The 72,089-nt window shown below is 34.2% G+C and overlaps 1 protein-coding gene across 1 annotated transcript; it reads right to left on the bottom strand.

The window, feature by feature from the left end:
- Window positions 1–491: 491 nt before the first annotated feature.
- Window positions 492–44,547, bottom strand: LOC109068180 (voltage-dependent T-type calcium channel subunit alpha-1H-like). The gene is made up of 33 exons (XM_042766334.1): window positions 44,401–44,547; window positions 41,103–41,236; window positions 37,680–37,777; window positions 36,731–36,890; window positions 30,590–30,902; window positions 29,851–29,943; window positions 28,319–28,976; window positions 26,111–26,460; window positions 24,598–24,749; window positions 24,331–24,516; window positions 22,909–23,026; window positions 20,771–20,926; window positions 17,999–18,080; window positions 17,671–17,858; window positions 16,526–16,864; window positions 16,173–16,296; window positions 15,961–16,124; window positions 15,163–15,231; window positions 14,832–15,016; window positions 13,466–13,592; window positions 13,188–13,313; window positions 11,987–12,076; window positions 10,390–10,582; window positions 8,171–8,322; window positions 7,224–7,333; window positions 5,787–5,920; window positions 5,111–5,181; window positions 4,898–4,976; window positions 4,496–4,617; window positions 3,978–4,271; window positions 3,021–3,177; window positions 2,780–2,937; window positions 492–1,885 (listed from the first exon to the last, which is right to left on the bottom strand). Exons 1-33 carry the CDS (start codon window positions 44,491–44,493, stop codon window positions 866–868), a joined length of 6,495 nt encoding a protein of 2,164 aa, XP_042622268.1. The 5' UTR covers window positions 44,494–44,547; the 3' UTR covers window positions 492–865.
- Between the last annotated feature and the right edge of the window lie 27,542 nt (window positions 44,548–72,089).

The raw sequence follows: 72,089 nt of genomic DNA on the forward strand, positions 1-72,089 counted from the left end.
AAAAAAAGATGCCAATAGTCTTTATGTTGTTTCTACATTATTTTGAAGATTGAAGGTGAAATTATTGCAATATAAAAATAAAATTAAAAACTTTAATGTTAGGTGGGATTAATCATGATTAAGTTCAGAAAAAATGTGATTAATTCGTTTTTTTTTAATCGATTGACAAAACTAATTTAGATATCATCCTAATAAGACATATTTTAAGGAGATACAGTGTAAAGTGACAACTGATAATTATATACATTTTATGTAAGTAGTCTGTATAAAGATCTAATCGACTTATATTACAAGCTATCAGACTTTCATCTTACATTCTGGCCATAAAAATCATGTGTGAGCTTCATATTTTCCTATATTATACTGTGTTATGTTTGTTTTTATTATTTTATTTGAGGTGTGTTTTCTCCACATTATATATGTATTATTATTTTTTGATTTTTTTTTTTTTTTTTTTTTCTCTAAAGGTTCAATAAACTGCACCCCCCCCCCCCCAAAAAAAACTTTTTTTTTCTTTTTCTAAATATTATTCTTTTTACCAGGCTTTACAGAATAAGTTTAAATTAAACTTTTTTTGGGCTATTAAATTATCAACATTTCAGACCCCAAACAAAATATGAGGGTTAAATTTGCACCATCATGTACAGTAATCATATGCCACAATGCAACATGTTTCTGTGATAAAACGTCACAATATCAACCTGTGTGATGAACACTAATAAAAGTTCCCTAATCAATATGATCAGGCAAAAAAGATCAGTTCCATCGGAAACACATTTGCATACTTTTGCCGACACCACCTCTTCCTGTTATTAAAATGCTTCGCAAAGAGGCAGAATGCATAAGTGGCTTCCTGCACAGTTGCCTAGGCAACCGAATCCTCATTTGCTGGATCCCTAGTGCTGGCCATTCTGACCAATACCTTCTTCCTGAGTGGACTCTGAGCTGTATTTCCCATGACCCCCGAACAGGCCTCAGGAGGAAAGGAGTGCGTCGACTGGTCACTATGCGAAAGCAGTTCTGACAGGCTGCTCAGCGAACTTACGTCCGATTGGTCAAAAGAGAATTGTGGGAGGGGCAAATGACTTGGCAAAAGAGGTTCATCCTGCATAACAGGTAGTTCTATGGACTCTCGTGGTAGTGCAGAATCGAAGGACGGTGTCCGCCGTCTTAGGACTGTGCTGCACTCCTGACTGACCGCTGGAGACAGAAGCTCCGCGTCAGTTGGAGGGTCGATGGAGATGCACGGCGGGCTCATTTTCTCCTTCTTGGGCATTGGAGAAGGTCCAGGTGATGGTAAAATTGGCTGCTGCTGAAGCAGTAACTCTTCTCCGTGCGTCGAGTGACGCCGAGAGACGTGGAGTTGAGATAGGAAGCCATTATTTTCCATACTGTTGTACTTCCGTAGACTTTGAGTGCTGGTACCCGGTTGGCGGGCCGCCCCACCGTGCAATGAGTCCTGAGACTGGGCTTCAGAACAGAAGGGAAGTTCATTAGGGGACAAATTTTGGCTGCGTGCCACACGCTGAGAGGCTCTTCTTTGGGTAATGTTCATGTTGAGTCGGACCACCACATCCGAATCCTGTAGTTTGGTTTGTGCGTGTGTTATTTCAAGAGGTTTTATAGATTGCGTCTTGTACGTGGCCTGACGACAGGGGATGCTGCGCTGGCTGTACACATGTCTGTTTGTTTGTACGCTCGCTGTCCGGTTGCGGAGGGGAGGAGGGGGAGAGGCCTGGGGCGAACAGGGGGCAGATCCACCGGTGAGGGGAGCACTAGGTACTTTGAGATGAAGATTATCAATGGAGCAGGGCTTGCTTGGGATGTGTAAGGTGTCTCTGGAGTCAGCGTTTGTGGAATCAATTGAGTCACTCTTTATTGCTTGCTGCAGGTAAAAACAGATGCAAGTACACACATTTAAAAATGATTCATTACATGACAGTTTTGAATGCTATTTTTAATATAATGCAAAACAGATGTAATCTATTTATTTAAAACATATTTCACTTAATACCTAATTTAATGCAAAATATTAAATATATTTTAATTGAATATAGATTAAATTATGTATTCTTTAATTGCATATATTTATGTTATTTATTTTATTTTTTATATGATTAATTCTATCTTATTTTAGATTATAGGTTATTATATTTGAAATACAGATATTTATATACATTTTTTTACAAAATAACTTTTTTTATCTATATATAAACATTTGATATAATTTTATATTAATTTAGATGATAGATTAAACTAATTAATGCTAGATTAAACACTAATTAACAAAATTCTATATTTGTGTGTAATATTTGATGTAATTATATATATATATATATATATATATATATATATATATATATATAGTTACAATTACATAAGAATTATATCAATATATTAAATTAAATAAATACATAATCAATAGTGTATATAGTTACAATTAAATATGAATTATATAATTAGCATAACAATTAACATGATTTTCAGAATGTTTTAGTATTTGGTTTGTCTCTCTTTTGCTTTGATGACAGCAGCATAAACCTTTGCGTAAAGTTTGTGTAAAATCTGATGATAATGTTCTCAACCTGATTTGAGATTTGATCCAATGTAAATAAGAACATCTGTCCTTTTGTATAAATGTTCACTTGATCAATGTAATTTATGATCAATTGTCATTTATTAGTGAAAAAACATTTAACTGTAATTGTCGAATAGATGCAATCTATTGTCATCCCTAGTATAAACAAAGAGTCATAAGGAATGAGAGTTGCTGCAGTACCTGTCTCCGCAGGGCTCTGAAGGCATTGCTAGATCTTGCTCTTTGATTTAGAGGGTGGGGAGCAGGAATGGAAGCCAGGTATGTCTGAGATGCAGTTCCTGGAACCTGCATTACGGCACTATCTTCAAAGGGCTGGGTGCCGAGTGAGAGAGAGGAGCCTAAAGAACACACAGACAGCTTTAGTCATATTCTCTCTCTGCACGTGTGCCATGACCAGTAAGAACTGGCTTCGTTTTGTCACCTGGTAGTGTAGAGTCCTGTTTTGAGAATCTCTCCTGAATGGACCCATATACAGGTTTAACAGGATAGAGCATGTAACTGTCATTAGGTAAGGACAGCATCCGTGATATAGACGGCCTGCTAACTGTCAGGAAGTTGCCATAATTGGGGTCTTGGCCCTGTAAACACAACAAATGTGTGTAACAAACAGTAACGGTTTTCCATTACTTAAAAGCAGGCTTGAAGACACTACATATTCTTAAAAAACCTGCAATATTTATATAATAATAATAATGATAATGATAATGATTATTATATTAAAAATTCTGTATTACAATATTTATTTAATATAATATATAATCTGTTTTATACTCAAATTAAACATTAAATGAAAAAGATTGGTGCACTTTAAAACTTTACATGTTGACTTTAAAATTTTACTACAGATTTATTTTTAACCCTATGGTATTCCTCAGTAGTGGCAACACTTGTGATCCTTGGCAGTGAAAATAGACTGAAGACAATAAGATTAAGAGCATTTTTTAAATAAATAAATATTGTTTTTTTTTCAATGATTTTTATTCTTTAACATTTTGTATTTTGAAGGGACATCTAAATTTTGCACTATTTCTAGATAAAATAATATAAACATAGAAAAAAAAGTTTCTCACATAACTACTTAGTTTTATTAGGTTTTCCATTTAGATATATATTTAGACATTAACAAAGACTACTTTTTACTGCTTAAAAAAAAAACAAAAAAATTATATAATTTTTTTCTTTTATAATTCAACCAAGATTCAAGTAAAGTAAAACTAAACTTTCAGATTTTATTTTCTCATCCTAAGCATATCTAAAGCATTACTCTAATAATATCTATTAATTATATTTGGGGGGTTACATGGTATAATATTTTCAAGAGAACTTTCAACACATGGCCTTATATAGAAATATTTTTTTAAAAATGTACAGAACTCACCTGTTCATGTGAGAAAGTCTCCATTTTAACAGCTGAAACCTCAAGCCCAGTGGCTCCACCCACAGAGGCGGTGCTTTGTCTACGACTGCCATGAAGCTCTTTCTTCAACTCCGCCTCCATCTCAGCCTCCTCACGGGCATCTTTGTTACTGTCCTCTAAATGTTTCATGAGCACAGCGACCACAACATTTACCAGCACAAACTGTGCTATCAGCACGAATGTCACAAAGTACAGAGGCGACAAAAGTGGCAGGTAACTCAGGCATCTGTCATTTTTACATTCCCGCAGGGTATCCTAGACACACACAGAGAAACACAGAAATTGTGAGTTCTGTTCAACTCAAAAAGTGACAAGTCCTGATAATATACTGTATGTGGGCGACAGCTGATCAAATAAACATAAACAGCCTCAATAAACATTTGAATTTTGGGCTTGGAATGACATGAGGGTGAGTTTAAGTCTAATTAAGAGCTAACATTAAACATCCACATTCCATAACATTCAATTTCGCAAAATACCTTCATTATTCCATTCCAGTTATCTCCAGTGGAAATTCGGAACAGAGTGAGGAATGCCATGCCGAAATTCTGAAATGTTGCATGTCTGCTCAATCCCTCACATGGATTCTCCTCAGCGCATTCTGATTTAAAAATAAAGTATTTTAATAGTTCATCTCCAAAATTCATTTATTTAATACACTGTGCAAGTCAGTAAGATTCTGAAGTTATTACTTTTCAACATGGATGCATTGTACTGTATTGATCAAACATGACAGTAAAGACATTCACTGTAGAGCTTTGATTAAATAAATGCAGCCTTGGTGAGCATAAAAGACTTCCTTAAAAAACTTTAAAAAGTTTTACCAACCCCAAACTTTTGAATAGTAGTGCAAGATAATGGAAAATAAAAGGTATACTGACCAAGTTTGCCAAAAAGTTCAACTCCCAGCGCCGCATAGATGAAGAACAGCAGCATAAATAGCAGACCCAGATTACCAACCTAGAAAGCCAGAACATCACCAGAATAAAACCACATACACCATCATCTCGGGCCATATAAGGTCTCTGTGAAGTAGTTTCATAATACAAATAGCATATACTGTAGCACAAGACATACTGTATAAACTTACTGACCTGCGGTAAAGCTTGAACTACTGTATCCAGAAGAGATCTCATTCCTGTGGCCATCTTCAACAGCTTCAACACTGAAAGGGAATTTTATCTCACATATCATTCCTCTTTAGTCCCTGAAATCTCCTTTTGACATTACTGTCAAAACCCAAACTGTAATAAATATATGTTTAGCACTATATAAAAAGAAACAACTGCCATTCTCTACTGTATTCTTTTTGAATAGATTTAAAAATGTAATTTATTCCTGTGATGCAAAGCTGAATTTTCAGCAGCCTTCACTCCAGTTTTCAGTGATCCTGCAGTAATCATTCTAATATACTGATTTGCTGCTCAAGAAACTTTCTTATTATTTTGAATGTTGAAAACAGTTGTGCTACTTAATATTTTTGTGATTTTCTTTCCAAGATTCTTTAATGATTCAAAAGAACAGCATTTATTTGAAATATAAATTTGCCTTTACTTTCATCTTCACTAAAATGTTTAATTTCTTTCTAAAAAAAAGGAAAGAAAATCTTACTGACCCCAAACTTTTGAGCGATAGAGTAAATAAAACTTTTTAAATTTCCCATTTTTATTAGAGGTGCTAGAAAAGCTGGAAACTTCTCTATTGTACCCTGTTTTATTTTGTCATTTGTCACAGCTGCTGTGTGTGTTTTTGTCTTCATGTATTTGGTACCTCTGGCGATGCGCAGCACCCTCATTATGCGAATGATGGTTGGGTTAATGGGAAGTGAGGCATTCAGGTCAATTTCCTCAAGTGTGATGCCCATAATGGAGAGAAGAACAATTGCCAAGTCTAACTGATTCCACCTGACAGAAAAAAGACAGAAACACCGAATGAGATACAGACAAGGTCCTATGAAACCATTTAATATTCTTAAAAAGAGCTAAACTTAACCATTTGAGACTGTTAAAGCATATGTCTTGCTTTAACACTTTCTTTCTTTCTTAACTTTATTTCAAGCTTAAAGAGCAATGGAACACGAAGGAAAGACAATGGAAGACAATGTTAGCATTCGGTATTTATAATTTATAGAGGAAAGTTATTAATTTAAAGACATTTGGGGCTATTTTTCTCTGTCTCAATGTCACAGGATGTGTCACAAAGGTGTCTCATAATTATTAATGAGGCTGCATGACCTTATTTTAAGAGAAGGCCTTGTCACATTATTATTCATGACATCATGTGACCTTTCTCTATGGCTTCAAACAGTGAGTTGATACCATATTAGACCATGGGTTGCAAGTTTTCATGTTTGCATGATATGCGATGCTGACAGAGCAACAGGATTTCAATCAATGACTGACAGGTCTGAAATTTTTTTGTAACAATCATGTTATATAGGAGGGTTGGAAAAGATGCCGTTTGACACTGATAGTTTTGGCATCACAGACACCATTCATCCTCAATTTGAGATTAGACCAAATATAACTTATTCAGGTGTTCTTGTATTATTTTTCTATTACATCAAAGAATCCTGAACAAACAAAAAAGTGGTTTTAAATAAAATTTTTTAAAATAAATTATTAGCACAAGCAGCTTAAATTTTTCAACATTGATAATAATACAAAATAAATGTTTCTTGAGCAGCAAATCTTATGAAACATATTTTAAATAATTTCTGAAGGATCAAAAATGTGACACAGAAGAATGGGGTAATGATTTGAAAATTCAGCTTGAGCAGCAAATCAGCATATTCACATTCTGAAATATGTGAATAAAATTTAAATTATAGCTTTTTAAAAACATGTGACACATAAGAATGGGGTAATGATGCTGTTTATTAATATTTCCGTTTTTGTTGTATTTATGTTGTATTTATTATTTTTGTAAATATGTTGTGTAATATTAAATGTTTTTATATATTTTTTGATTAAATATATTCATAATTTTTTGAACAGTAGTTTATAATTGATGCATTTTAGTTGAACTGCAACATGCCATTAAAGCGAAACTAAACTTATTCCAAGTGTTTTCTCATTGCTTCTTGAAATCCATGACTACTGCGATGAGAACAGATCAATGTCAGTTTCAGAAAAGTACCAACTAGTGAACTTACTGTCTAGAAAACATACTGTATTTCTGCATTGTGTCCACATGATGGAGCCTTACCTCTCTTTGAAAAATCTCCTAAAGCCAAACGCAACCAATTTCAGCACAGCCTCGATCACAAAGACCAGTGTGAAGAAATAATTACAGTACTTCAGACCTTCATCCAGATACTGAGAAACACAGACACAAATAAAGCCTGAAATATTAAACTCTGAACTCAACAGAAATTTAAAATTGACCATTTCTTTATACAGACCTGGTCTTATTATGAATAATGCATCAGTGCAGGTTATTCATACAGTAAAATAATATGTTTTTGTCAAAATCTTTTATTAAAATTTAATAAATTGCTCTGCCTCTAAAACAACTTTTCTTTTCGATTGACATCACCAAGACCTCTTATTTTTCAACACCTCCCAATCTAATACAGTATGTCTATATATTATGCAGTTCCAATTTTTCATGATCCAAATAATTTCTGATGCATAAAATCAATTATAACTCTGTATTTGTTTATATTACATACTGTTTCGCTCTGAATAACATCTGATTATGGAAGTATGGGAGTGAACCAGTGCAATCTTTAACTAAAAATAAAAATACTAAAAAAAAAAAGAATTAATTGTATATAATTAAACTTTCACAGAAATAAAATAGAATATAAAAAATCAAGTTATTTTTTTTCAGTTAGTTGTGAAAGTAAAATTTCTCATTTTCATTTAGTTTAAAGTGAGTAACTAAAATTACTAAAACTAAAATAAAAATTAAAGATATAATAAAACTAATAAAAATGACTAGAACACAACAAAACTTTAAAATTACACTAAAATGAAAAATATAAAAATTTATATTATTAATAAATGCTAAGATCCTGAAATAACAATTGCTATACTAAATACATTTAGCATTTTTGCAAACAGGTTTGTGTTAAACTATTGATAGTGTCATTGCTCTGCAGAAGTGACGTCTCTGTGTGTGTGTGTGAGTGTGTGTGTAATACACCAAACCTTGGGTTGTCTGTAGTGCTCCATTGACATTGTGAGCACATTAATGGCGATGATGATGGTGATGAAGAGGTCCAGATAATGGCTAGTGCAGACTGTGTGAATATAGAGGCGTGTTGGAGAGTAGTCTGCATAGTATGGTCTCTGCAGAGCCTCTAAAAGAAAAAAAAAACAAACAAAAAACAACACAGAGAACAATAGAACACCTTCATTAGGGTGTATTCAGGTCATTCAGGTACTTACACACACACTCATCTTGCATCGATGCTGTGAACATCCTCAGTCAAGATTTTAGTTTTAAAAATGTCTCTTTTGTAATACAGATTTGAACTGAATATATGTTAATATTCACAAGATTTGCAAGGTTTCACTGAAAATAACTCAAGGGCAAGCTGTGTGTTGTTAGTGCACTGTATAGGCTACTTTGTTGTCCCTGTCAAACACAAGCACACTGACCCAGTTTTTGTCTGGCCAGTAAATTGCTAACGTAGCAGTGTGTGTGTGTGTGTGTGTGTGTGTGTGGTGTGTGTGTGTGTAGTCACAGTTAGCAAACAGTCGAGTCATCTGAGGGATGTTATAAATGTCCAGCCAAGCGTCCCCCCACATCCATCATGGCTCAAGACTGCTCAAGGTGTCTTTGAGACAAGCTTTGTGAGCATTTGAGGGAGGGAGAGAGCAAGTGATGTCCTGAGACAGCTAACTAATTCAGTTTCCAGTTCAGGCACCCTTACAAACAGTACTGTGGCAGTAACATGGTGCACAAATGGTATTTAATACCATGGTACTGTGAATATTACTTGTGTAAAACTCACATCCTTGATGCCAGGGAGATGTGGATGGTTGCCAGGCTGTTGCTATGTAGTTGCTCAAGTGTGCTAAATGGCTTTTATCATGTTGCTATATGGGTGCTATGGGTTTTTTGAGTAGATTTTACAGTGTTGACATATGGTTTTATGGTGCTAGCAGTGTTGGGTAGTAATTTATTACATGTAATCTGGATTATGTAATCAGATTCCAAAATTCATTACTTGTATTTAGAGTATATTACATTTCATAATACTCATAATCAGATTACTTTTTATGGATTTACATTTACATTTCACCTGGACTATATTCACAAATGTGAAGTAAATAAATCTGCAAACCATGCTTTTGATTTGAAAAATATGTTGTTGTTTTTTAGTGTTTAAATTATCTTTATTTTACATATTTATGATTTAATTAATTAATTTTTTATCAACCCACAAACACACTGCAGTTCTTACATTAAGTCCAGTTTGGGAAACCCTGGTGTAATGTAATGTTTAATGCATTTTATGATGTTGATATAAAAAATGGAAATATATATTTTCTTCCTCTTTGCTTTTTTTATATCAATATGGTACGTTTAATGGTAAAGTTTAAAACAAGTTTGATAAAAAAGTAATCTAAATGTGATCTAAAAAGTAAATTAACTAAAATGAGTAACCTAGATTACGTTGCTAACTACAGTTTTCATTATGTATTCTGTAATCAGTAACACTACAATTTGTGAGTAATCTACCCAGCACTGGTTGCTAGGGTGTTCAGATATGCTATGCAGTTGCCAAAGTGTAAGCTGCGTAAGACAATTGCTTACTGTCCCTTAAAGAGCCCATTCTGACACCTAAACATGGCTTAGGTCCCTAAATTTGTAAAATATAAGAAATATATCTAGCAATTGTTTAAAATTCTGACTAAAGTTTTTATATTTGTGTTACCTGACACTAGAAGTTCTAAAGTAAGGTTATTGTTAATCATAATCAAAACACATAATTAAAGTGGGATTTGATGCAAGAGTAAATATTTAGAGTAAACTTATAATTATGTGTCTCCTGTCTAATTAAATTCTGGTTATGTGGATTTGAATTCAAACAAAGTCAAAGGGCTCTTGAAGAGCGCAGCGGTGGAAATCACTACTAATTCTCCATTTCTTAAGCTAAATACACACAACAGCAATTAAACTCTACTAACATTTGTGATACAATAAAGTTACAAGGAATAAAACCAATGTGTTGCATGCTAGTTTTATTCTAACCAGCAGTGACAAGCCACAAAATATTTTGTTGCTCTCTGCTCCTCTAAATATTAAAGTGGTGAAAAATCCATTTTTTTCTTTAGTTCGCTTTCAGTGACAGCAGAAAAATGACTGAAACATTTTATTATGACACAGTCTGACTCAAACATATACAACAAACACTCACTCCTGCGTCTTTTTTCCATGCGCTTCTGTCTCTTCTCCTCTCTCTGTCTGGCCTCCTCTTCCTCCTGGTCTTGTCTACACTTGTGGAAATTCTCGACCACCACACCAACAAACATGTTCAGCACGAAGAAGCTGACGATCAGCAGGAAGGAGATGAAGTACAGAAGCATCCAGGGATTATGATTCCTTATGGGTTCAAAAGAAAAACAGAGAAATCATTTAGATAGAAATTGTGGTGACATTGGACAACTAAAGAAGTAATTTTCATAAAGAAATATTACTGTGTACATGTAATCAGCATACTGTAGTAAGAGTATATTAAGCATATGCATTTTATGAGCTTGCAAATACTTTTCCTACCATTATTTTTTGGAAATGGTAGATGCTCGCTCTTGGCATTTACTTCGCTGCATCTAGAGTAATTCTGCACATTAATTTAATCTCATAAAACTCACTAATTTAGGACTGTGACAACAACTTGAAATGAATTTAAAAATGCAGGTCACAAGGCTTAATGTTTTCACTCATCTGAACATTAATTTATTTATTTTGATGCTGCTTTCATCTCCAAAAGCATGTTTCTTCAAAACAACTCATAGCATTCATAATTAGTTTGGTCATGTCATGTGCCAAAATTAATAATATTCAGAATACTATTCCAGCTGTCTTAGTTAAACACTAATTAAGTTTATTTTTAAGAATAAAACTACCTAAAAATGAACCTTCAAAATTCAATATACTGTACACTACCATTTACATATTTGGGAACATTTTTCAAAATAAGTCTCGTATGCTCACAAAGACTGCAATTATTTGATCAAAATACAGTGAAAAGTTTTTTTTTGTTTTTTTTTTTAATTTTGAAATTTTTTATACTTTATTTTTTTTTTTGTTTTTTGTAATTTATTCCTCTGATGGCAAAGCAACATTTTCAGCATCAAACTACTGGAATACTGGTTTTAACACAGCACGTAGCATTAACATGAAGCATACATAATCAGAATATGCACACGTAAAAGTCATTGCAAGTTTCCAGGATGAAAAGAAGGCAGAGAGAAAGGAGCCCATCAGTAAGAAAGCAAAGACAGGAAATGTGACAGGAAAAAAGTGCAGAATGGAATGGAAACTCTGTACTTGTCTTATTGTATAGGCAACACAATTGGTATTTGTCACCACACAAAAGATGGGCCGCTATAAAGGCCACTATGTAAAACTGTGTTGAGTCTGTTACTGTCCATGGACTCAATGTTCAGTGTATGTGTGTGTGAGAGAGAGTGTGTATAAGACCTCTCAGTGGAATTAAATGATGAATGTTCTGTCTCTCCTCCTCAACCTGCTCATTTTGGTGTCCTCCACTGTATTTTTATCTCTCTCTCCCTTATTCTTCAATTCAGGGCTGAATTAATCAAACACTCGCTTTACCTAACAGCCCGCTGCTGCCTTTTGTGAATGTGTCACTTGAGCTTCAGGCAAGAAAAAAGCAGTAAACACTCCTGGTGCCTGTGTTTTCTTTTGTTATAATGGACAGATTCAGAGTAAGGTGTAAATGTTTCCACACTAGAGTTATCTAAAGAATGCACACACACACACACACACACCTGTTGGTCCACAGCCACTGCATCTAAGCCATCGTACATGATGTTGACCCAGCCGTCTTTAGATGACAGGACGAATAATGACATCAGTGCCTGCAAAACATAGATAAAATGGATTAATGTGAATAAGAGAATATTTTACAGAATTACTGTATCACTGTCAACAACATAAATATATGTAAAATGTTTAGGGGAAGGTGAGATGCCACTGCACAGAAAAAAAAGAAAAGAAAAAAGTTTTGTTTTGTTTTTGAGAAAAAAATATCCAAACAAACTAAATTTCCTTGGGAAGAAAAAACAACTTTTTTAAAGAATATGTCTTGAATTAAATTTTTCTCCATTAAGTTTCCATTGTTTGTGGTCAATTTGATTGTTTTATGGTATTGAAAGAAGTCTCTTATGCTTAGTTATCTGGTCAAAAATACAATAAAAACAGTAATATTGTGAAATACTCTTTTCTATTTGAATATATTTTAAAATGTAATTTATTCCTGTTATGCCAGCCATAATTCTAGTCTTCCAAGTCACAAGATCCTTCAGAAATCATTCTAATATTCTAATCAAGTAACATTTCATATTATTATCATACTATCAATGTTGAAAAGAGTTGTGCTGCATAATATTTTTGTGGAAAACGTGATACGTTTGTGATAAATGTTTAGGAATTTTTTTATGAATAGAAAGTTCAAAAGAACAATATTTATTTAAACATTTTTGTAACAATGTATAAGTCCTTAATGTCGCTTTTGATCCATCTAATGTATTTATGCTGAATAAAAAGTATTAATTTCTTTCAAATAATAATCTTATTGACCCCAAAACTTTGAAAGGTAGTGTGAATTTTTGATTGTTTGAACTGTCAGCACTTGACATTCAAATCAAGCACATGTTGGATGTGAAACATAATTTTAATTAATAACATGATGGTATTAAAGTTGCAGGTCTAAACTAAGAATAGCACATATTTCACATATGAAACAACAGAAGAGAAAAACTGTCCACCAGTACCCTTTCATTTTTGATGAAATGTGCTTGTGTGACCTGAATCTAAAATATAATGGGTTGCTTCATGGTTTAGAAAAAGGCCAAATGGAAAGGTTGATTATGTTAATAAAAGAAGCCACCAGTGGACATAATTCATTCTTCATGAATTCCCCCTTAATTTCTATGTGTGCATAAGTGAGAGTGAGTGTGAGTGTCCTACCTGACCCAGGTTATCGAAGTTGTACTTCCTACGGACCCATCTGTATTTAGCCCGCAGGCATTCAGATTTATTGGTGATATTTCTAGTATCAAAGCCTTCACAATGATAAAACTTCCCCTTAAAGAGCTGAGCAAAAGAAAAACACCTTACATTTAGACAGCATTATTACAAATAAACTGCTCATTACAAAGCAAACAATTGCTCTAAGTTAATAAAAATGAAATGAATTCCGATTTTGTCTTCTTTTAAAAATTTAGACACTACCAATGTGTGTGTACCTGAACTCCCAGAATGCCAAAAACAATGAAGAAAGCACAACAGATCAACACAATATTTCCAATAGGTCTGAGAGACGTGATCAAGGTTTCAACAACCAGCTTCAGTCCGGGAGCCCTGCTTATGACCCTGATAACACAAACAGACACAAAGAAATGCATATTTAGTGTGCCAACAATATCTGAACTCAATGCAAAAGCACTGAACTAGAAAGCGGCTGCTAATAAAGGGGTTCAGAGTGTTGCACAACAAGCTGACAAGACAAGATGTTCTCTAGTGTTAGCCTTGAAATGAATAGGTAAGTCTGCTCAGCAGAATATCTCGCTGTCAGAAATTTGCACGGTTTTGTTCAGATGTGTCTAGCGGAATAGTTTCCCGACAATAACAAGAAATGAAATGTGGTTTCAGCACCATGGACAGCAGCATTATAAAATTTAGGGATACATTTTTTTTTTTTTGATTAATGTCAAGCTTTTGGTTTGAAGTGCAAATAAAATTTGAGAGCTTTGGCAAAGGGAAGATTTTCAGCATATACAAATTAATTTAGGTCTACTCCTCACACAAAATTACAGTATGAATTAAGAATAGTGATACACTGTAATAAAATTTTACCAAAATAACGAAGGTGAAATTAATTTAATAATCAATTAATTAATCAAATTTATATAGAACTGAATACTGAGATAAAAATTAATTTATCTTATCTAATTTATCATTTAAATTACACATAGGTTTTAATTATATAATTATATTTCTGTTACAATTGATTGTTGAAATATGAACATTTAAATGGTAGCTGTAATAAAAACTTGTTTTCATGATTTATTCAAACATGTGTTAAAGAATTTTTTGAAATTCTTTATAAAATTGACGAAATGTAAAAGCTGAGAATTTTTGCTCATGCATCAACTGAAAACAGCATAGAATTTAACAGCATAGAATTAATTAATCAAACTGAAGATTGATTAAAAATGTGAACTGAGTATCATCAATGCAGCTGTTTCGTAACCGTTTGAGTCAATGATTTCAGCCATCCAAAACCTTTTCAGAAAATAATTTTCGCCAAAATTTTGGTTACTGAAATTATGGTGCATCACCATTTCAGATAAATTGAACTATGGTGCCAGAGTTGTATACTGTACACTACTTTTGAGAATTTTTTGAGTTTACCAGCTCTGTGCCCAATTCACTTCCACTATATTGCAAAAGAGAAGTGTGGACAATCTGCTAAACATCTTCTTTTGTGTTCTTCAGGAGAAAGATGAGTGAACTACCCCTTTAAGAATATTACAGAAGCCTACAATAGAGGACTTGATGTACTTCTACGCATTCATACACACCCACACACACCTTTAATAAGAGTCTTACCTCAAGGGTCTTAGTGTTCTGAGCAGTCGAAGTACTCGTAAGATACCCAAGATTCTGTTCCCACCAGAGGAGGCGAGAGAGACCAGGAAGTCCACAAAAGACACAAATACCAGCAGGCCATCTAGAACATTCCAGCTGCTCTTCAGGTATGAGCCTGGACCAGCATACAGCCCAAGAGAAACCACCTATAACACCAACAACATAATAATCATAATCACTGTCATGAGCATGCTGACCTGAATCTACCTTGTCTTATTATTGTATTATAAGTTACTAAACTAAAATGTTTGCCTTTATTTAATCAATTAACAATATTGTATTAATTTCCTACCTTCACAGTCATCTCAGCCATAAAGATCACAGTGAAGATGTAGTTAGACACTTTAAGAAAAATCCGTTCCTGTCAAACAAACAAATAAATAATGAAAATGTCATTTAAAATGGCAACAAATGCACCACATCCTTTAGAGACCAATAAAAGAGCAGCTATGAGGTGTTCCTGTGTTTTACTCACTGAATCCACCTAGTGCGACTATTTACAGCATTTATTTAGCATATTATGACATTTCATGACTGAGATATAATGGATATTATAATTTTAAAGTTGTATTCAGGGATTTTTTTTAGGTTTATAGATTATATGCACATTAAAATGTTTCAAAAGAGTAGAATCATATAATTCTGAAATCAGTTTCCAATATTAACCCACATAACCATATATCATTATGATAAAAGAATATAAATGATTATTTTTCTCAATTCATGTACAAAAATATATAGTTTTAAATGCAAAAATGTATTACATTTAAACAAATTAAATACAATTTAAATAAATTCTGCCAAGTGATACAGTTCATTAGTTCTAACTAAGATACATTTATAATATTTATATAGACTATATAATATAAAATGGGCTTTTTTTACAGTGGCTTTGAACGCGGCTCAGTCAATCAGATTTAAGCTGGCACTGCTACAAATGCAGTTTCAATAATACAGTGACATGTACCATCATCATTCATACCACATTCACACCATTAGCATCTTACTGACCCCAAGCATTTGTACAGTAGTATACATATATAATAAAGCATGATGATAGTGCTAGAACAGGTGTTGTGATTGTGTTCACCGTGCTGTCAGCCTGGATGTCAGGTCTCTCTAGAGCGATTGTGATGCAGTTAAGGAAGATGAAGAACAGCACAATATGATCAAACATCTTATGAGTGATGACCTTCTGACAGCGCATACGGAACCTGCAGAGAACAAGAGAGAGATCTGTGTGAACAGCATAAAAATGTGCAAGCACAGCATTCATTAGATGTGTATATGTGTGTATTTAGCTGGTCTGGTGTGTTGGGTTTGAATTATTTTGTTGTGGGGGTAAGTTAAGTGAAATGTCCTCATGGTCTCTACACCACTGGGGTTTATACGGCTCCAACAGTTTCTTCACAATCAGACACCAGCTCTAAATGAAACATAAACATAATACCAAATAATATGTGTATTTTCTAAAGAAAATATTATAATATTATATAATATAAAATTATATTATAAATATTATTTTATATATAAAATATTATAAACTTATTAAACACTTAATATTTGAAATATTTAACAATGGAAAGAATATTTTATCTGTGTGACTGATATATTAGTATAATCAATAATAAAAATGATTAAAGACAAGGTTCCACCTCCTCAAATTCATTATCATCCGCCTCCTGTGTGGATGGTGGATCAGGACGTGTTGTGTTCGGAGAGGATGGATACCCTCCATCTAGTCTGCCGTTACACTCCAAATATGGGCGTGGAACCTGGAGGAGCTCTGGATAATCAAATGACCCAAGACATGAAACTCCGCCCAGACTGCCAGTCCTGCTGGATTTCCCATCTTCTGATTGGCTGTCATCCATGCTGTCCTGTCCCGCTCCTGAAAGCAATGACTCATGCTCACCTGACTGAGCGCATCTCATTAGACTGGGGGCATGGCCAAGGCTGTTCCAGCTGGAGCGGCGACTTCCCCAAAGGCTGGACTACAACAGACACACAAACTGTAGCTAATTATCACGGCATGCAACAATTGGTGCAGTATGATAGAACAAATTAAAAAAGAAATAAGTAAGTTGACATATATACAGCAGTGAGAGGGACAACATGGACAATTTGTAACCACTTACATATGACAATTAAGATCATTTGGGATGACTGAATTTGATGGTTAATAATTAAATAATTAATTTAATCTTAAATTAAATTATATTAATTATCCCTGCTGTTATGGATGTTTATCAAATGGTATCAGTAAAAAATATATATATTATATTATATTATATAACGATAAGGGAAACTGATCATACCAGAGAAAAGCAGATAATAAAATAATTTATACTTTTTAAAAATAGTCATAATAGTAATACAGTTATAAATAATAGTTTACATAGTTATAAATAGTAAATATGATTTACACATTTATTTACATTACTTTTGTATTTTTAATTATTCATTTATGCATATTTGGTTAGATATTTAATTTCACATCAAATATAATGGAGCATATCAATATTAAAACAAAACTCCAAAAGCTCAAAATATAAAAGGCAATAAAAACTGTAGGAGGCCATGGTAAAAACCACTTTAATGAAGAAGAAAAAAAATCTTCATGTGAATGTTTGTTTTCAAAATGTCATGCTAAAAAAAATGTACAATGCTTATTTATATTTGGTGTGAAAAGCCTTAAAAGCACTAATTCTAATATGAATATAGATCAAAACATCAATTGAAATGTTTGTTTATGAATACTATTTGTGTAGGTTTACTTGTAATGGCATTTACTCCTCACCAGGGATCTTTGGTCATGGGGCTCGGTGGAGGTGTTGCTGTTGCGCCGTGATTGGCTATAGATGTGTGACACCTCAGTTCTGGGTGTGGCGTTGAGCTGTATGTGTGTGTTGTGAGGTGGCATGGATGCTCGAGGTTCCAGGTGTCCATTAGAGATGGGCATTAATGTCTGCATTTTCATCTCTGATCCTAATATCAACAAGAGATTAGCATAAAATAACAAAACATATCAAAACACACACACACACACACACACAATCAAAAAGAGATTAGCATACAATAACTCCACACACACACACACACACACACACACACACAGACACACACACCTGAATTCAGTAGTTCTCTCAGTTTGTCCTCATCACCATAGTCAGATGACATGTCATCAGTGTCTGATCTGCTAGCATCACCCTGAAATAGAGAGAGAAATGACATTTAAAGGCTAGAATTTTGAATTCATAGTAATGAATCATCATATTTTCACATCAACCCAAACATCACAAGGCCAGCCTAAATAAATGCAGAACAAACACAATTACATTTGCTCTTTCAAGGGTATGCAACTCTCTATCTTCTAATCTCATGCTTAGTTAACCTATTTTTCATTTTGTCCTCGTCCTATTTCCTGTGAGTCATTGAACTTCCTATGCATTTAAAATCAAGATGAAACAGCATTATGGATCCATTTTAAGTATTATTTATTAATGTATACTTTTCTTTTTTTTAACAGTGTGATTCCTATTTGTCACTAAATATGATTTATTTATGTCGCTTTTGTATTTTTATTTCTTTTTTATGCATATTTGGTTTTGTATTTAGTTATTTTAGTATCAAATACAACATGGTCTGCAAAATTCTAGTTTCAGTATTAAACCAAGTTTCAGTATTAAACCAAGACTCTTATAAAACAAAATAAAAAGGCAATAAAAGCAATAAAAACAATAAAAATGTCCATGGTTAAACATTTGTCCATGGTTAAACATGGTTAAACCACATTTTTTTTTTTTTTTTTTCACTTTCATTTAATGAAGAAGAAACAAAATTCAGGTGAATGGTTGTTTTTAAAATTCCATGCTGAAAATTTGCAATGAATATTAGAATCATGTTTGATGAGAAAAAGTGATCATTCTAATATGAGTATAGATAAAAAAAAAAAAAAAATATTTTTTTTTGATTTTTTTATTTTTTTAGTGGGGAATAATTAATGCTGGTAGTTGATGTTTTTTTTTCAGCCCCATTTTATTTCCATAATTTTAAATATTTAAAACAGTGAAACAGGATATTTCACTAGAAAGAAATCCATTGGAAATAGATTTTATTGTGATAAGTTGTTGTTCTATACCAAAACACACTAGGTTGTGTACTTCCTAGATGAGTTATGACACAGGAACAACGGCCATTAAGATTTGCTTGTTTATACTCCAAAATCTCCAACTGTAAATATGTGAAAAAATAAGGAGTGGTAAAAGGAGCGAAAAAGTGAAAAAGCAGGAATGAATGAGAATCAGCAACATTCAGCAGAGTAACAACCGGAAAAGTGAGTGTAAATGTTTCTGTTGAGTATTGTGTGAGTAGGTAAAGTGTCCAGTGTGTATGTGTGTGATATTTGTACTTTGTGGACAAAAGAGAGAGAGAGATAAAAGACAGAGAGGAAAAAAGGAACCACAGAAGGTTTGAGTGAAAGCGTTTTCCTATCAAAAAAACATCATCACACCAGCTGGAGCTCAGCATCTGCGCTTATACACTACAGATGAGTCTCATCTACATGAAAATTACACACACACAAACCAAACATACACAAATCCACACAATCAATCTCTTTGATGTGACACCAATAACGAAAGGAAACAAGAGTGTGTTTTTCTTCATTTCCATGTGCGCTCAAAGGAAATCCCTTTTTTTCATGGTGTGCATAATGATTACTGTGCTGTAATTGAGTTACAGTGCAATAATTCTAGTCCTCTGATAGCATCTTATTCTTAACATGAAATTTCCCTCTTGGAAACTCAATTAAATGCAATATGGCCACATCTAATTCAGTCGTGCAAAGGATTCGCGCAGATGTTGCAAAGTAGAGAAAGTAGTTTCAGTGATCTGTTAGTTACAGTAGTAGCCCCCCAAAATATCTAGAGACTCAAAGGAATAGTTCACCCAAAAAATTTAAATTTGGTGAAAATGTATTCACCTTCAGGCCATTCAAGATGTATGTGAGTTTGTTTCTTCATCAGAACAGATAAGGAGAAATTTAACATTACATCACTTGCTCACCAAGATGCTGTGCAGTGAATGGAGAGTCCAAACAGCTGATAAAAACATCACCATAACTCCAGTCCATCACTTAACATTTTGTGAAGTGAAAAGCTGTGTGTTTTGTAAGAAACAAATCCATCATTAAAGTGTTTTAACTTTAAAAATTCACCAAAATACCAGTCCCTGATCCATAATAAATCTTCCTCTAGTAAAAATTCAAAGAGATATTTAGAACTGTTTTGGACTGATTTTCCTTGTAAATGGTGCTTGCTCTTTGCATATTTCTCTCCACTAATTCGGATGAGATGACTTTTTCACTGGAGAAAGCAATATTATGGATAGAAGACTATTTTAGCTGGAAGCAATGGTTTGAGGTTAATAATCCATCTTGATGGATTTAATGCTTACAAACTCACAGAACTCACAGTTCACAAGATGTTAATTGATTGACTGGAGTCGTGTGGATTATTTATGGATTATTGTGATGTTTGGACATTACAATAATCCAGATGTTTGGACTCATTCTCTCATTCTGACGGCACCCATTCACTGCAGAGGATCCATTGGTGAGCAAGTAATGTAAGGCTAAATTTCTCCAAATCTGTTCTGATGAAGAAACAAACCCATCCACATCTTGGATGGCCTGAGGATGAGTACATTTTCAGTAAATTTTCATTTTTGGGTGAACTATTGTTTTAACCCAAAACATACTCCCTGCATTAGATACAAAATATTAAAGAAACTGGCATTTATTTGAAAGAAATATATTACAAGCAGACTTTTCAATCAAAACATTTCAAGAAAAGATATATACTGTACTGTAGTCCCTAGTCCAACATATACAGTCTTACCTCAGCTTGAAAGCCCTCTACTAAGATGGCAACTAGTAAGTTGAAGAGGACGTAATTCCCAAAGGTCATCAAGGCCACAAAGTACAGAGCCGCCCAGGGGGAGGTGGAGGCCATGCCGTTATATAGAACCACATTCCAGTCCTCCTGGGTCAAAATCTGTAGAGACACAGGATGACTGTTATCACAAATTTGCACAAATATCACATTTTAAACTGTTGTCTTACATTGTGAGCAGGCAAATACTGTAGTATATAACCACCAATTAACACCTGGCTTTATCTAAATGCTTTTAAAAATGTCAAAATTTCATTTATTGCTTTAACATACCTTGAAAAAAATCAGTATTTTGATTATAACGATTAATGATATATTCATATTAAGCATATTTAATGGGTGATGGATAAATATTAGCAGATAACACAACCAAAATTGAACTTGAATTGAAACATCTGAAACTGAATTGAAAAAATAAAAAATAAAAATTGCATCATTTTGAGTATTAATGCATAATGTAACTCTCACTGGCTGCAGAAATTTTATGAAAGATTATTCTGATTTCATTATCTGATTTACAATATTTAATATAAAATTATAAATTATATCAACTACAACAATAGTAATAATAATTATTTTTTGTTGAAATTATAAAAAAAAAAAAAATTGCAACGTTTATCTAGCTTGAAAATGTATTTTCTTTAAAAAGGACACATTTCCACTAATAAAACTTAATATAAATATTTAACTATAAATGTAATAATAGAAAAAAATCATTAGCACAAGCAAAGTAGCAAATTATTTATATTTACACTAACTACAAGGTATTTTAAGGGTATTATTACAAAGAAAGAAAAATCATCATTGTTAGTAAAACAAATGAAACCTTTATTTTTTTTAATTTTTTGGTTCATTTAAAAATCAACTTGCAAATGTGAAGAAACTTTGTATAGTTTGTTTTCCCTTCACTCCAGCACATTTCACACAGGCATCACAACAGAACCTGAACTCATCTCTGCCTCTTCCTGCAGACTGATTTAGAACAGAAGAAAAACAGCAGGTTCAGTCTGGAGTTTATATTCTGCTTACAAAGGCACACACACACACACGCACGCACGCACGCACGCCCGCACGCACGCACGCACGCACGCACGCACGCACTCCACGCACGCACGCACACCCACACACACACAAACACACACACACACACACACACACACACACACACACACACACACAACACACACACACACACACACACACACACACACACACACTCCCACCCACACTGACAGAAATAGAGATTAGGGAAATTAAAGGCTCCTGGTGCCGAAGAAACCCTGACTCTGATGGCTTCCCTCAGGGCCTGGAGTTAATACAGCATCATATCAGTATTTGCACAAGTGTCACCCCAGGTGACCTCATCACACTACCCAATACCGCAGGGAGAGGGCTGATGACCTCATCATGTCAGCAATAATATGGGGCAGGTTTCGATGACCTCAGCAATTTCAACTCTAACAGTAGAAGTTTAAATAATCCCAGTCTTAAAAGTAAGACTGACACACACACAAATTCATATTCAGCAAGCCTGAGGATTTAAGCAATTTTAGTCATATTATATAATAATATATAGTAGATTGCAGAACAAAAATATGTTCTCTTAAATACTTTACAAACAATAAAATAACAAATAATTTAAATAAGCATAAATCTAAATGTACAGCATCAAAATAGCTGTATTTTGCTCTGACATGCAAGGATTTGTTACTTCATTTAAGGGAAGCTAAATACCCACAATCCCTTGCCTCAGCATTTTTGCAAAATGCTGCTGTTCCTACATTGAGGAGTGAGTATTTAATCAAAACTTGCCTCTGAAGACTAAAAATGCTATTTCTGGACTTTAAATGAATACAAGCCTCTCTAAGTTCAACCGTCAGTTTAGTCACCTACAGACTCCTAGTAGTCAGGAAAATGTGGGGATTTCGCGAACAGTTGTTGTGTAATGTTTTATTTTTCACTAAAAAGGACCTTTGATACTTAAGAAATAATAAGTAGTTCTCTTTGTATTATTTATTTATTTCTTTATTAGAATATTATATCATTATTTTGTTTATTATTGAGTTTTTTGACAATCTTCTGACCTGGAACACGGTGACGATGGCCCAGAGGAGTGAGTCAAAGTTCTTCCTATCTGACACAGTGTCTCCATTCTCCAAACGCAGAGTAAACTTACACCCAAACAGATGCATTCCCAATATACTAAAACACAGAAGACAAGGGAGAGAGAGAGAGAGAGAGAGAGAGAGAGAGAGAGAGAGAGAGAGAGAGAGGGAGAGATTAAAAAAGTTGCAAAAACAAAACATTTACTGCAACTAAATGCAAGAATATTATTCCCAGGTAACAGTGACATTTGTGTCCAGCTAACAACTGATATAATTGTTCCAGCTAACAACTGATATAATTGTTCTAATACAGAAATTTAGTCATTATTTAAAAGATTAGAAACTGTTTAGTGTGTAAAACAAAATACATTTGACACTAAATTATTGTGTTTTTGGTAACACTTTAGTTTGGGGACCAATTCTCACTATTAACTTGTTGCTTATTAGCATGCATATAAGCACATTGGCTATTCATTAATACTTATAAACCACACATTAATGCCTTATCCTGCATGACCATATTCTACATCCCTTAATTCTACCTAATGCTTAAACTTAATAACTACCTTACTAACCAGTAATACATAGTTAGTAGTTAGTTAATAGCGAGAATCGGTCCCCAAACTCAGTATTTTCAATGTTTTTCATCAGAATTTCAGACAGCTTGGATATTCTCAAGGTCTAATTAAATATTTTCTTAAAACTACTACCTAAAAGAGTAATATGTGCTTGTTATGGAGGAAATTAACCGTAATGACAAGGTACACTGAAGCTGAATTAATATTATTATGATTATTTGACAAAAACCATAAAAAAATACAATTAATTTTCATTGTTTGAAATAAAATGTTAAATTATATTTTTATGATTACTTGTTAATTGTTTTAAATAATATGATTTATTTTCATTGTTTGAAATAATTTACCTTATTAACCATATTTTATTTCCACTAGTTGCCAAAGCAACATTTCTCATTTTTCAAGTACTAAATAAACAAAACTAAAACTAAAACAAAGTGACAAAGATCCAAACAAAATTAATAAAACTTTATTAAAAAAAAAAAAAAAAAACAGAAAATATACAAATAAAATCTAATTCAAAATATTATCAAAAACTAGAATCGTATTTCAGTATATAAAGTAACACTGATACCTGGGTATTATGACATAATATAAGTACATTGATTAGTACTGGATTGAAATAATAAAATATCAAATTCACCTTCTTGAGTTTACCTTCTTGTGTTAACCTTTTAAAATGAATGAATGAATAAAAAATAAAATAAAAAATACCTTAATGACGAATCATATTCCTTCTACTGAAACTGTACTAAAAACCTCTGAAAACCAATTGGGAACTGAAACCTCATAACATATATACTCTACAATCTGTCATACAAACCTAAAGATGAAGATGAAGAGCATCAGCAGCATGCAGAATGTGGCCACATTGTCCATGGTCTTCATCAGTACCACCAGCTGTCTGCGCAGAGCTGGGAGGAACCGCACCAGCTTTAATACCCTTAGTAAACGAAACGTCCGCAAAACCGAAAACCCTCCATCCGATTGTCCTACAATCTCACACACACTGTAGAAAACACCAGACAGAACTGTTGTCAAAATACACAGTATTTACAACGAATGTAAAGCAAACAGAATAGCACAGAACCTGATTATAACGATGATCCCGTCAAAGATATTGTAAAGGTTGCTGATGTAGCCGTATAGACCGTAGGCCAAAAGCTTCAGGAGCATCTCTAACGCAAACAAACTAGTGAAGACAATATTACTGATCTCCAACACGTCTGTTAGCTCCTCTGGCTAAAAGAAAGAACGAGAATATAAAAAATTACTGATGTGTCATAATAACAGGCAACCAATGTATATTTGTGAGAACATGTAGGCTCTTTTAGCCTGGATTTTTGTCTACCAGATGAAAAATGCTTTGAAAAGTAATGGCACACTTCTCCTTAACAAGCCATGTGATCTGATGTCTGTAGCACATACAGTGCGCTGCTAACATGAATGTATACAAAAGCTAAACTACAGTGTTGTTACTGTCATGACATTATATTTATGCTACTTCTCTCCTTGTGGCTTTATTTCTTGCAGAAGAGCAGGCGAGCGCTGTTATTAACCGTGTCTACTGTAATGTAAATAATCATTTCCCTGGCAACAGTTTGAATGTCCTCTGCCTCAAACCGGTTAATCTCAGACTCCCTCACACAGACACACTAATCCTAACAAAGGGGGCTAATTAAATGCAATATGAGCCACAAACATGCATAAAATCACATTGCAAACACAGCGCTGGGGGATCATGTTGTTTTATAATGAGTGACACTAGGGCATTTATTTGTATGTAACAGCAAAAAACAGAAACTAAGAAATGTATTGCTCAAAGTCACCATTTCATATTTCAGGAGATTAACTGAGGGATTCATTATGCTTCAGTCAGGTATCAACTTTATTGTGCATGTATATATAAATAATATGTGTATATATATATATATTATATATATATATATATATATATATATATATATATATATATATATATATATATATATATATATATATATAAATAATTAAGTACTTAATCCATTTGAATTATGAAAACATGAATAATTTTTTGGTCACAGACAGGATGCATAGATTTGGATCCAAACTGACATTGGCACATTTCATTGCAAGCGTTATTATTTTTTAACCTAACATCATCCATCCATTTAATTGAATAATTTAAGTACTCAACTAAATCTAAGTTCTCAGTTTCAAGTAAAAAAAAAATCTAGTAAAACATAATATTTCTAAGTTCTCAGACTATGTTAATAATAATAATAATATAATAATAATAAATATAATACATAATAATAATAACCCCCCCCCCAATAATGTAAAATCATAATAATAATAATAATAATAATAATATAGTGTTCTAGTGTTGTTGTACTAAAAATAATAATTAAGCTTTTGTAGAGTACTATATTAAATAATAATAATAATAATAATAATAATAATAATATATCTGATCACAGTTTGTGAAATTGTTGAGATCTCTTTTAAAACATGGGATTACTAGAGAAGCAGGATTCTTCTCTATGTAATCTTACTAGTGTTTAATAGAAACAACTAATTAATCTCATTTGTGATTGGTGTGTAAATGAGTGCATTGTTTTCACCTGCTCATGGTACTCCACTCCCATGCTGAGTGTATTGATAAGGATTGCTATCATTATCCCTCTGTTGAAGTACTTGCTGTCCACAATCCGCATCAAAATGGCTCTGGCATAATGTACACACATACACACACAATTCTCATGCCCGGACCCCTTTTCTTCCACATCCTGGTTTCTTTTGCTCTGTTCTGAGCTGACGTCTGGCCCCTGTTTCTCTCGGTCCGATTCAGTGTTGGAGTCGCAATTAACACCGTCACCTTCCTGGGCGCAAATTGGGCAGGAGGACGACTCTGAAGACACCAGCCCAACCCTGCTGTCCACACACACACTCGAGCATGTGCCCGGAAACACACCTGCAGTGAAGGACAACATTATTTAATATTACACATAGGGAGGCTGGGGCTACATGTCTCAAAAACTAACTCCAATTTACACAAATGCTTGTTTTTTCCTTTATGTCTATATAGAGACTGACTGTCAAAAATAAATCAACTCCAACTCTCTAGCTTGCTTCCTAATCTATATTAATTGTCTAATAAACCTGGTATTTTGTATTATTGTCTATATATGGATTTGGTGTATTATATGAATCTTTTGATAATATGTCTGCTAAATGCATAAATGTATATGTAAAATGTAAATGTTCACTGCAGTAAATATTTTGACTAGCCCCAGCTTCCAGTAATGCATTAGTTACTTGAATTAGTTGCTTTGATAATAGTGATTGATACTCTTTCATCCATAATCAGTGCAAAGTCTGTCTACACCTGCCTTTTGAGATACTCTTTCATCCATAATCAGTGCAAAGTCTGTCTACACCTGCCTTTTGAGACCCATCTATTGTTCTGTTATTTGTTATTATTTGATACATATGGCTATGGCTAAGTGAGGATAACCAATCCCAATCACAAAAGGAACCTGTAAATGCATAAATAATATTAGTAAAATAATAAAAGGTTCAATTCTTTAATTACCCTTTTTGACAAACTAGATTTCCCCAGCCTCCAGTAATGCATCAGTTAACTTGAATTCCAATTCTGCTGTTTACTGTCTTTGTCACCACTTTTATTGTTTTGGAATAACATGATTACTGAGGGCGCTATAAGAGTTTTAAATCAAACTGTTGTGATTTAAATTAAATGCTGTTGGCTATTTAAAAGGTTTATTGATATGCCCCAATATAGAGTCAGATGTGCTTGAAGTTAAATAAACTTTAACAAAAAAGTATCAATATTTCTACAAAAATAATAAGCGCTGTTTTCAACATTGATGATAATAATAAGAAAAGAGGCAGCTCCTAAGTAATGGCAGCCAAAAATTCAAATTTTAAAACATTTTAAAATGTATAAAGTAAGGATTTTCTTGTTAATTTATCCTGTTGTTAATCATAAAATTTATTTTTATGTGTGTTATGTTAAAACCCTATGATAAATTTTCCATTAGGATCATTTAGGTTCCAAACAGTGCTGTAAATATTTTCAATGTTCTTATTGGAATTTCTAATGGCTGCTGGCATTCAAACCACACCACTGTTCTTTGCCAAAAAAGGCAACGTTTTGTTTGTTCAAACTTGAGGAAGGGCAACCTGACCATATACTGCAACCTAAAGTTTTATATCTAATAAATGTAGCTGCAACACAAGATGCTGAGACGATTCAAAGTTATGAATGCATTTTGACCAAAATGTTGAAAAGATCCCAAGGTTTCCTCACCAGGTAATTTCAGGCAAAAGTCAAGAGGCACAAAAATAATGACTGGACAGAGTGTGTGTTTGTGCATATGGTTTCCTCAATTCAATTTGGAATTATTAGGGCATGTCAAGTGCGCAAAGCCAAGGAAAAAAAAAGGAATTCCATTATCTATGTTATTAAGTTAAAACCCCAGAGACAGAATTTGCTCTTAATCCACAAACCCAAAGTCAAATTTGAAACATGACAGCAGGGCCAAAAACACTTCTGTTTTTGCATAGAGATTGCCATATTTAACTTAATATGCTTTATGTACAGTGGCCCTAATAAGTATTTGTACCTTAAAGCCATAATTAATATACAATGCAGTAGACTGTTAGGGTTAGTAGAATAAGTTGACATGCACTTGCAGAGTTACTTATAGTTAGTAGAATGTCTAAAGTGGACTCAAAAATAAAGTGTTACTTTAATATATGAATGTAATTGCATTAGATAACAAAATACTGCTTATCAATGTTCTTACCGTGCTGCAACTTGTAAGTATCATGGTATCCACTACAAACGGAAATCTTCCTGCCATTCCGTCCATGACGGAAAGCCGGTGCTTTGACTCCACCTGTCGAGTGTGAGCGAGTATGTGAGTTTGTGTATATTTTAGAGGGCAGGATGGTGGGATAGTTCATAGCGAGCCTCAAACCCTTTAAATTCTGTAGTGCAAGTGGAAGTGATGGAGTCTTTTTTGAACTCTGATTATCTCTATCGAGATGAAGAGTTTTCATTTCTATGCCATTACTGATATAATGTTGATGCCGAAGAGGATGATGATAATGCAGCATACAGTATTGGGTTGGACTCATTTTTGTCCCATTGTCACTCCAATATCCATTAGTCCCGCCCACTGAGAGGGAGCTGCTGGGATTGGCCACACCACTGTGTCTCTTGTGGCATAATTCACCAAAGAAACGTGCGGCGTGACGGCAAAGTTTACGACAAATGTGGACGAGGTATTTCAGCATTTCTTCGTAGCAGGATCCTGGTTCGGTCAGGCTAGCTAATGTGGATTCGTTACTACGGAAACGTGCCCGCTGCTCCTGCATCAGCTGGTTCTCACGTTGTTTGGTCTCGGAGAACTGTGTTGCTATGACGACCAGGCACAGGTTGATCATGAAGAAGGAGCCTACCTGTAGACAAAACAAGATGCAAGTATATAACAGAGAAAACAATAGTCCAAAAACATGACAGGACTACAAAATACATAAAACACTGATGTTTTGTAACTGGGTATTCATGCATATTTCACGACCTTGAATTTTCTTCAGATTTTCTAATCAATACAATTGTGATTTGCATGACACATTTATGAACACTAAACTGGAAAAATGTATCTAAAAATGTTAGGAAATAATTTTGATTCAGAAATTGCTAGTAAAATTAACAAATAACTACAAACAACAACAACAACAACAGTATATTAAATAACAGTGTATCACTTCTAAATGATGGTCCGAAAAAGTGTACTTCCACTACATAAATTTTAATAATATTTCACAGTGTTTCTGTTTTATACTGTATTTTTGATCAAATAAACACATCCATGGTGAACAAAAGAGATTTCTTTCAAAAACAACAAAAAATCTTACCATCCCCAAACTTGGAACGGTATTGTAAGTTTAAGCATTGGTAGTTTTATTGGGTACAAGATTTATTTTCTAATTTCTACAATGATAGACTTAAAAAGACATTAAATATGTACTTGTACTTATAAGATTGTATAAAAAGTATGATTCTCTCCTTAGAAATGCAGTACATTAGTGTAGTACTGCAGTAAGTTTCTTAAGTACAAGCATTCATTTTCAATATTGCTCAATTACAAATTCTCCAAAATGATGACAGAATTTTCAACTCTCTAAGTATAGTTATCAAGAAAAATTATATGAGTAAATTACACCGCTGATGATAGCAAAAAGCACTGCCATGAAACTAATGAAAGCAGAGACTCCAGCAGAGGTTAAAAGAGAGGAAGATGTATGAGTTAGTTAAGTACTGTGCACTTACAATGATAAGAAAGATGAAATAGATGAAGTTGTAAAAGGAATGCGCATCCATGACATAGTACATGATATCTACCCATCCCTCTAACGTGATGACCTGATGAGAAAACACAAACAAGATTATACAGGTTACAATATCCGCCATTCACGTAATGCTTAAAATACAGCACTTCTAGAAAGTGCCAAAATACAAAGGACACTTTCACATATTGCTCATCGCTTCCACAAAACTAGGTCAGGAAACTCTATGGAATGATAAACGTCATGCTGTAGTTAGTCGGATTACTCAGAATCCTGATAAATGTCCGTGTCCATCCAGAATCAGATTACTAAAGAATATGATAAATATTGTTGCCCTAAAGATTAGATTAGAATGGAACATGATAAAACTTGATTTCCTAGGACAGGTAAGTTGGTTACTGATGTAAGAGGATTCGTTCTTGCTGTAGCCCCTGGCAACCATTCACTTCATTTTCAGACTCTGAAAGTGTATCTCGGTGCCAAAAGGATATGTGAGGATAAAAAAAAAATATACAATATCGGCAACTGCCAGACTGAATATATACTCAGCGAAAATGTTAATGAACAACTTGGAGCAGATCTCTAACACACATTCAACCGAATAGAAAAGTTACTGACCTGCCTGACCTGCCTTCCTAAAAAATTATTAATGACTTTGCACATTTTTTTTTTACAAACTCATTCAATACTCTTTTCACTGACTCACAAACACACGTACACACCTGAAAGATAGCAATCCAAGCATATCCAATGTTGTCAAAGTTGATAGCCCCATTATGCGGATTGTGTTCGCTTGCACTGCAGTTGTTGTAATACAAGTTCCAGTTTACACATCCATGATGAGAGGGATCTTTGAAAACAAGATCTGTGTCATTATCAGCCGTGAGTACACAATCAGCCCCTCCAACTCTGCGTTTCGGGATGTTGGAGCAGTGTAGCATTCCGTTCTCCCGAGTGGTGGAGCAAATGAAGGGGATGTCATCTGCTTCGTCCAGTCTGTAGTATTCACTCACAGACTCTGAAACATTATACAGCCTGCAGAGAGACCATATGCAGTAAGTTACGGAGAGACACATGAAAGGTGCAGTTTTATTATAAAAAAAAATTTACTTTACATTTCTCATTTTAGTTTAGTTTTAGCTAAAGTTAACTAAATTAAACTAAAAAGAATAAGTGAAAAAATAAAAATAAAAACTATGATAAAACTAAACAGACATTTAAAAATATTAATAAAAATGACAAAAACAACAAATTTCATTTCATTTTCAATTACTTAAAAAACAAAAATTAAACTAAAACAAATAATATACAAATAAAATTTGATACAAAATGTTTACAAACAGTACAACAGTACAGTAATTCAATGGTGATGAAATAACACTGGCAATGTGAAAGCAGCTATTTTTTTATGTGTGATGCATTATTTTGATTGGATATTGAATAAATAGATGCTGTATTATGCTATAATTGTATTGGAAGGACTGTTTCATGGCACAATCACAATTGTTTTGAATCACAATTGTTTAGCACATATGCTAGATAAAGTATGATCTAACATAAAACTAAACTGGCATGACAAGTAGCGAGCTTTAAACACATTGAAAGTCTACACGCCTTTTTTAAAATAGTGATTTCGTGTTTTCCATCTCAGAGGTTTTGACTTTTTTGGCTGCATCCAACAATTTAAATCATGCATATTTTCTGCTGGATTGAGATTCACATTCACTGTAGTAAAAATGGATTTTAATGATTAATTTCACTCATTAATTATTTATTTATTAACTAAAGTAATTTCAACATTCATTGTCTCATATAATATTTATTTTGACATAATGAGGTTGGCAATCAATATTTGTTGGTTTATTTATTTCTCTGATCATATATAATTTATTAATTTGCTTTATTTATTTATACTTAATAGACAGCCTTTTGATTTAAAGCTGTAAATTCTTTAAAAAAAAATAAGACTGATGGACCTCTGTGACTGATGTTTACCTTTTATTAATGCATTAAATTTAAAACAGAATGCTAATTTACTTGACATTTAATATTTGCAAATTGCACTGCATTGCATTAAAATTTTTATTTAGCGTTCAAAGCCTAAAGCTTCTGTGTTCCTGTCACAGAAATGTAACCAATTCAAATCCCATTCAAAACAATTGTGATTGTGCCATGAAACAGTCCTTCCAATTCAATTATAGGCAGAAATTCATTAACAGCTATTTAAATTATATATTAATAAAATACAAAAATATCCATCAGCTCTTTACATGCCAGATCCAAACAATCACAAATGGTACTGTTTTCAAACACAACAATCAAAATATGTCAAATGCATTAAAGACATTAATCACTTATTATGGAATACATTACTTGTATTTTACTTGTAAATTAATATAAGAACTACTGAACTGAGCAAATATGTTCAGATTTGCACTCATAACAGTTGAACCATGCTTCAAAACTTACTGAAACATGTACACTACAAATTACAGCAAGTTTCTATGTGAACATAGAAAGATCCACTATATTTGTATTTGAAGTTTCTATTTAACATTGTAGCAGCATAATAGGCTTAAGACTCCTCTGACTAATGCTAACAGAAGCATCCCTCAATCACCACCTCAAAGCTACATAATAATGTGTGATAGTGTGGAGCATTTTGTTCTCTGAGCATTTACAAACCGTTTGAGCCAAGCACACTTCTGCTTTAATCTGTCTCACATCCTGCTTATTAAACTGAGAAAGCTGCTCTATTAGGTAATCACATCATCTGCAAACATGTTTATATTAGGTTTTAAGAGAGGATGTTGAAGAGAATGGCCTGAGAACTGGCTCATATGTTATTTACCATATCTGAAACTTAGCTGCATACTTGCACTGCATTGCATTAAAATTTCAATTTGCTTTCATAGCCTAAAGCTGCCAAGTTCATTTCACAGAAATGCATCTAATTTAAGTCCAATCCAAAACAATTCTAAATGTCCCCTGAAACAGTCCTTCTAATGCAATGATATAATTTTTTTTTTAATAATTATTATCAGCAATTAATTTGCTGTTAAATTATACACTAATTAATACAAATACATAGCACTAAATATATCTTTCAAAATCTAAATATATCTGAGAATTGGCCCATGCATTACTTAATATATTTTTTTAATTACTTTTAGTTATTTAGTTATTTTTTTGTCAATAATGCAATATAAATTGCAACTAATATAGACTCATAAATACAATAGCTAGTTTTTTTTCTTTTTCTTCCAAAAACACACAACAAAGAGCCTGAGCTACAACTGAATATATCTTCCACTGCAGATTTTAAGCCAGTGCATTCAGATGGCCTAGATCCAAACCATAAAATTTGTCAGTTCTAGTCTTGCAGCCATTCAGATAAAAATTCCTTCTTTTGTCACAAAAAAATGCCCAGAGGTCTTCTGTTTTGCGAGCTCATGTGCTGAATGTATTAAACAGATAATCTGCAGTTTAATAAAGACCTGACAGAAATGAGAAACAATTAACTTTACAAGTTCTGTATTTAATTCCACCAAGGTTCACACTGATATATTTTGGAGGACTGAAAGATGGACGGGTGGAGGACATTAACATGACTGCTTTTCTTTATTTAATTATGTTAATACAATTCCTGAGAATCTTGTTGAAATAAAGAACGGAAGAAAGAAAGAAAGAAAGAAAGAAAGAAAGAAAGAAAGCTTTTAAAAAGTCTTTACATAAAAGACTTTATACTTCAGGAAAATTCAATCAAATTGCATTGTCTTGAAATGGTAATTAGTCAGGATAGTCATTTCTCTTTGTTAAAAGTAATTATTTTTAATTATTATAAAAATTAATTTACAAAGAAGTGGACTCCTTATGAAAGTGTCAAATCATTTGGGTAACAGAACAAGCTGCAGGCTCCAAACATAATGAGCAGATGTGCAAACAGACAAATTTGCACATCTCATGGGATTCACTTACACAGTAAGCCATTTTCACACCTTAAATAGGTGTAATATGACTGGCAATTTCTGTATTTGTGCTGCAAGCCACGGTAAGCATTTATTAACTGGGTCACTCTATGAAACGGGTGCCTTTTCAAGCTTTACAAGGGAATTTTAAAGTAAATATGTAAACCATTTTGGTAACACTTTATTTTAAGAACCAATTCTCGCTATTAATTAGTTGCTTATAAGCATGCATATTACTAGCATATAAGCTGTTTATTAGTAATTATAAAGTACATATTAATACCTTATTCCGCATGACCGTATTTTAGATCCCTTAATCCACCCCGTACCTAAACTTAACAACTACCTTGCTAATAAGCACAAAATTAGGTTTGTTCAGGGAAAACTCTTGTTTTCTATTCCCCATTCTAAATTGTGTTAGCACGATTTTAAACATTCAAACAAACAATATGTTAAGAGTTAATAAATTAGGTTGTGACATTTAAAGCCATGTGACATTTAATTAATTTCATACATTGTGATATAATTATGCCTTCATAAAGATAACAAAGTTGACTATTTTAGTTTAATCTGACATTATAAGCCTTGTGTTTAAAGTATTTTTAAAATAACAATAAAAAGTATTTAAAAAGAGGAGGCTGTAACTGTTCACTTCTTGAAAGGAAGATACCGTAAACTTTTTTGTTACTTATATATACTTAAATATATATAATGGTAAGGTGGGTTAACGCTAGAGTTGTGTATTAATGACAAAAAATGATATCTCAATATTTTCTGGAATTGTATTAATAATTAAACAATATTTTGCTGAGTGGGTAAATGGTTTAAGACTGCCGTGGACAGCTGCCTCCCAAAGCTTCTGATATTCTTCATATTCTGTGCAGTGGTTAGTTTGCAAGAGTAACAGAAATTATTCAGTATTCAGTAACACAACACTGTCGTGTTTTGCTCATAGACTCAAAACAGTTCTGCTGTGGCTTTGTTTATTTTTGTGGATGAAAAACTGTTTAAAACAGGAAACTGTTGTTTAAAATGTAAGTCAATTAATATTAACTTCTTGTTTATTGGACTGTTTTATAAAATCAATATCACATTTGCAATTGAGCCGATATTTGGAGAAAAAACTGTACTCTTTGTGTGATATTAACTATATCAGATGATATAAATATAAAAGGCACATAAAAGTCATACAGAGTCATTTTTGCCACCTTTTCCCCCAATTTTGGGAGAATTTTAAAAGTATTTTAATAGACTAAATCACCCAGTAAAAGCGTGAACTCTAAATGTGCTTGTGCAGTAGTCTAACCTACATCACATAGTGTACGCATGCAGTCTCTGGCTGTGTTTTTGTTTGGTTTTTGCAATTGATCCTTGATGTCAAATAGCATATGGTTTAAACAACAATTACAATATTATCGTAGAGGATATATATCGCACATCTCTAGTTAACACACAAGCTGGTGGCAAAAGTCTATGGAGAGATAATAAAAGACAAATGCTACTGACAAAAAGGCCTCCACATAAAGAAAAAAGGAAACTATCTATGTTAAAAAACAGTACACTAAAAGTTGACATGAGTTATTCACTGTTAAAGTTATTTTTACACATATGCATAAAAGGCACTCTAATAGCACCTGCTTTGTAGAATGACAAAAAAAACAAACAAACAAAAAAAAACCTCCATGAGAAATTAGACTTTTTTTTTTAAATAAAGGCCAATTCTTTTGAGTTTTGAATGCACATAGCAGCAGATGTACATGTGCTGAAGTGGTTATTGTAAGTGGTTTTTGACAGACAATGCAATAAATGTTGTATGCACAAGAGAGCTGGATTTTTAAAAGGGCAGCATAATTTGAGTGAGAGAAGCATTATTGTAACAGACATTGCTTGGATAGTGGTGGGCTTTGGGGAGGGCATTGGAGAGAAGCAGTGATGCACCTGAATGGGTCAAGGCTTCTTTCTACATACTGGCTTTCTGGTATGCAGTACATCAGGGTGGACAGTTGTCAAAATGATTCACTGATGCAAACTGCCTTTATGGATACTCATTATTCAACTTTTTACTTTGTAAACTCTCTATGATCAATGAGGCCCTTATGGCAAATACAATGTGAGAATTGATATCTTGTGTCTGCATACACAAAACAATAAAAAAAATAAACATTTATACTTTGCTTTGCTGTAATCTGCTGAGAAAATATTTATGCTTCTTAGCTGATTTCCACATTGAAAGGTAATTCCAGGTCTATTACTGTACCACACAAAAATATTTCACGTGTCCCTCAGTTTGTAAAAACTAAGGAAAAACTGTCAGGTGTGTGTACAGAAGCACATTTTTAATAGAAGTCTATGAAGTCAGTGTCAAGGAGACATTAAAAATAACTCTTTCAACAATAAATACAATAAAAATAAAATGAGTTTCTGTACTCTGTTGAACACAAAATAAGATATTTTGAAGAATGCTGGTAACCAAACAGTTGATGGACCCCACTGACTTCAATGGGATGGGAAAAAACACTATGGCAGTCAATGGCTATTAGCAACTGAACTATTGCTTTAAAGCCTCCAGCACACTTGCGTCATAAGCTTTCATTGAATGTGCATTACTGTACATATGCTAATTTTTTGTTTTTTTATAAACTGAGGAACAAGCTAATATTATTTATTATATATTAATATAGCTTAAATTCAATTAAACTCATTAAAATCTGGACAGTGGCCTTCAAAGCTCCCTAAAAGTCATTCTTTCACCTGATGACGCAACATAAACAGGTTCCACCGAGGAACATACCCATGTGGTTCCAGTGTATTTATGGCTGCAGCAGCAGTTTTGCAAACCCTCCAATTTGCATATATTGAGTAACTTGCATTAAAAAGCACCAGTATTGCACTCACATTCTGACATTGTTGTCAAAAAAGCAGCGGTTGCGCAGAAGCCCCGCCCACAGCTGCACGCCAACGATCCCAAAGATGAAAAACACGAAGAAACAAAGCAGCAACACGTTTCCTAGCATCGGTAAAGTATCCAACAGCAACGTCACCAAGATTCGCATACCTACAAGACACAGATACATGATGTCATAAACACGCATTTAATAACACTTGCAATGAAGCATCAAAGCCATCGAGGTTCACTAGACACATTTACAGACGAGGCCGTGGTATTACATTCAACTTTGATAACTCTGATCTGATTATTCACATACCTCATGAACACATTTTTTCAGTGTCTGATGTGTATTCAGTTATTGAGCCAAGAAGTGAACACACACACACACACACACACACACACACACACACACACAAACTTGCAGGGCTTTGGCTAATGCTCGGTGGTTTGAGAATAATTGAATTGGAAACTTAACAGCCATGGGCTCTCACTCCTCACTGAGTCCAAAATCTATTATTGCTTTGCTAAACACACACACACACTCACACAAACTTATTTGGTATGTGTTGACAAAAAGAGTGAGCTATAAATGGTAAAAGTATCCGCACATGTCAAGAATTTACTGTCTCGCCGTACATTAAACAAAACAGACACTTGCAATGCTGGACTCCATCCATGACTGTAACATACACCAGCACCTCTCTGAAGACGTGTGTGTGTGTATGAGTGTATGAGTGTTTGTGTATTTTTTGTGGTCCATTAAACTATGAGATGTTGGACTGTGGGCACTTAGCTGCAACAATCAAAAAGTTAATACATCATGGGAGTCTTGTCTTTTCTGTGTGTGTGTGAATCTATAAATACAGTACTATTAAAACACTATTAAAAGTGTCACTAAGAGAGAAACAAGAAAAATACACAGATGCAAACATATAGAGGGAAAACAGTACTCACTGGGAACTCTGTTGATGGCTCGTAATGGTCTGAGAACCCTCACGGTTCTGATGGCTGAGAAACTAACGTTATGACCATCTAAAGAATACTCCAACATCCTATAACATCAGCAACACAAATTCACTTCAATGAACTTGTAACGCAACACAATACAACAATACATATAATAAAGAATAATAAAGTAATATATATTTTTCAACCATTTGATGATGACATTCAGTATAATATAATTATTATATTAATATATAATAATTATAATATATAAAATAAATCCTACTCATATTATATAGTATTTTTTTTCAACCATTCAACGACATTCCATTTATTAATTAAAAACAGGTATATACAGGAAGATAATTAATATTATGATATTTAAATTAAGATTATAACATCAGTTTTATTTATATGTTACATAATAATAATAATAATAATAATAATAAGCATTTCTTCTTATTCTTCTTTTGTGTGTGGAAACTGTGATAATTTTTTTCAGGATTCTTTGATGAACAGAACGTTTGAAAGCATGTAACAAAACACTGGACAGTTTAAAATGTTTCACAGATGAATCACAAAATTCAAACATCATGTTTCCTACATAGAGACTGAGTTGAGCTGTCAATCGATTAAAAAATTATCGAATTAATCACACATTTTTTCCTGAAATGAATTACGATTAAACATTAAAGTTTTTAAATATACTTTTATATTGTATTAATTTCACATTCCATCTTCAAATAAATGTAGAAACAGCATAAAGACAGTATATTTTTAATATTTATTTAGTGGCATCTTTTTTATGTCTGAAGGCGATTATCACTGATACCAATATTACTGATGTCTCTATGAAAATAGTTTTTTTTCTGTTTTTTATTAATAATTTTTTATAGCTGTTTATAATTATTGTAGGTTTAATTGGGTGTTATTGATTTTTATATTTTTTAGAATTTATTAGATTTTAAGTTTTTATTTAAGTAAACTTAAAACAATATTCACATAAACACATTATAATAAATGTCATATTTAGCTACATATTTAGCTATTTCGATTCGCTACAGAAGGCACCCCCCGGACCCGTGTGAGACACTTTTTTTCATGGATGGGCGCTTCTTATTTAACTTTTTGTGGACTGACGCATGCAACACCCGCTGAGTGCCATGAAACAGCTTGAAAGATCAAAGACAATTTTTAATACAACTCGGACTGGATTGGTCTGAAAGAAGAAAGTCATATACACCTAGGATGACTTGAGGGTGAGTAATTTATGGGCTAATTTTTATTTTGGGTGAACATACCCTTTAAGGTCTGCCGCTGCTGAACATGACGCGGATCCTACATGCATCCTATTTTCATACAAGTTTTTTGTTATAGTGTTGTCCTTATATTTTTTAGGTCTTTGATGATTTTTTTATGAGTTGAATTGTGTGTTTTTTTTGTGTTTGTTTGTGTTTGGTTACAGTTTTGAAAACCACTGCACAGTTTTAAGGCAGCATTAATCACAACTTCATGACTTAACCGACGACATAACTATGACATTGCATGCTCGTAGTTTCATTTGCGCTTTAATTTGATATAGTGCTTTAATATAATACATGCTGTATTATATTAAAGCACTATATCATATTAAAGCGCAAACTGTGAAGTTGAAGTTGAGATTAATGCTGCCTTAAAATTGTGCAGTGGTTTTCAAAACTGTCCTGGAACATGAGTGCACCGCCATATTTGTCCGTGCATTTGAAGAGCATGTGCTATGAGTATAACGGCTAAAAGAACAGGAAAATTGTTTTTTACTGACATATGGCCTGACAACATCTCATCTGATCGCAGTTCACTGTTGTTCTACTGAAGCTCCCTCTTCACCTGCACATTTTATGCACTCATTTGACTAGTGCCTGGCGCTGAGGTGAAGTTGGAGTGTGTATTTGAAAAGTCTTCCATTTGATGTGGTCGTAAATACATTCTGTGTCTAAATAAATGCAATTCTTGTCAAGAAAAAAGAGACAGAAACAGCAGTTGTGAGTGGGGTGGGCAAGCCTAGCCCCGCCCCTGCATTAACTGCATTAAATATTTTAAGTGTCTATTTACACTAAGTGCAAATAGCCGCCTTGTTGGCAGAGACTATTTACACTAACTCCGCCCACTAACGTGTGATTGGTAAAGTCAAGACTGAAAAAAGACACTCGTTAAACATCAGTTTCAGTGGCGTAGATGATAGGGCATGTGCTTTTTGATGTGATTGACCCGAGTTCGAGTCTTTTTTTTTTTTTTTTTTAAATCTCATATCGCAACGGAAAGGCATTTATTTTCAATAAAAAATTTCAATCGGGTAGGGTTCGGGTAGGTGTAGGGAGCGCTTTATTGTCCCAATAAGGTGGCATCCATTTAATAATTTGAATTAAAATGATAATTTACACTCAATACTTTATTATTGTGTATTGTTTTATAATGTACTACAATACTGAGGTGAAGATAATTGCAACTATTTGCAATAAGTAGTATAAATAGCAGAAAATCTTGCTATTTTAACATAGCAAATAGATAGTAAATAGAATCTATAGCTATTTGCACTTAGTGGAAATACTGTAGCATATCGTTAAAAATACTGCTAGTGTAAATAGCATCTATCACTAAGAAAATATGCTACTTGAACTTATTAGCTATCTATTTATCGCTATTTGCACTTAGTGTAAATAGCATCTACATTTAATCATTTAGCAGACATTTGATGATCCCTAAATGACACAACACAAAAGCATGGGAAAATTTATTGTTACTATATTGATTCAGATTTATATGTTCACCCCGCTAAAATGGTGATGCATAGGCCAACATGAATGTCTTTGCTATTTATACTGTTAGCATTGTTTTTGTCCTGTTATAGGCATACTTTTCACCTGACTGACCAGCATTATAGCATGAAGGAAGACTAACTGATTAAAGTAGCAAAGAAGCCTGAAGCATCCCAAAATGGTTCAGGAATGTGTTACCTTTGTCCGAATTAATGACCAACTTGTTACTTCCTCACTCACACAAGAGCACATTACTGTTTTAATGATTTTTAATGACTCATCAGGCACATTAGATTGAGCTGATTTTTCGACAAAGAGGAAAACTACAAAACACTGTGTCAATGACAGCACAAGTGACAAGAGAGACAAGATACAGACAGACACAGAGACGCTTGCTTGGTAGTAATTGTCATTCATGAGCTTAGCTGTGACACATGGACTTGACATTAAAACTTGACCTGACATTAAAACTGGATTTGACATTAAACAAACACACACATGCACACACATACACATACACAAACATTGTAATGGTTAAGAGTTTAATGGCTCATCAAATTCTAGGAATCGCACACTAATAGTTGACGTTTTAGATTTTCAGAGCATGGTACTCTCAGCTTTGTGATTTGTCACTCACCCAGCCATGACAATAAAGAGGTCAAGGCGGTTCCAGGTGTCACCAAGGTAACATTTCGGACCAAATATACCCAAGGCCACCATTTTAACCACCATCTCCACAGCAAAGAATGCAAAGATGAAGTCATCAAAGGCCTGTGGAGAGAAGAACCAAAGACTGTTCATGAATACATTACACTAAAAAGTGAAACAGCAGTGTCCTTTCATTTAAAGTGCATTTTTAATCCTGTTTCGTTTAGTTTGCCTAAAAGCAACACTTCCTATTTAAATGTTTTTTTGTTGTTGTTTTATCCAATGTGAAAATTATACATTCATATTACAAATTAAGTTTAAAAAAAAAAAAAAAAAAAAAAAAAATTATAGTGACCTACATTAAGTGACATTTTTATATTAGTCTATTGGAAATCTGTATTGTTAGTTTACAACAGAATGTATTAACAGAATAATATTAATCATATTTTAAAAAGACATCATAATCAGGGGCGTCGGACTGGGGGTAAAAACAGTACTGATTACCCGGGCCCCAAAGGAAGAGAGGGCCCTTGAAAATCTGGAATTTAAAAGACATCAGGATAATGCATAGGGCCCGGGATCTTGTGCAACGCCCCTGATCATAATAAACACTTGTAAACTAGAAACATTGTCTAACAAAATATGTTTAGTTTTATCTTAAGTGAAAGGTCTACTTTCATATTATGGTTAATTTAGTTTGTGTAACTATTTTTTTTTTAACAGCAAATGTCTGAAAATGCTTCAGTGGATGCAGAAAATATTTGGAGACGTTTGGACACCTAAAAATGTATTAACTTCATAAAATATGCAAGTAGCATAGATACATTATCTAAGTTAACTTTTATAAACCATTTTTTATCATTTGCTTTCAACTAACTATTTTCCTGTTTGACTTTCCTGTTTGATCAGTATTGTATACAAGCGCTATACAAATAAAGGTGACTTGACTTGACTTGACTAATTGATCCCAAGGTGCTATTAAAGGATGTTTGAAGTCGGTTCCCGTCAAGTTCCCACAGGTGTCCTAGCAGAGCAACTGCAGGTTTCGTCTCCTAATGGATCTCATTTAAAGCAGCGCTTGTGTAGAAAATTCTTTGCCTTCAACAATAAATTTCAAGACAATCTCTGTCGGACTTCAAAATGCCTGTTGTGAGCAACGTTCCCTTTATTATGCAGAATCAACAGGTTATTTGCAAGTTGTTACGGGAGATTAGAGATGCATAATTTCTGTGAGTCTGTGGCTGATGCTTCATGGATGTCTTTGTGGGTTTCTGTCAAAACTGATAGTTGACTGTTTTTGTGATTTGCATAAATGGTTTCCCGCTGCTCTGTACCGCAGCATTTCTTGATAGGACGTTTTGTACAATAAATTGTTCTAGTTATTTAGACTATTTATTTGTTGAATATATGCCAATTACCCTATTGAACCTGATGTGCCCTTATAGGTGTAGAATATGCTGGGGATTTTAATAAAATGTAACTTTTAATAAAATGTAATAATAAAATGTAAACTCATCCCCGATTTAAATTCAAAGAGACAAGATCTATGCATCTATATGCATAAGGTCTATGCATGACCTGTCATATTATTCAAATCCAAAATGAGGCGATGTGAAAATTAAAGTGTGAAAACTAAACACTCTCATGCAGTGTATGTTTCATTCATACTCGAAGCCGGAGAGCAGATGCAGTGCTAACTGACATATAATTTCTTACAGTACAGAAATGATTAAAATATATTTTATGCCTTATTCTGTGATAAAAATGGAAAAAAGTGTTTGTGGCAAACCAATCATAAAATTGTAATTAGGAAAAAAAAATTTTTTTATGGGGGGGGGCAATATTATAGAATAAAAATTATTGTTTATTGACCAGCTGTGTATTTGATTTCTTGGTTAATTGGAAGCAAGAGATAATAATAATAATAATAATAATAATAATAATAAATAATAATAATAAATGAAAACATCAATAAAACCTATCATTTAGACCAAAAATAAAAAGGTATTACATTTGACATTTCTGTACCCTCACTTCTGAAATGATGGCTATGCCCCTGTGCGTTCTTACTGTACAAGGCTTCTGTAGAACTGATTTATATTAGTAGTCAATCCACCGACCACTTTGTATTTATGTTGAACAATATACCATAGAGCACTGCAGGGATGACCTATTTTGTAGGCCAAAACCCAGAAACAAGTTAGCATGCATTTTAGCTCTTCTGGTTCCCTCCTCCTGAAGTCAGTGTTTTTGTTTTTTTTTTTTGGTTAAATGCTTAAAATCAGGTCTGGGTACACAAGCTCAGGAATTTTTTTTTTTTTGTACATTTGATTCTATGACATAAAACACATCTGTGATAGCCCCTCAAGATTTTTTAAAAAAGCTTTTACTTTCTTGAAAAAGGCACAAACTAACAAGTAGCTAAATGGGACTACAGTGGCTGTCTGTCGGGGACATTAAACATTACAACGAACAGCTAAACTCTTCAACTCACTAGACTGCTTTTACAGCATCGTGTTTATAATCATGCTCTTGCAAACAATTCCAACTCAAACTTTCAGAAATTTTTTAAAATGTTTTAAATAAAGACTTAAAGAGTTAAGTTTTGTTAAAAGCTTAATATTGAAGTCATGTGTCCTTGGTGTATTTATAGACTACATTTAACTTTTTATTTCTGATTATTGTGCTTCAAAATTTATGAAAGTTGTGTTCATTTGTGAAGATTATAAGGATGAACAAAACATAAAAGAATCGTAAACTGTTGTTGGTCACAAAGCTTATTTCTACAATAATCCAAAAGCCAATGGAAAAACCCTACTGGATTTTTGACGAGGGAACCAGGGTTATATGGAAGCTTGTTTCCATACGGGAAAAGAAAGAGAAGTTTTTTTTATTATTATTATTATTTTATATAATTACAAGATATAAACTCAGAATTGCAAAATATAAACTCAGAACTGTGAGATAAAAGTACAAAAATACATCATCACTGCAGCATTCTACTGTTTTTTTTTTTTTTTTTTTGCTTGAAATGTGCATTTCTGCTATAATTATGCAAATATCACTTAATTTTCATATTTAGTTTTTATTTTGTTAATCCAATAGAATATTTTAAATGTGGTTTAAATGTCTAATTCTTCAGGCCACTGTTTGCATTTGTACTTTTATGCTTTTGTCTTTAAATGTTTTTTTTTCCCCAACCAAGTCAATCAAGGTAAACTCAAGGAATCACAGAGATTAAAGACTTTAGTTAATCAATCCACGTGTGTTATGTAAGTGTGTGTTACCTGCAGGATGCTGCACCTGTCAGTGTTGCACTCCAGGTCTTGGCAGGGCTGGAACATGCCGAGCGTAACGCAGTTCAGCAGAATCACCAGCATGCTGACACGCTCAAACCACGTAGAGCTCTAGTTAAGGTAAATACAACTCACAACAAAATCAAGAGTTCAAACATTCCTTTTATATTCAGCAGTCATTTGTTTTTAGTGTTTTAGTTCAACTTTCTAAAATAAGCAGTAAAAATAATAGAATATTATTTTTTTTTAGTATATTACCAACCATGAAGAAAAAGGAAAGGGTCTTTAAACAAAATCTGTTTATGTACTGTAAATATAACACTTTCATTTACTCTTGATTTTGGGGTCTTTCTTGAGTAAAAAAAAAAAATTGAGTGTTTTAATACAGTTTAGCCTTTCAAAGCAAAACATACATTATTGTTCAAAAGTTTGGTGCCAGTAAGATTTTTTAGTTTTAAAGTAGAGTAGAGAAAGGCACAAATACATTACATAATTATATTAAGTTCATGCTTGCATAACTTGCATCAATACACTTATACTGTACTTTATTATGTTTGGAGAAATGCTGACATATTTTCCCATGAACAGCTAATAGAATAGAGTAGAGTAGAGTAGAGTAGAATAGAATAGAATAGAATAACATAGCATAGCATAGCATAGCATAATATAGCATAATATAGCATAACAAAATAGAATAGAATAGAATAGAATAGAATAGAATAGAATAGAATAGAATAGAATACCTCTTTAACACAGAGCTAAAAAATCAGGCGGTGAATTGGATGAATCTGAGAATAAATAATGTAAGACGTGTAGATTCATAATTGATTTTGTTCTCAGGAAGCTGAAATAATAGAATTTGGATAACATAAAAACCCACCATAATGCCGGTTTTAATAAAACGTCTTTTTAAATATGCTCAATACCTGTTTATGACCATGAACCATACAACTTAATAAAATGCAATAAAGCCATTTTGTTTTCATATGGGTCGAATTAAAAACTGCAATTACATTTTCACATTACAGTGCACTGATCTATACACATACCTGCCACTGTAAAGGCAAACTCAACCCCACAGGCACTACAATCAGACCAACCACTTCACCTCATTACAGTTTTTCTCAGTCGCTTTGGTACATTTCCCGAATCATCCTTGACATTTGCAAAACAGTAAGTGCATTTCTCAAAACAACTCGTACAAATAGCAAAACACCATGGATTACCTGCAAAAGCCAGTCTCTTACTCAAAATCCTTAGTTCATCTCTCAAAAAATAAATATCTGTGTCAATGAACATGTCAGTGCCATCAGAATGACAAGTCCTTGTGTCACTGTGTACGGATAAGACAGTCAAATTGCTTAGTCATGTTGTCAATATAACAGTGTACTCTGGAGGGATGTTCTGATGTAAACTATGGCAACATTTTGGATGACAGTTACTGTATTGAACATTATGCTATATGCTCATGTATGCCATATATCCATTTCAAAAGTACAAAAATTTACACATTACTGTATGTGGGATATTGATTGAAAGAGACTGGATAGAATTCCTAGTTACACTTTTACTAGTGGTCTGACCAAAAAAAAAAATAAAAAAAAAAAAATACCTTTACAATGTCATTGTGATATAGAGAAGGAAAAAAGAAATATGGGCACAAAGATGAAAATAAAAAGATAAGTCCACTGTGTAACTCTTGTGTCTGTCTATACAGTGTATGCTTTCCAACTGAAGAGTCATGACATGAACCTTGAGCTATTTCAGAGAAAATGTTTTATCATTGGCTTATCTACATTCTCTTCATTAGTCAAGATTCACTTGCACAATTCATGCCAAATTTACAAAAAGTCTAATAATAATGTGTAAAAAAAAAAAAAATGTGCTTGGCAGTTTTATGACAACTAGATGAACCTTTTTGCATTCAGTGACTTATACGATGAACTAACGACTAGATGTTTTGAGGGGTAAGACTATTGCACAGAAAACTATATAATACATTTTGAGTAACATGACATTAGCAACTGATAATGTAGGAAACTGCAGATAAATGTGCATAATCAACTGCATGAATGTACAAAAGCAATCGCAACTTGTTCAAAAGAATGAGAAACTGGTTTTATGATGTGTATAAATGACTAGATGATGTGGAGGTTGTACAAGTAGTTTTGAGAATTTCATTTCTGATTTGAGAAATGCACCAAAGTGACTGAGAAAAACTGTAATTATAGACCTGCCACAGCACACACCATCTCAATCACAACGGTAAATCCTGCAATTATCCTCATTCACATAAGGATACACCACACCTCATTTACAACTTGATCAGGATGTAAAAAGCTTCTTGAAAACTGTTAAGACTATTATTATCTGAGTCTCAGAGCAGCATTAACAGATGAGAGGGATGTGATCAGGCCCCTGCTGTTTCCTCAGGTCTCTGTCTTAGAAAAACCCTTCTGGAATTCCAGCAGACTTCCTTCTCGCTATAAACTGGGACAGCATTCCCCTTATCAAACATTTATCCAGAGCACAAACTAATGCATATAGACAACTCCAGCTCTCGTCTCTCAGCCTCAAGATTGTTGTGGTCACATTCATGCCACTTCAGCTGAGGATAATGATGATGGTGACAGAGAACAGAAACAGGATGAATAAGGTGATAGAAATCTTTAAAAATAATTTGCACATGCTCAAACCAGTGTTTGCGAGTAACTTATTGAAAAATAAAGATGTGCTTTCTTCTTTGGGACACAAAATGTGTCTGAAATTAACAAGGTCTTGGGGCAAAAATTCCACCAAATTCCACCTAATGAATGCAATGGGCAATCAAAGGCGATGTGATTAGTCATCACTAAAACACACTAAAAGAGTTTGGTCCAGTGCGAGTTCTCACTAACTGAATTCTGCACTCTCATGACTTCTATCAAACAACAAAGTGCAGATGCATGTATTGTAAGAGATTAATTTCACAGTGTAGACAGCTTCATTGATTACAATGTTTTTTAGAGTGTTTAAACTTGCATTAGATTGAATATGATTTGGAATATGTAAATATTCTTTGCCTGCTTTTTGTGTATTATTTATTTGCTGTTTTATGACTGTGGAAATGTAATCATACACATTTATTTGTTTATTTTATATATATTTGTGTCTGTAGATTTCAATCACAATACATATTTTTTAATTCTCCAAATGAGTTTTTCTCCTGCACTAAGCCAGAAATCTCCACTTCAGTAGCACACACTCCAAACTTTCTGAAGGTTTTTACAGAAGGGTTTGTTCATTCATCTGATTAATGTAATGTCTATTTGTAAAGATATGGTGATGTGATATAAATAAATATTTTCTGACTTATGTAGTGTTAAAAAGAGATATCCAAAAAAACAAAAAAACAAAACAAAACAAAAAAACTTAAATACGTCAATAAAATGAAACAAGAATTTTGGAACTAACTTATCCAATGTTGAGATTTCTGTTCTCGAAATTTGTGCATATGTAATTAGATAAAGCCTTATTTGCACATTTCAGAAAATGTGTAATACAAAGCAATTGTCTTAAGGTACTGTGATTAATCAACTGGGGAATGTACAGTTGATATCTAGTGCTTAACATTTTGACCCTACAGATGATTCACTTGTAGCGTCTTGACTTAAATAGTACAGACACGCATAAACACAGAGATATGCTTTAGTCCAGAGCCTCAAAATTCCAAATGAAAGCCTGGAGTACTCTGTCATAATGCATTTAAAAATTAGCAACTCACTATCGCATCAAATTAGTGGAATTCAAAGTCATGTACTCCTAGACCTCTTCATAGAATAGTACAGAAGGCATCAGTGTGTAATAGTTGAAAACACAGATATGAGATTTTTTTTTGAGATCTCCAGGGCCTAATGTGCTGGAAACACAATGATTTGGTTCCGGGCAATATAGTCATAACCCCATTCCTCCAGGAATGCTACAGCACAAACTGAAAAACTTATTTCATAGTGCTTAGAATTTTTCATACAATTTTGTCACGTAACTGTTTTCAACATTGATAATAATAAATGTTTCTTGAGCAGCAAATCAGCATATAAGAATGTTTTCTGAAGGATCATGTGACGCTGAAGACTTAAGTAATGATGCTGAAATTTTTGCTTTGCCATCACAGGAATAAATTACATTTTAAAATATATTCATATACAAAATACTTATTTGAAATTTTAATAAAATGTTACAAAATTAAAGTTTTTACTTTTTTACTTTTTATTTTTGGATCAAATAAATACAGTCTTGGTGAGCATAAGTGACTTCTTTTTGAAAACATTAAAAACACTTACCGACCCCCAAATTTTTAAATGCAGTGTATATGAATCCAGTTAAATGGTCAAACAGATGTGATATTCATCATTATTTATTGACACTTCTAAGACTAGGACTGTGCATGTGCAGACAGTGTGTAATCGCTGCATGTGGGTTGATCATGTTTGCGTAAAGCACGTGCAAAGGGATTATTTTTAGCTTCTTGAATTGTTTCTGAATCCAAACATAAACAAAACGTACGTACTGTGTACACACACCGCGTATGCTCATTATCCTGATTACACCAACAATCCATTATACACAACTGTTTCTGTGGTTGCTTAGTAACAGTTTGGTGGCTTTTGATGTGAAGTGAAGAAAAAGACAGCAGAAAAAAGCAAGGGCTCAGTGGGTTTCAGTATTATATATACTGTATATAATAGGGGAATATATATATATATATATATATATATATATATATAAATATATATATATATATATATGGAAAAGCAAGAAATCATAAATATTAAGATTGACAGATTAGAAAGATAGATAGACGGACAGAGAGTGATAGATAGATAGACAGACAGACAGACAGCAAGATAGATAGATAGATAGATAGATAGACAGACATACAGACAGACAGCAAGATAGATAGATAGATAGACAGCAAGATAGATAGATAGATAGATAGATAGATAGACAGACAGACAGACAGACAGACAGACAGACAGACAGACGAATGGACGGACGGACGGCTAGACAGATAGTAAAGTTGACTTACTGACAAATCATAACAAAATTGATTATGCCGTATAGCTGTTTAGTTATAAATTATCTGGTTAGCTGTTATGAATCTGCTTACTGTATCCATTATCAATCATATGAACGATATTTTAATTGTTTTTATAGTATGATCATGCAGAATTGACATGATTTGTGGTTACCGAAGCAGTATAATACAATTTACAGGGCCATTACCTGTGGTGTGATGCATCATGTACACGTTCATATTTTGCACGCAGGGATCTTACTCAGTGTGTTTATAAGTAGAATTAAAGCCTTTCCTGGGGACATAAATATCATTTTAAGTGTTAGATCTTTATAAGTGTGTGGAATTAGTTGCTGTTTATAAGACAGGCGAGCAGAAGGCCAGTGGATAGAGAGGGGACAGACACAAAGGAGAGAAAGAGAAAGAGATAGAGAGGAAAAGACAGATAAAGTGACTGAGATCAAGAGTCAGACAAAACTGAGACTGAAAAAAAAAAAGAGACCAATTATGGTAGCTTCCGATTTTCGTGTTACCATGGGAACCTCCCTCTGGAACTTCCTGGGAAAGAGCAGTTTCACTCCCCTAGGACACACGGACACACACACGCTTATGAATTGTAATAAAGCAACATGAACCTCTGAACTGCGCCTGTCATGTTCAGCTCCTAAGAAGGTTTTAGGAGAAAAAGATCAAACACAAATGCATCTAAGTGAAATTCTGCTGGGAATGACATGGCGAACAAGATTAATTACTTGACTTGAATAATTAAAACAACTAAAGAGAATTAGTCAAATTGATAAGATTTTCTCTTTTAAATGTCAAATATTCATTATTGGGATTTCCAGCAATTTAATGTATTTTTTTTTTTTTTTTTTTGTGACACATTTCATCAGGAGAGGAGAATCGTTAAGCGCTTGTACACAGTAAACTCCTGGTCAAGTATGTGCAGTATTTTTGAAGTATGTTTCTACTGGGCTACAGTCATTATATTACCAACATGCGTTATTTCTTTTTTTCAGTTTGAAAGTGTGGAATTGCATGTGATGTCCTCACTGAAGTAACCTGCTGTTGCCTCATAGCTACAGAGCGTGAAAGAAAACGTGTGGACCACCCTCATTATGTATGAATTAATGCAATAGTGCCTTCCCTTTTACAGACCTGGTGTACTCTGTTGAATTATGTTGAACTAGACTGACCTTGTCCAGTTAGGAAAAGTTTAGGTTTATTATGATTTGAAAGGTTGGAAATCGAGAGCCTTTTTATTGTGTGATCATGCAGTGCAGTATGATTCCCAGACTAATGATTCTTATGACTCATTTGTGCAATCCTGTAACCAAAAAGACCAATAAACTAAACTATAGTGCTTGCAAGGCAAGCAGCACTGTATTAATATTCCTAAAAACTTTCTGGTTAGGAGAAAGTCTTTTACTGAAATAAAGTATTAAAAAAATATATTATTTCAGCTTGTTGCCAAGGTTACATTTTAAAATGATATACTAAAATAAATAAAACTAAAACTGAAACAAATATTAATAAAAATCACACACACACACACACACACACACACACACACACACACACACACACACACACACATATATATATATATATATAAATAACAAAAACTACTTGAAATGACAAAAACACACAACACAATTACCAAAACTTTAAGCTAAAATGAAAATGAAAATGGAAAATATGAAAATAAAATCTGATTAAAAATATTAATAAAAATATAATTGTATCTCAATGATACTAAAATAACAGTGTCTACGTCAATTAGCTTTGAAGCACATATTTCATGACAGCACTGTACTTTTTAAAGACCCACTAGTGAAAGTTTTTAACTTGGTTTATTTTTCTATCTGGTACTTTATTATGCTTAAAGACAAACCATGTACAATTTAATCAGTCAACACCATTTCTGCACATTTTCTCCTTAAAACGGCAGTGTACCAAAGACAGTCTTGGGTTGAAACAGCCTCTGTTTCCTACTACCACAAACTTGTAACCAATCCAGTCAGCTAATGGGATGAGGCTTTTCATATCGTTAAATGTCTGTGAACGGGAACATTATTTGTGTAACATGCGCCCCAGAGACAGATCTCCTGTGAAGACCTCATCAACTCGACGACCATCGGCACAAGACCACGGGACGAGACTAGTCCTTTGCACAATCTGATCTGTGCTGCAGCCTGGAATGAAACCACGCCATGCTGGTTTCGTCTGGCCAAAGAGAACTAAACCTGGTTTCTCCCAAGGTTTTGCAGGGGGTCTTTAACTGTTAAGGATGATGCATGATAAACCATAAAAACTACTGATGTTTTAATATGCGACCAGGTAATCGTATCGCAGAAAATTGAGTCACTCGAGTCCCAATGTTTAGAAATTTTGATTCACAACATAGGGATTTGAATGAAACCTTCCTGTTTCAATAGGAAATTTGTAAACACAGGAAAGAAACCTGCACTTTTCAAACCATTTCATGATGCTTTTAATAAATATATCCATTTAATTTAAATGAATATATGAATATATATATATATATATATATATATATATATATATTATATATATATATATATTATATATATATATATATATTAGGGCTGTCAAATGATTAATCACGATTTATCACATCCAAAATAAAAGTTTTGTTTACATAATATATGTGTGTATACTGTGTATATTTATTATGTATATATAAATACACACACATGCATGTATATATTTAAGAAGAATATGTTATGTTTATATATTAAATATATTTATATATAATATATAAAATATAAGAATATAAATATATAAATGTATATACATGTAAATATTTTCTAAATATATAATTTATGTGTGTGTATTTATATATACATAATAAATATACCCTGTACCACATACATATATTATGTAAACAAAACTTTTATTTTGGATGTGATTAATCATGATTAATCATTTGACAGCCCTAATATATATATATATATATATATATTTTATTATATATATAAAATTCGATATTATAAACATTATACTTTAGATCTTTAACAAAATAAAGTAAATAAATAATTGTATTTAAATAATTAAAATAATAAGATTTAATAATAAGGATAATAACCTTTATTTTTGAATATTAAAAAATATATATTTTTATGGTAAATAATTTAAGTATGTATGTGTATAAGACAATGTGTATGTGTGTGTATTTATTTCTATTAGTTTGAATGTGTACGAATGTATATTGCATGTATACAGGTCCTTCTCAAAAAATTAGCATATTGTGATAAAAGTTCATTATTTTCCATAATGTAACGATAAAAATGAAACTTTCATATATTTTAGATTCATTGCACACCAACTGAAATATTTCAGGTCTTTTATTGTTTTAATACTGATGATTTTGGCATACAGCTCATGAAAACCCAAAATTCCTATCTCAAAAAAAATTAGCATATTTCATCCGACCAATAAAAAGAAAAAAGTGTTTTAATACAAAAAAAAGTCAACCTTCAAATAATTATGTTCAGTTATGCACTCAATACTTGGTCGGGAATCCTTTTGCAGAAAAGACTGCTTCAGTGTGGCGTGGCATGGAGGCAATCAGCCTGTGGCACTGCTGAGGTGTTATGGAGGCCCAGGATGCTTCGATAGCGGCCTTAAGCTCATCCAGAGTGTTGGGTCTTGCGTCTCTCAACTTTCTCTTCACCATATCCCACAGATTCTCTATGGGGTTCAGGTCAGGAGAGTTGGCAGGCCAATTGAGCACAGTAATACCATGGTCAGTAAACCATTTACCAGTGGTTTTGGCAATGTGAGCAGGTGCCAGGTCGTGCTGAAAAACGAAATCTTCATCTCCATAAAGCTTTTCAGCAGATGGAAGCATGAAGTGCTCCAAAAATCTCCTGATAGCTAGCTGCATTGACCCTGCCCTTGATAAAACACAGTGGACCAACACCAGCAGCTGACATGGCACCCCAGACCATCACTGACTGTGGGTACTTGACACTGGACTTCAGGCATTTTGGCATTTCCTTCTCCCCAGTCTTCCTCCAGACTCTGGCACCTTGATTTCCGAATGACATGCAAAATTTGCTTTCATCCGAAAAAAGTACTTTGGGACTACTGAGCAACAGTCCAGTGCTGCTTCTCTGTAGCCCAGGTCAGGCGCTTCTGCTGCTGTTTCTGGTTCAAAAGCACACGCCTGTGCACGGTGGCTCTGGATGTTTTCTACTCCAGACTCAGTCCACTGCTTCCGCAGGTTCCCCCAGGTCTGGAATCGGTCCTTCTCCACAATCTTCCTCAGGGTCCGGTCACCTCTTCTCGTTGTGCAGCGTTTTTTTTTGCCACACTTTTTTCCTTCCCACAGACTTCCCACTGAGGTGCCTTGATACAGCACTCTGGGAACAGCCTATTCGTTCAGAAATTTCTTTCTGTGTCTTACCCTCTCGCTTGAGGGTGTCAATGATGGCCTTCTGCACAGCAGTCAGGTCGGCAGTCTTACCCATGATTGCGGTTTTGAGTAATGAACCAGGCTGGGAGTTTTTAAAAGCCTCAGGAATCTTTTGCAGGTGTTTAGAGTTAATTAGTTGATTCAGATGATTAGGTTAATAGCTCGTTTAGAGAACCTTTTCATGATATGCTAATTTTTTGAGATAGGAATTTTGGGTTTTCATGAGCTGTATGCCAAAAATCATCAGTATTAAAACAATAAAAGACCTGAAATATTTCAGTTGGTGTGCAATGAATCTAAAATATATGAAAGTTTAATTTTTATCATTACATTATGGAAAATAATGAACTTTTATCACAATATGCTAATTTTTTGAGAAGAACCTGTATACATACTGAATGTATGAATGTATTGGATGTACACACACACGCACATATATATATTATATATATATATATATATATATATATATATATATATATACAGGTGCTGGTCATATAATTAGAATATTATCAAAAAGTTGATTTATTTCACTAATTCCATTCAAAAAGTGAAAACTTGTATATTATATTTATTCATTACACACAGACTGATATATTTCAAATGTTTATTTCTTTTCATTTTGATGTTTATAACTGACAACTAAGGAAAATCTATATATATATATATATATATTTAACTACCCATAAATACAGCAAAATCTAGGGATGCACCTATACCACTTTTTCAAAAACTAGTCCGATACCAATATTTTTATTTTTGCTACTTGCCGATACAATACCTGTGTTTTCATAGCAATTGTAATTTAAAAAATATATTGGGTACAGAAACCAAAAGAATATGAATCATGTTAGCTGGCTTCATTAAGCAAATAGATTTCCTTCTGTTATTTTCACACTTAATTATGCCCAAGCAAGCAAAACATGCACAGCATGCACACATTTGTATTGGTGCAGAATGAGAGAGACACATATAGCCTAGCGTATTTCATACAGGCTGCTAGTTTCACTTTCACTTTAAATAAAGTCGTATAGGCTTGACGTTTAAACTAAATGTTGTTTGTAGTGAATGTCCCTATATTTTTTGTGTGTTTTATACTTACAATTTAGTTTTAATCCAGTTGATCCATGTGCTAAGTGAGCGAACAGCAATCAATATCTTGCAACAAACTCTCTCTCCTTACCATCAGGTAACTTTAATAACTTGTGCATTGCTTTAATTGCTTTTGACATTTCCAACCAAACTACAAACTTTCCAGTGATGTCTGATAAAGGGACATTCCCTTGACAATCTCGCACATCTGTGCTGTCGCACACTCAATCCACTCAGCATGCTTTGCTTATCAGCTCATGCACATCAGCCATACAGGCATGAATACTGAATGTTTAACATTATATTAATTACATACATGTACTTCATAGACATCCTTAATCTTTAAAAAGTCCATTCTACTCTCTGTTGTTCTCTGTTCTCTGTTGTCGGTATTTCTTTGCACTGTTCATGCTGTTTGGTATTGGAGCATTTTAATGAGTATGAGAATGAGTACAGGAGCACCATATCGGGGCCGATACAGATAATTTTACCAGTATCGGTATCAGTGCATCCAAAAACACATTGTCACATTGTGCTTTAAATCTCTTCCACCACTAACAGAACACATTATGTGTGATGAGTGTTCTGCATTCATTTTTACACAACCAAAGTTTAAAACCTAAACCTGTACCTGAAACTTTGCTTCTTGTGCTACCTTGCAAACACCACCATTTCCTCCAGTAAATGCAAATCTACTCTTTATTATATTACACATAACATGCCTTTATTAGTGTAACATGCCTCGACAACACAGACTCTTGCCTGATTTTACTCTGTATACAAACAAGATATTACATTAAAAAACTCAATACAATATTCTTCAATATTTTTAATATCCTATGCTTTTAAAATTGAGTTGAGGTTCTCAAATATATCCTGTAAGTTCTCTAAATAAAAACCCAACTTAAACTGACGCAGTGAAGCTGTTTCAAATGTGTGTGTGCCTTACAATAGTTTATAAAAGTGCTTACTATGGCTACTTTCCTTGCTGCAGTAAGTCACGATGCATAGAGGGGGATTTAACCACACTTCAGTGTTTTGTTGATGCAAACTCGCATATAAACCCAGAAAAGCAAGATATCACATATACTTTGTGCTCCCATACATCATGCTGCATTGCAGTAACAGTCCTAATGCGGACCCAAAGGTTTTGGATGTCGCACACATATATGCACCCTTCATTAGAGAACAGCAGGACGAAGGAACGCCCCTCAAACTTGCTCTGCCACTCAGGGGTCAGGCTGGAGGGGGCTGATGGATGGGATTGAGCAAGCAGATAGCGATCACATCTTTCATACGTACAACCATTAGACACAGAACACACCCACACACACTTCGTAATCCTATCAAAAGCGCATTAGAGAGTGTAAGAAGTGCAAATAGAAAGTAAAGAGAGTTTGTTGAAACTGAGGATGAATTTAATTACTCTCCTATGGGTGAGAAAATGATAAGGATGTTCAATTTTTGAACAGTTCCTTAAATAATGAAAGTAAATAAAAAGAATAAACTAAAACAGGACTAAAACAGCTGCATATGTGTATGAATATATTCAGAGAAACACGCATTCATGCAGTGTCTGAATATGTATGTATTCTGGTTTCCTCAGAGTTGTTCTAGTGTAAGTAAAAATCCTCTCAATAACAGTGAGTAAATAATTCAGACAGACTGCAAGAGAGAGAGAGAGAAAGAGACAGAGAGAGAGAGAGAGAGAGAGAGAGAGAGAGAGAGAGAGAGAGAAGTGGAAGAGAGTGTTGAGCTGTCGTCAGGTGATGAAGCAAATTGGCACTTTACAATCTGCACTAGGGAAATGCAAAGTTTCTGGGGGGTATGCAATTCTTTTGCGAGAAAACGCAAATGTTTTACAACAGAACACAATACTTTTGAGAGAGAAGGCAAAGATTTTGGGGAACAAAAATTATTTTGTGAGATAATGTAAATTGAATCCAATACTTTTGTAAGAGAATGTAAAGTTCCCTCTCAGTCGGTCACTCTCGACGTCACGTCGGTGACCAATGAATTGGGATATCGCTTCGATAGACCAATCTACTTCGAATTTAAAGTGGACGAGCCAATGCACATTGGCATGCAATTATTGCATCCGGCTGCCGCTGATCACAGCGTGAGTATAATAAGGCAGCAGGTGCAATGCATACCAGCTTTTCACTTCAGAACCGAGCAACAACATCATTCTGCTCCATCCAAGTGTCTTCAGTGAACTATGAGTTCAACGCGCTCTTGGAAGCTTTTGGTGTTGGCGGTACGGCACTTCAGCAGTGGTCGTTCCTGTGTTGAAATGGGTTGTGCACTTCAGGCTGCACTACCCCCCTGTTGTGCTGCAAGCGGCCATTCCCCTGTGCCCCTCAGCACATAAAAGAGCATTTCCCTAAAAGAGCAATTTCTCTAAAAGTGCAATAAACATGTGCGTCTTTGTAAAGATGATGGATCGTCTATTTAAAGATGCCATTTCACCCGTGCGTTTCTGGATGCGGTCATTACCTGGCGCTGGGTGATGGTCATGATCGCTGCCTCACAGGTCTGGGCAAACACGCTGAGGCGTCGTTCGTGGAAGAGTCATGTTCACATCGCAGGAAGATGGCCGTCTCAGAGCTGTGGGCCAGGCTCCGTTTCCTCAAGGGGGGCAGAGCGCCGTTGCCGCTGCCACGATTTAAGGCTTGTTCTGGCGACTGACAGGCGAGTACTTTTTCCAATGGTGGCACAGGTGGTTTTGAGGATCACAGCGGTGGCAAATGCCTCAGGGAACCAATCCCTTGGGGACCCACCGCTCCACTAGTACTCCGATCCAGTTGAGTGGCCAAAGGAATGCGCTGGGCCCTCTTCAAAGAGCGTACCAGCAGTATTCTTTGGTGCTCCTCCCAACAACCTGGATGTCGATCGCTGCATTGGAGGGAGAGTTCTCTGAGGAAGATTTGGTTGCGCTGCCGCCCTCCGGGAGGGTGGCAATGCCTGAATCGGATCCAGAGATGACAGCTATGCTTTCCCGGGCCGCCAAGAGGGTAGGGCTTGAGTTGAAAAATCCACCGCATCCCGAGCCTTCAAGGTTGGATGGTTGGATTCTCGGGGTGATTGCACTGGTTCTCAGTGCCACGCCTCGCTGTCTTTCTTCCCGGAAGTGCATGAAGAGCTCACCAGGTTGTGGATGGCACATTTTACTGCCAGAAGCCAGCTTGATGGTTCCTCCTCCCTCACCACTCTCGAAGGTGGTGCAGCAAGGGGGTATACAAGAGTCCCCCTGGTGGAGCGGTTGGTTGCGATGCAGCTGTGTCCTAATACAACACAACACAGTGACCGTAGCATACATCAACCGACAAGGTGCTCTGTGCCCCGTTGCATGTAGCAACTCTCCTGAGACCTCCTCCTTTGGAGTCGGAAGGTTCTGAGGTCACTTCATGCTGTTCACATTCCGGGCCTGCTCAACCGTGCATCCGACGAGCTGTCTTGAGCAATGCTCCCGGCAGAATGGTGACTCCATCCCCGGGTGGTCCAGCTGATTTGGAGATGTTTCGTAGCTGCTCAGTTAGACCTGTTCGCTTCTCCAGAGACCTCTCACTGCCAGTTGTTCTAATCCTTGACCGAGAGAACATTCGGCATGGACACACTGGCACACAGCTGGCCGCAGGGCCTACGCAAATATGCGTTTCCCCCAGTGAGCCTTCTCACACAGACACTGTGCAAAGTGCGGGAGGACAAGGAGAAAGTCTTGCTAGTGGCACCGTATTGGCCCACTCTGACCTGGTTCCAAACTAGTGCTCCTTGCAACAGCACCTCCTTGGCCGATTCCTCTACTGACTCAGAGACAGTGCACCGTTTGGCACCCGTGTCCAAAAATTTGGAAACTAATTGTCTGGTCCCTGGACGGGATGCAGAGGTTCTAGGTGACCTACCCCAGGAGGTAGTGAACACCATCACTTCAGCGAAGGCACCGTCTATGAGCCACGCATATGCCTTGAAGTGGAACCTGTTCTTCGAGTGGTGTTCTTCTCGCTGAGAAGACCCCCAGAGATGCCCAATTGCAGTCGTGCTTTCCTTTCTGTAGCAAGGGCTAGAGTGAAAGCTGTCTCCCTCCACCCTCAAAGTCCAGGTTGCTGCTATTGCTGACCATTGCTGTACCATGACCCCGGGAATGGGAAGACTTTGGGTAAGCATGACCTCGTCATCAGGTTCCTTAGAGGGGCCAGGAGGTTAAATCCTTCCCAGCCCCCCTCTATACCCTCTTGGGACCTGTCTCTAGTGCTGAAATCAAGTAACACTTTTTTTGAGAAAACATGTTTTTGCGAGACAATGCAAAGTTTTTCATGCAACGCAATAAAAGAAAATAATTTTTCCTCCCGTCTCATAATTTTCCATCACAAAGTCCCTTAGATGGAGCTAAGTATTTGGTAATGTTGCTACTAAAACTAAAACAACTAAAACATTGTTGTTAACTGAAATAAAACTGAAATAAAATATAAATATTAGGTAAACAACTGATACAGTATAAAATTGTATTTTTTTTTTAACTGAAATAAAGCTTAAAAAAACTAAAGCTAATAAAATGATAGAAGCACATAACAAAAAATAAAAAATAAATTAAAACGAAAACTATATATAAAAATATAAAAATAAAACTAATAAAAAAATAATAAATACTATAATAGTATATAAATAATACTTAAATAACACTGGAACCACAGTTTATTCACATCTTTAAAATAAAAATTCCGATAAGAACCAAAAGGGTTTTACAGTTTGATAAGATAGGATAACATCTATGAATTGGTGCAGTAAAGAATTCAATACAGTGATCTGAATAACCCAGTGTTCAAAGTGAGCCAGTACACACTCAGTACCAGCACTGTGCTGTTCTTTCTACTAGGAATTATTCTTGCATAGCAGAAGCTCACATTAAATTTTGGTGCTATCTTCTGTCCTTAGTCAACAAGACTAAGACTTAGCCTGCCCTCTCACTCTCATTAGACCATTAGAGAGGCTGTTAGTCTCACAAGCCAGCCAATGCTTTGACTACCATCATTAAATCTGGTACAAATTGTAGCTCATTCTGGTCAAGATATTTCCTTTCAGATATAAGTGGGTCATGTGACCAACATGCTAAACTGACATCTCATCGCAAAAGTTTTTCTTTTTTTTTAAGATGTATTTAGGAGCAAGTAATTGACTGTTATATGTATGTATGTATATATATAGATAGATATACACACACACACACACACACACACACACACACACACACACACACACACACACACACACACACACACACACACACACACACACCCACACACACACAGTATATATACACACACACACACACACACACACACACACACAAACATACACTCAGTATGTACTGTATATGCTAAATAATTAAAGAAATAATTTTTCCAGCAGACTGCAGAAAGTGTCTTTATGAGCGAGTCACTGCTAATTCATTCAGGAATGAACCAAGAGACTCATTATAAGTGATTCACTTAATCATTCACACAATTGATTCATTTAAGAACTCTGATCCACTCGGAAGTGAAACACCAAGTCCTATGTTTTGTTTAAGATGTGAAGTGGTTCGCTGTGGCATTGTTTAGATTTAAGAATAATTTTCATATTCAATAGATTTTCATATCCAAAAGGCATATCCAAGATTTAATTTGTATTAATGCGGTAATTTTTATATATATATATTTATATATATATATATATATATATATATATATATATATATATATATATATATATATATTATATTTTATATATTTTTTTTTTTTTTTTTTTTTTTTTTCTAAATATGCAGTGGGGAAGCTTGCATAATACTGGGGGAGGCTCATGATCATGTGACCCAAAGTGCTTTGCACCAAAAGACAAAGGAAAGGGCATTTTAAAGCAGTTTAAAACTTTAAAACTGCAAACAAGTCTGAGTTCAAATTAACATATTTTGTATGGGCACACTAAATGTGTGCGCGAGATGAAAAGGGAGAGAATTCTGGCTGATATTGGAGAGTTAATTAAATTGTGTGAGTAAATGTCACACAGTATTAGAGACAAGCTGCTCTTTCTGTCATCCACACACACTCACAATTAGATACGAACTCCAGGAGGTTTATTAAAGCAGGAGACTGAAGCAGAGAGACATGCTGACAACAACATGCACACATGCGCACAAACACACGCACACACTATTTCACCAATGCAAATGCAAATCCCTGGAAAACATCTGATAGAATCTTCATGATAAAAATTTCAGTTGTTTCATATAAGGATCAGTTTTGTCTCATGTGTTCATCTTCTATACAATACAGTAAGAGAATAAAGTTATTGAATAATGTGGATAGTTTAACTTTGATTGATCTTGGAATAATTTATTGAGAAATATTTGAGTTCATATTGATGTTGAATGCAGATTTGATATCCTGGCAAATCTGAGCAGTGAAAAAACCTTGTTCGGATCTCCTCTGAAAGTCGTATGTGGCATTGCTGTGATTTTTCAGCCAAAAAATGAAAATTCTGTCATCATTTATTCTCCCTCATGTTCTTCCAATCCCATATGCAGTTATTTTTTCATGGGTTCACTATGACCACGTATGCCAAGCTCCAAAAAGGATCCAAAAAGAAACAGAATAAAATTTAGGGAAAATAAAAGCCTGGTGCTGTTTTGGCATCAGTGATGTTGACACAACATTTTTGAATCTGGATGTAAATAGCACAAGTAGGCTAAGTCTTTGCTGAACAATTTTCATTGAGTAATGACTTAATTTTTTCTCTGTTCCTGTAGCTATTATATGACTTCAAAAGGCTTCTAATATAATGTATAAGTCATATTAAATATATCATAATATATCAAATATAAGACCTCAAGACATTTTTAAGACCTGCACACATGAAATTAATACCATATGTCCAATCCTATACAATCTCAAAATAAATAATGGATGTCTTTGCTTTACTACTGCTCATTCAAAAATATGGAAATAAAATGTACAACCATGTACAATATAGCACACTATAAAAATCATAGTGTTATTATTCATTACAGTATATCACAGAGAATCACTTATTATAGATGTGGAGTATTCATTGATTGGGAACTGCTCTGAAACTGCGAGCCTGCAAAAATCCTGCTTTATTACTTTGAAACGTGGAGCACTCACATTTATTTAATTAAATATTAGCTTTTTGAAGTTTAATAGCCACATTGGGTTTCTATCTTAAATTGTATAACAAAAGTCTTAATTATCATTGCAGGAGGTCTTAAATTTGGGGTCCCCAAATTTACGACCTCTTACAATCACAATTAAGACTTTTTATTACCTTAAACTGTATCAAACTTAATTTAAGACATTAACCCTCAGTTTTCTTTATAAAATACCTGTTTCTGTTCAACTGAAAAAAATTTAATAGTTTTCATGTTTTCACTAAAACTATTTATTAAGCCTCAAACTGCAAACCCAGGCTGATGAAAAATAAGTGCCTGTGGCATTCTGTGGCAGTTTCAAAGAGCAATGTCCAGTTTGTGGTGCTAAAAAGCATGTTAAAATGCCTAATGAGTGGTGCTAATAGAGTAATGCTTTTATCGTGTTAGAAAATAACAAACCATCTACACTAAACCTTACCCTAAACCTAACTGATGGTGTTGAAAAAGTAAGATAAAAATTTATTTGCTTATTAGCCCCGGCCCCCATTATGTGCACCTTCTACAGAGGCACCATCGAGAGCATTCTGACAAGCTGCATCACTGTGTGGTATGGTACCTGCAACGCGCCCTGCCGCAAGTCACTTCAACGCATAGTGAGAGCAGCTGAGAAGATCGTTGGTGTCTCTCTCCCCTCCCTCCAGGACATTTATGGAATCCATCTCACCCGTAAAGCCATCTGCATTGCAGGTGATCCCACCCACCCGTCACACAGCTTCTTCAGTCTGCTGCCATCAGGGAGGAGACTGGAGTCTCCAGGCCAGGACCAGCAGACTGAAGGACAGCTTCATTCATCAGGCTGTCAGGAAGCTGAACTCCCTCGAGACCTTGCCCCCCCTCCCCTTTTTTTCTGCATGCACCACTGAACTCTGAACCTCAGTCCCCCCACCCCCAGCTTCCGCTAACACACTGTGACCTGCACCAGACACTTTGTGCATTATTGGTCTGCTCACTACCTCATTCAGCGTTTAAATAAAGAACTGCTCTCTGAGATTTTTGTCACTTTAACCAGACTGAATAAGCTTTTTTGCACTACAATCATTATATTTGCACTGTTTACTTCACTGGTTTGCACTCTGTCTGCCATGTGCCTTGTTCTGCTTTACTTATCTTTTTTTACATGACCTTATTTGTATATTTGTATAGTTGTATTTTATATTTTATCTTTATTTAATGTTCTACTGTTAGTGTTATCTGTATGCACCAAGGGTCTGAGAGTAACACAATTTAAGTTCTCTGTGTTTACTGTACATGTGGAAGAATTGACAATAAAGCAGACTTGACTTGACTTGACTGAGCTCATTTGTGATTTTTCTTTCCTCTGTATTGCTCTTTATATGACATTTATGTAGTCACAAATTTGTATATAGACAATGTTACGATTGCCAGCTAGAATGCCCACAAGATCCACGTGAGGACACCCCATCCTGTACCTTTGCCATTCACCCTGGACTCCATTTCCCATAATCCTTTGCTTGGACTCATCATCAGTTGTCACATCAGCTGTCACATATTAGGAGGACTATAAAGGTTGCACTCATCCACACACACATTGTTGAGCCTGTAGCGTTTCTGAGTTCCCATGTTTTCCCATGTTTCATAGCTTCCCTGTCTCTGTGGTTTTTGATCCCTGGACTGTGTACCTTGTTTTTGATTGTTTGCTGCCTTCCCTGACCTTCGCCTGTTTATTGGATTACTCTTTTGTCTCATCCTGGATTGAATATAAAGGACTGTTTTTAAGAAACCACTTTAGACAAAGAAAAAGCAGCCTTCTTAATTTTCTTTGTCTTTTATGAATGCATCTTTATAAAAGACTATAGGGCTATATAAAATTTGCAGAGCTATAGCTCCAATTTTGACTGCACGAAACAGTTACAGACTGTTCTGACAGAGTGTTTCTTGCTAATCCATCACTACCTCATTTGAACATTAAAATGGAGGAGGGCTTCGGCTAATTTCCCTTCAGCGGTGTACTGTGGGCTTAGATGGGATTTGTCTGTGACATTAGTGAGGACAGAGTAAAAAGCAATGCTCAAGGACTGAGAACTCTAAAGATGACATTGCTCTTCAGATCCGCACTGAGTTGAGTTCGAGTGTGCAAATAAATGCAACAAAGATTCAAAGGGGAAAGTGAAAGTCGATCAAAGATCTGGTACCCTACGGGCACAGAACATCTCCAAAATTAAATATCCCCTGGTAAATATTCATGCAGGAGCATGACAAGAGCTTTAGTCTGTACTGTAGATATTTGACAAGCAGAATGATGAATTTCACTCAGCAACTGACTAACATAACATCAACATCAGAATAAACTGTTACTTCCCACAGTTGTATTAAAAATAATAATATATTAGAAGCACAAATGGTTCAATAATATTTATAATATCCACAACTGCATACAACATTTGTTAAATAGTTGGTATGCAGCAACCAGAACAAACCTTTAAAGGAAGCATTAGAATGAAGGATTAAAAGCAGTTAAGAAACATGATTATAATTAATTAAGGTCATAGTAATAAAGTCAATGTATAATAACGGGTGTTCCATAACAAAATTACAGTACATGTTGTTCATTAATATAATTCAATACTTATGTACCATGGACAGTGTAATGTAAATAAAATCCCAAACACCCATCCCCCACCTCCCCTCTCCAACAGTTTTTAGAACTGGAAGTTTATTGTTAGTTTACTGTATATCTCACAATTCTGAGTTTATGTTTTGAAATTCTAATTTTTTTTTTTTAAACCTGTTTCAAATGGATTTCAAATTGAGACTTTTGCTTAGGTCTAAAAGAACACGTTTCTCCTGAGAAAAAGACCCCAATAAACTCATATATGTCTCTTTTAGAATTTCAGAAGAGATCTCAACAATCTCTGAAACTATGCTTAGATTTTGCAAGAAAGTTGATATTACTCATATATTTCTCAACAAATACATTAGATATCAATCTATCGATGCAAGCCACATTCATTTTATTGCTCTATATTTTGGTACCAGTAAAAAGTTTTTAAAAAGTTTTGAATTTTTTGTGATGTCAAGACACACTGATAGCTTAACTCATGAATATTTATGTCAAACTTACAATGCTACAAACCTTATGCCTAGTCAAGGTACCAATTTGTATTAATATTCATTGTTTTGGTACAGCAACACTAACTTATGGTGGCAACACTGTATTTCAGCTACTGCCTCATTTGTGTTTATTTAAAAAAAAAAGTCTTAGACAAAATTGATGAAGTGTAACTAAGTAGACCAACAAAGATAAAGTTTGAACATAACTGGAAATATTATAATTGATTCCAAACAGGCTTCCCAAACATGCAATTTCCACAATATTTATAATATTTTTTAAAATATTTTATTTTTATTTATTTATTTTTATTTTAAAGTAATTTTTTTATGTGCTTTTGTATTTTTTATAGCAGTTTAAATTTTTGTTATTTTAGTAGTATTTATATTTTATTTTAACTCAACTTCATGCCAGCTATTGACAATGATTTTTAATAGTTTTCGTTTTACGTAACATTGAGTCCCTGCTCATTAAAGCGGGATAAAAGGTATATTCACATTTAAAATCACTCACTTCAACTGGAAGTCTCCTAAGCAACCTCTCAGCAATGAACTTTTCCTCTGGGCAGACACACACTCACAGAAAATTCTCTGACTCATAATTTCAGCATCATCAGCTGCTACTGTCCTTTCACCCTGACACTAAACCTCAGAATGTGCTGTAACCCCCCAGTATGACTAATGAAGCTGTATGTTAGCATATGGAGAGTGTGACTGCAGGTGAGTGAGTGTGAGCTGGACAGAGAGGAGGCAAGGAAGGAGGCTGTTTGTATTTAATAAGACAGAGTGCCTCTCTTCATAAAGAGTAGAATGACTGATGAATGACTGAACGGCTGCCATTCATTCCAACTTGGAACCCTCCACAAGGACATTGCTATGGAAACTCTCCTTTCCTCCCTCACTCACTCCTGTACACCTATCATCCTCATCTTTTTATTCAAACGCCGCTTTCATCAGTAAAATTAAATTTCATAACTTTGGCCAGAGCAGGGCTTTTCCAGCACAAATCCATCCATCCATCCATGTGTAGACTATTAAGCGTTAAGCAGAAACTTGGCACTCTGCATACAGATGCACATAGTTATACTAAAACACCCCACCCCCCACACACCTTTTCTGTTCAAAGGGGTCAAATCATGATTTTCCTTGATCCTTTTGATATAATAGGACCTAATGTACTATGCAGGCTAAACGTACTCTAGCTTTCCTGTTCATCTCATTAGTATTCATAGGTATTCTTACATAAAGTGTACTTCTAGCACACATGGGTGAATCTCATGAAACCTGTCTGGGTCACATTTCACCCTAAAATCCAAAGACAGAAATAAGTTCTGTTTTTAGGACTGTTAATGGTTTCTTTAAGACAAGAAGATAATTTAATTTTGTTCCTTTTTTTCTTTTTGTCTTGGAGGTGGGGTGGGGGTGTGTGTGTGTGTGTGTGTGTGTGTGTGTGGGGGGTGTTGGGGTCAGGGGTTACATAACCATACACTACCATTTAAAAAATTGAAGTCATTATTTTTTTTTTTTACATTTCTGGAAGAAGTATCTTATGCTTACCAAGGCTGCATTTATTTGATTAAAAAACATTTTTTTTTTCAATTTCAAAATAACTGGTATCTATTTAAATATATTTTTATATTATATTGAAATGTAATTTATTTTAAAATGTTTTAGCATCATTACTTCAGTCTTCATTGGCACATGATCCCCCATGTTTTTATATGATCAATATTATAAACAGCTGTGCAAACAGCATTTATTTGAAATACGTTTATAACAATGTAAAAGTCCTTATTGTCACTTTTCATCAATTTTATGCAAATAAAAGTAGATTTGTAAGTTAAAAAAATCATTGTCACATAATCCCACATGTTCTTCTATTATGACATCAATATTTAAAATCGCTGTGTTGTTTAGTTTTTTTTTTAGGATCCTTTTGATAAATAAAAAAAATTAAAAGAACTCATACTTAAAAGAACTTATATTATATTTCATTTATTTGAAATATAATTTTTATATCAATTTAATTTTTTTTCACTTTTCATCAATTTAATGCAAATACAAATAAATTTGCAAGTAAAATAACCCTAAACTTTTGAACAGTATTGCTTTCTTTCATAAAAATAGTTTTATGGTATATATTTTAACCATGTCACCATTTTAATTTTGGATAAACACTAATATGATATGTGTGATCAACATTACATCAGTATAGACAGATGTAATCATTTTAAATGGACAACATATTCTTAACATATTATCTTTGAGTCATCTGTTTAACATGCACCGGAATTCAAACAATACTAAACTGATGGAATTAATAGTCTTTACTGAAATAATAATACATCTTAAAGTTCTGCTAATTCCAATTCACCAAGATTTAGAAAGAGGACAGAGAATTCATATAGATTTGTAAATCTCTGAAGTTGTAGATATGTAAAAGTATTACACAGAAGAAGCTGTTCACACTGATAGAAAACCCACATTCCATTTCTCATGCAAAAAGGTTATCCAATCATGACAAAATTACAAGAAAATTTAAAAGACAAAAATGTATAAGACAAAACATGACAAAACACTGAAAACTTAAATGTAACAAACTAAAGGATTATACAAGCTTTACCTCTTGATCTGACAAATAAACATCACTGGCTTATAAAAAAGATTTAATTCTCTTTTCACTGTCTGGAAAAAATCTGAAATTCATGGGTGTGATCTGTTGACATAATTTGTGGTGCAATAAAGAACATTTTAATTGTGGGTTCCTGTGGACAGGATCTGACACATCGCCGTTCTAATAAGCTGTGAATATGATCAAATGATAAGATGGCTAAGAAGCAAAGAGACGAGGGTCATTATAGCTGACATCCTCTGCTCATAGTGTGCACTGCAAAACCCAGCTCAGTGGGAGTGGGTTTAAGATGTGCAATTGGATTATTGTTATATTAGCACATACTGTTCTTTGCAAAAGACCCTTTTAGGACCCTTTTATTTGTAATTATATTTGAAATTTAATAGCAATTTCTGGGTGGAAATTAGCAATTTCAACTACTTTTTTTCAATGTATGCAAGGGCATCATAAAAGCTTTTCCCCACATTGCAAATAGGTCACTTGAATGCTTTTTAGCGAACTCCAGACATGGCCCCATTTACACATCTGTTGTACAATATCTTGAAATTGTATTGATTTGGATAAAATATCATCCGAAACACCTGTTCAGAAAGGGTCCAATGCAGATTAACCAAAGATGTAGTTCCTCACAAACATGTTCCAGTAACACTGGACAAACATAAAGCCAGACCAATAACTGATAAATGGACAATATGAAAAAAACATACTATTTAATTAATAAAGAAATGCAAAAAATAAAAATAAATTATTTTAGGAATTTTGGCATCACGACATTATAATCTATAGTATGAATGGATATCCATTTTAAGATTTGATAAAAAAGAAAATAACTAAAGAACTGAACACTCCTAATAAAACAATATTCAATTAAACATTATCACATTCTTAACGATTAACTTAAAAGTGAGCATTGCAGTAAAAATAAATATCTAAATATATGAAAAAAAATATGGCAACAAGCAAGCACGATTAAATATCTATCCAATATCATATGATAAAATTGTAATGATTTTTAAAAACCGAATATGTGTGGACAGTAATAATACTGTGTATGTCTAATTTGTTTTTAATAAATTTCTTTTTATGAATGTTCATGGTGTGAGATCATTATAATAAATCAACCTTAATTATATATATATTTAAAATATAGATCTCATTTTTCTGAGATTTTAGCAGAGGTTTTTTTGTGTTGCACATCATAGAGGATATTGATAGCATCCAATAATTTAAACTGTTGGAGAAAACTGGTTTAATTTTTGCACTATTTTCATCTTTTGGGTTTAAAATCTACATTATGTTGATGTCACAATTTGTGACGTGGCAGAGGACTATAGTACATCAATGATGTGTCGGTGTCTATTAAATTATTCATGAGACTGCGTGTTCTTATCCTATGAGAAGATGCTTCGCTTAATTATTCACAACAGCATGTGTTGATTTGCTATGGCAGACATATCAGACTGTGAGATGACATGATGCACATTAACTGAGAGAAATGTTCATGGATCGAAGAAGAGTTTGTTTTTGGTTTGTAATAAGAGTTCGGCACAAACGGCATTAATTCACTTGGTGAGCATAACTGTTTTTACAGCTCTGTGAAACAACCCTTCAAAAGGCTTATATAAATGCCACAGAATAAGCCTTAAAAGTTGCAGATGTGCAACAGCAAGTTCATATAGGCCTTTATGTTTTCGATGCAGAGTGCAAATGGCTGTGCATTTATTTGTGTTTTTAACTCGATAGGAGCAAAATGATACTCTCTGAACGCGAGGCTGTGTGTGTTGTCTGTCTCCCCTCTTCCCCCTCCTACGCTCCACTACGCACCACGCCCTCTTTTTTTTTTTTTTTAGCATTTTTTAAAACTGTGGTGAGAACTAACCAGTGCTGAAATGGGGGTTTTCATGACCCTTTAAAGAAAACATATTTCAATGTGTATATGAGATAAAAGAGAATTAACGGTCAGAACCTGAAAGGCATTTTATCTTTGACATTGCAGATGCACAATAACATAAAAAATATATAATCTAGGCTATGATCACCACATACTCTAAATGCTTGAAAAGGAAGGAAAATCAAGCAACTGAATAAAAAAAGTCCAACCTGAAAAAATTATGATAAATTGACAGATAATCGCAATTAACCATAATGACAGAGAGCAAAGTCTCTAATGGGCACTGGAGAGTCAGCAGCGGTCTGTCCAATGTGGTCAGATGAAGCAAAGCAGAGGAGTGTGGAGTTATTGATCCATGACAGGTCGAGAAACTGGAGAGTGATCGATCTGAACAAGGCAGAGAGAAAGAGTGAAAAGAAGGAGAGAAACAGAGGGTGAAAGAGTGGGGGGAGGAAATAGAGCGATGAATAGATGCAGAAAGACATCTGGTGGATTGTGTACACTCTAAAATAAACAAGGGCTTTTCCAACCATCAGAGCAATTCAAGCTTGGATTAAAGTCCACCATAATAATAAAATATCTTATATTATCTTAATTATGGGAGTTTTCTCAGAAAATATTGCCATAGACAGTACATGCAGTACCATAATTTGTATTTTTTTTTTTATCAGTATCAGCCAATATTGTGTATTTATCGTGTAAGTTTTCCTTTCTCTTTGGAGTGTTACAAGCTGTTCGTGAATAGATAAGATCGCTAAAGTTGCAAAGAGTAAAGTCTCAAACCCAAAGAAATATTCTTTATAAAAGTTAAGACTTGTCCATGCCCTCCTAAAATGCCGCGTTTAAACACCCCCACATGTCTATATCACTGTGTGGGAAAATTTGCATAACACAGTCCAAATGTTTATGCAAAGAAAGAAGGCGTAACTTTGATTCTCACTGTAGTATTGTTGCTGCCACTGCCATGTCGTGGGGATGCTGTGTGTTTCGTTGTGAAAGCGAAAATACTTTGTTTGGTCTTCCAAAAGAGGGCACGACTAGAAATCAGTTGAGCTGTATTTCCAACACTGTTCCAGAACAGTTCAAACCAAACATACTTGTGTGTGCAATGCATTTTACGGAGGACTGTTTCCTGATCCTGGGAGAGTAGCCTACAATGCCGGTGTTCTGACTCACAGCCTATAAGTATGTTTTCATATTTAAAGAATTTGTCACTGATGATTCAAACGCGAATTTTGAGCAGTGTAGAGTAGCGCTTGTTGTTTGTTGTTTCGCCGATCACAAATGCAGACATGGTTTTATGTTTACATGGCACGATGGAACGCAATGCGTAAAAAGACAGTATAAGTCATTATAATCAGTAATTATTACCCCACTGGATGCAACAAATGGGTTTTATTGGTTTTGTCTCGTCATGCCAGGAGACGGCATCACAGTATGGTAAGGGGCATAACATTTCCTTCACATGCTTGAGGTATTCGGACAATCACAATGCACTGGATAGCTGGCCAATCAGAGCACACTTCGCTTTTCAGAACAATGAGCTTTGTATAAAACAACGTGTTTCAGAAAGGCGGGGCATAAAGGAGAAACAATTATGTAAAGTATCTTTTCATACTGTAAATTATAATTTTGTGATTATTTCTTGAGTTAGTTTATATAAAAAAATTACTTTAGAATAAAATATAATATGAAACATAACAATGAAGATAAAATAAATATCAGCCAGAATTCTAAGGAACACACACACACACACACACACACACACACACACAGTTAGTTTATATAACACACACACACACACAACACGGCACACGCACGCACGCACACACACACTACCACACACACACACACACACACACACACACACACACACACACACACACACACACACACTATATATCAGTATCTTGTACTAAATAAAATTTTATTCAGTTGACTTAGCCCAACTAAATACATTTTTCTCCAGTATAAAGATTTTACATTAAGATGTTATGATATCTGTGTATGAGACATTAAAAACTGCCTCCTTCCATTTGGTTTTCACTGAGCTAAATTTTTTTCTGCCATAATGCTTTCTGTAGCATCAATTAAAACCCATAAAAACACACACACACACACATACAGTACAACTCAAACTCATCAGCACACATGCGGACAAAAACAATTACACAATCAATTTACTCTAATTTACCATAAAACTAATATTTCAGGCATAATGGTAAATTAGCTGAAGTCTGTAATTATCAGACATCATTCAATTAAACTGCAGCAATCACGATTGAACTAACACATCTA

Source organism: Cyprinus carpio, chromosome A1, assembly GCF_018340385.1.
Source record: "Cyprinus carpio isolate SPL01 chromosome A1, ASM1834038v1, whole genome shotgun sequence".
In the NCBI taxonomy this organism is placed as follows: Eukaryota; Metazoa; Chordata; class Actinopteri; order Cypriniformes; family Cyprinidae; genus Cyprinus; species Cyprinus carpio.

Bases quoted from the DNA above. Each gene is read 5' to 3' on its own strand.
- LOC109068180 (XM_042766334.1), bottom strand. From the start codon at position 44,493: ATGCTGGTGATTCTGCTGAACTGCGTTACGCTCGGCATGTTCCAGCCC. The intron at 16,125-16,172 runs GCTAAATACACA...TGCTTGCACATT, and splicing joins AAACCCAACACACCAGACCA to TTTATGCTGTTCACACAGAT. The intron at 7,334-8,170 runs GTTTGGTGTATT...TGTGTTTCTCAG, and splicing joins AGCACTACAGACAACCCAAG to TATCTGGATGAAGGTCTGAA.